Source organism: Callospermophilus lateralis, chromosome 1 (assembly GCF_048772815.1).
Source record: "Callospermophilus lateralis isolate mCalLat2 chromosome 1, mCalLat2.hap1, whole genome shotgun sequence".
Taxonomy (NCBI): Eukaryota; Metazoa; Chordata; class Mammalia; order Rodentia; family Sciuridae; genus Callospermophilus; species Callospermophilus lateralis.
Genome location: NC_135305.1, coordinates 109,074,537 through 109,135,484, shown reverse-complemented (window position 1 = coordinate 109,135,484; position 60,948 = coordinate 109,074,537). Strand labels below are relative to the sequence as shown.

Below are 60,948 nucleotides of genomic sequence, written 5' to 3'. Positions count from 1 at the left end.
GCATTATTATTTTTTTTAATCTCTCCAACCAAAAGCCTTAGTTTTCTCCTGTGTAAATTAGCATAAATGCCTGCCACACAGGATTGTTATTACTTAAAATAATACAGAGGAAGCACCTAGCACATAGTAGGCACTTGACTAAACTACTATGGGCAAGTGTGGTTTGGGAGTTTAAGGTTGCCTATATAACATTCTTTCATTTTTCTGGAGATTTTCTAAGCAGTTTCCTTTATGCAGATAGATCAATAGAACCCGGCTGTGAAGTCCAGCCCATTACATTTATCCTTCAATTAATCTTCATGGTCACATGAACAATGGAAACATAGAATTAGTCGTTATTTATTTTTTAAAAAAGAACCCTTCAGCCTCCCAATGGCACAACTTAGCAACAATGATTTTTCCCTGAGATTTCTAATTATGAACTTTGAGGACCACACTGTTCCTTGCCTTCAAAAGAACTGCTATTTGTTGTAGCAGCTGCAAGAGGAAAAAAAAGGGCAACGAACGTCCAAATGCAGGCTGGCATCCACAGTCCGTGTTCACGCCTTCTGCAGATGGACACACTAATAGGGACCTTGCCACGTTTGCGAGGAACTGGCACACATGGCTGGAGGGGGCTTGCACAGCCAGCATCTCAGCACAATGGCTCCGGATTGCTTTCCTTCAGAGATGGCTTTGAATTCTGCTTCCTTTTTGTGGGGGTTGAGGTGGGGACATCTGTTAATTAACACAGATCCCAGGATTTCAGAGCAGGTTTGGGGGGTCAATGTTCCCTGTGTCTCTGGAGGAGTACTTTTGAGATTTCCTTGGAGATGCCCCAGGGAAACCCTAAGGCATCCTGCCTTCCAGCAGTTTCCCTTGGATAACTGTGGGTTTTTGATATTTCGAAGAGTTTTTTTTTTTATTATTTTAAAATTTGTTCTAATTAGATATACATGACGGTAGAATTCATTGTGACACATCATACATTAATGGAGTATAATTTTTCATTCTTCTGGTTGTGCATGATGTAGAATTATAACAGTTCTGTAATCATACATGCACCTAGGATAATAATGTCCGATTCATTCTATCATCATTCCTATCCCCATACTCTCTCCCCTCCCTTCACTGCACTCTGTCTAATCTGAGAATTTACCTGATACTCTTGACAGATAAGCTGATCCTGTATTTTAAGCCTCTGTTTCTTGGGAAGTCAAGCATGGTGATTCAGTTATTTCAGATCTGATGATAGTTGATTGCTTGACCCTTGATTATAATTTTTTCTGGAGAAGATTTGTTTGTAACCGATTTGTTTTAATGCTCCCCTCCTCTTTTTTTTTTCTTCTTCCTGAGAAACATTTTTCTTTTAAATCTTTCACTTTTAAATGAGGAATGAGAATCAGGACCAGCCAGAAGAATTAAATTTTCTCTGGTTTTGGCAGGATACAGAGGAAAACACTGGATTTCCCCCCTTTACTTTGCTGAGATTTGCAGATGTTTCCCAAGGTTGTTCTTCAAACCATCAGTTTGGATTTTCTGTGATGTCTTTTACTCAGCACCTGCCACAGAAGAGAAAAGTCATGTAAATTTCCTGGAAAATTGACTGGAGATTCTCTTTCATCTGGCAGCAGGGAATAGCCCTCATACACACAACCACTGGCTCCTTAGCCAAACACTGAGATGGACCGCTCCTCCTTTTTAAAGTATCTTCGTGCTGTAGGTTTTCCACACATTGACCAAGGGGTGCACCTGGACAGCATGCTCTGGGGACAGACTTCCCTCCAGCAAAGGGACCTAGGGCATTGGTGCCCACTGGCCTCCCCTTAGCCCTGGCCCAGGTTCCTTCAACTGTAGCTGGGAGTCCCCTGCTCTGGCGCATGAACCTCACTAGTTTACTGAGAAAATGTCATCCTTGATTTCTCATGAAAGGAGACCTTAATATCCTTCCTGAACACCAAATATTACTGCTTTCCCAGGAAGTATAAAGGGGCAGAACTGGTATTTGTTGAAGGCCCTAGGAAGTCTTTGAAGAAGTACCATTTGGTAACCTGCATATCCAACTCCACAGTCTGTCTACATTAGTGTTTCTGTGACCTGGGATAGAGTCACTGAAGAGCACCCACGTCCTCAGAAGAGACAAACTTCCCTGAGCTGCAACTTTTGAGGAAGCCTTCAAATATTGCTTGGTTCTTATCCTCAGAGCTTCCCACACCGAGGGCCATCCGACAGGGAAGAGGGTAGTGTTTTTACTGGGGTGGGACCTTTGTCTGAACTTCAAGACCTAATGACTCCAAATCCTCAATCAACATTAAGATAAATTTTGTGATGCACACAGTTTTGACAAATCCTGGTCAGGGCTGTATCTTCCACTGAACCTAAGGCTGCCCCAGGGTACAAAGGACAAGAAGAAACTATATTCTGCAACATTTTCAGGATCACAAGGAATTCTAGCTGCTCCAATGACGTGGTGAGCTCTTTCCTTTATCCCTGGGCCTAGAATTCTGGCTTGGAAATGTTCGACCCTAAGGCAGAGATGTTAAGACCAATCCAGAAGCAGTTCCAGGTGACTCCGCCTTCCCCATTCATCTTATACACAGAAACATCAGGTCCCCCTCCCTAACCCCAGCAGCAATCTGGTTGATCTTCTGGTCACCACCTAAGCCAGCTGTGACGGTTCATTGGTTTGTAAACCAGTCACCAGCTGTGGGACATGGAGCTCTGGAGAACAGATCTTCTCCTTGTTGTTTGGGGTCAGGGAGAAAAGTGAGTTGAAGATGGTCTTCAGCTCATTTCAGTTCAACATGAAGGAGTGTAGTCTGCATAAGAAATGCCTCAGTCATGATTCTTGCATGCATGCACTGTGTAGAGGAACTTCTGTGTGCTGGATACTGCTCTCTGGCTTTATCCCCAAATTGTTACTACAGGGCTCAGCACCTATTCTATTGCATGAAATTACTGCCAGTAAACATATTATGGGATAAACACTACTCAGAAAATAGAGGAGGAACACAAAGAAGAATACATTTAAAATAAGATGGGCAGGGAGAGTCCCAGGGAGAAGATGGCATTTGAGACTAGGCAGAGAATCAAGAGTCAGGCACCTGTCTGGGAGGAGGAGTCTCCCAGGCTATGCAGGGGTAAACATTGCTTACCCAGGGAACTGCAGGGAGGAGAGTGTAACCTGAATGAGGTGCAGGGAGCAAGAGGGGCATGGAATAAAGTCAGAGTGGTGGAGCAGGGGGGTACTATAGGGCCTTGGTGGGCCATTATAATGTTTTCAGTTTTCATTAAAAATAGGTGAAAAAAACATTGGAAGATTGAACCCAAGTGACTGGGTGTCTCAGATCTTTAACAGGATCTCTTGCAGCTGTGCAAAGGATGAGAGGAAAGCAGTTAAGAGGTGAGTTCAAGGATCCAGGTAAGATTCAGGGATGGCTTGCAGCTGCGGAGGTGGTGAGACATGGTCAGATTCTGCATATGCTTTGCAGGTAAAGCTGACACAATTATTGATGAAACTGAATTAGGGGTATGAGAGTAAGACAAGCCAAAGATGACCCCAGGGTTCTTTTTTGTTTGTTTTTGTTCAGCATCTTGGCAATGATACTCATTTTCAAATAGAGGTATTGAATAAGTAGGTGGATATGTGAGGCTGAGCTTCGATGAAAAGGTCCAGGCAAGAGAGAAAAATTGGAATCATCAATACCCAGTTTTTATTTAAAGTCTTGAGATTGAGGGATATCTTAAAGGGGATTACAAGAGAATATAAATGGAAAGGGAGAGAGATTGAAGTATTGAGTCCTGTGGCTTTCTGATGTAAACAGATGGAGGGGAAGAGGGAGGGGGAGGGGGAGGGGAGGGGGAGGGAGAGGGGGAGGGAGAGGGAGAGGGAGAGGGAGAGGGAGAGGGAGAGGGAGAGGGAGAGGGAGAGGGAATGGGCGCAAGCCAGAGAGGCAGAAATTCTCTGTCCTGGAGGCAAGTGGAAGAGTGAGCTTCAAAGAGAAGGTATTAATTCTCAGCATCAAAAGTTGCAGATAAGTCAGAGGACTCTAGCATTGTAATCTCACTGGTTGCCCCTATCAGGAAAAAGCTTGGCTGGAGTTATGGGGTCAAGACTCTGACTGGATGGAGAGGGGTTTTAGTTGGAATTTTTAAAAATTTGTAGGAATATTTAAGAAGCATTGATAGCTCTAAGGTACTTTCTCTACCTCTTTATAATATCAAATCTCCACACTCAGGAAAAAAAAATGCCTTCCCTGTTATGGTTTCTTCTTTCCACATATTTCACATATAGACCCCCCAAGACAAAGTTTAGCTGCACCAGGGATCTGAAAGGTGTCTCTGGAAGGAGGATGAAGGGGCAATGCTTTCCCCTGGGGTAGCTGCAGAAGGGAACAAATGTAGTGACAGGCTGGGCAAAAATAGTGGGTGTCAAGCAAAATATCCAAAGGAGCCCAGAAGCAGGAAGGGCAACGGGAGGGAGGCCATCACTTGCTGAGGCTTGTCCTGGAATGAAGTGAGAGTTGAATGAATCTTGGAGGAAAGTCACTAGCTTTCCTTTGTGTCTACTTTCTTTCTCATTTATTTATTTGAAATTTTAAGTTTAATACTTAATAAATTAATTTGGTTCAAAACTAAATAGTTTTTCAAACATGTGCAGTGGCCAGTTTCCATTCCATTCCCAAGCTGAATCCTCTTCCTTGGAGGTGATCAGGTTGGTCAGCATCCCGGGTCCTCTCAGAGACAGTCTTCACGTGCACAGTGTTTTTTCTGCACTTAAAACCATCTATCCTGGTGCTCACTCCATATCAGTACCTCTTTCTTACCTGGCTTTGTGTGTGTGTGTTTACTTAGTTTCCTATTGAAGGACATTTAGAGTGTTCCCCAACAATGCCGAATGAACCCATGGAACTAATTTTACACATTTGTGAGAAGCATTTGGGTGTTTTGCTTATGATTTAGAAATAATTTAGAAATTTAGAAATAAAAATTTAGAAATAAATTTGTTATTTTTTTTTAGTGGGGAATGAACCCACTCTACCACTGAGCTAACCCCTAGCCCTTTTTTTTGGTTTGTTTGTTTAGTTTTGTTTTGAGATAGGATCTTGCTAATTCACTTAGAGCCTTGCTAAATTGCTGAGGCTGACCTTGAATTTGCAATCCTCTGACCTCAGCCTCCTGAGTTGCTGGGATTACAAGCTTGCACCACCACTCCTGGCTTAGAAATAAATCTTATTTCTATTCTAAGACCTGTACTTTTATTGCATTTACATGCAATAAATTCACACATTAAAATATTTTTATATTGTTGAAATTTGCGTTTATTTTTGGTCTAATGAAGTTGATCATTATTCATGTTCTTATTCGCTACTTGTGAGGTATCTGTTTAAAGTCTTTTTTTCCAATTAAAAAAATCAACTTAATTAAAGTATAATTTTTTTTTGTTTGTTTATTGGAGCTGGGGGTTGAGTTACACCCCAGCTCCAAGGTATAGTTGGCATGTGATAATACATTGATACTTAGAGTGGAAAAATTGGTGCAGTTTGACATTGTGAATGCCTGAGATCACCTCCACAGTCAAGGTCTGAGACTTTGTCATCACCCAAGAGGTTTCCATCCTCCTTTGAAGACCCCCACACTCCGCTCTTCCCTTTGCCCCACACAACTACTGATCTACTACATTTACTTGAACAGAGTAGAATAGTCTTCATTTTCTGAAATTTCAAAAGGAATTACCCACTATAAAGTATTTTGTGCCTGGATTTCTATTTCTTTGGTCAGCTTAATGACTGAGATTTGTTCAGGTTTTTGTGTTTATCAGTGGTTAGTTCCTTTTTTGTTGCAGCATAGTACTCCACTGGATGGTTCTACTTCCTTTGTTTATCCATTCACCAGTTTAGGCTGCTGGGTTGTTTCCTATTCTGGGTTATTATCAACATCAACAAGCACTTAACATGTACTAACAAGTTTTTGTGTGGACATATGTTTTTATTTCTTTTGGGTTAATGTTCAGGAGCAGAATTTCTAGCTCACGGGGCAAATGCATGTACTACTGCTTCCATCTTTCTGCTGCTGCTTTATTGTGTCTGTTCTAAATATGCTGTATCTTTGTAGGATGCTCAAAACATTTCTGTCATGATTGCCAATGAACAGTTAATGATTTTAAGGTAAATCAGGTGTTATTTAGATAGTTGATTGGAAAGCAAATATCATTTGAAGCATTCAAACACTGAAGCCATACTGATTCCTCTTTTCTACAATTTAGTGTTATGAGCCTAGAGCTAGGAATGGGAAAAAGTTGGAGATGTATTTCTCTAAACACTTTTTATCAAACTCTAAAACTTAAACCATTTTTATTGGTGTTTCGGGCCTTGAATAACTCCCCTTTGGGGAAGATTGAATTTAACTGTGGTTAATATCAGAGTAAGACAGCTCAGGGAAGCTGTGTGTCTTTTATTTTCTCCCAATGACTACCCCAGCATGAAAGGAAACAATAGGTTAGGTCCCTGGATGTATCACTTTGTAACCAAGTATATTGATTCATAAGAAAACAAGTCACCTAGAATTTATTAGGAGATGGCATGTCTTGCATGCATCCTCTTCAACATGGAAAATATGATGTTAATTAATAAATTAAAATCAGAGATCAATTTCTCGTCCAGGGTGGAGGCACTTTTTTAGAATTCCTGGGAAATCATAGGGAGACTCAATATTATGAAATCGCACAGCCTGTTTCTCGTAAAAGTACTCATAAAATTACTCGAAAATATTTAGCAAAGTATTTGAAATAAAAATCACAGAAATATCAAAATCAGAAAAAAGGCACATAAAACATAATACTAGTTAACATCCAAATAGGACCCTATTATTTTTAGTTAATTAGATATAAAAATTAATCTATTTATAAGGGCTTAAAGTAAATGTGGTATTAAGAACTATTTACCACTCATCTAAGATGAAAGTGTACAAGGAGGACGAGAGATGTAGCTCAGTGGTACAGCATTTTGACAATAATCAAAACTGAACTATATATGACAGTGAGGAATAAAAATAATCCCTCAGAATAAATGTACATAAATGTGAATTTATAACTCAAATAGACATGAAACAAAGAGAAATTATAATCTTTGTTTCTTAGGAATCAAAGAAGAGGCACTTAGATAACTATTTTTCAGTCATTATATAAAATGCTGGTGAGGTCTGAGTGAAACTGGATATTTGCCCCTTGCTTGTAACTTTCTTAACTTTCTGAGGACAATATGGAAAAAACTTGAGGATCTACAAAAATGTTCTACTCTCAAACCTACTGAGTCTACTCTTAAAGCGACGCATCATTTAGTAGCCGTTGTCAATGTGCTACATCCAAAGGTACAGAACAAATATAGAAAGAAATGACATCTGCCATTGTACCCTCTTAGGAAGGCACATTAACCCTGCCCCTCTAGGAAACTGACCTGTTTATTTTCAGTCCAATAAGACTTTGGAGAGGTGCTTTGGCAATAGATAAATGAGGGAAGCTGGTAATGCCCTCCTACGGCTGCCATCTCCCAGATTTTTCTCCTTCCTGAATGTTTAGAAACTGGTCCTCATGTTATGCAGAAACTACACATGAGATAAATTGTAGTATTTGCAAGATTCAGGGACTCTGACTGCTATGGTCTGAAGATCTGTGTCCCCCGAAATTCATATACTGAAATTCTAACCAAGATCAAGCTAGCACCTTGACCTTGTACTCTCCAGCCTCTAGAACTGTAAGCAATAAATTTCGGAATTTTCTGTTGTTTATTAGCCACCCAGTTTATGGTATTTTGCTATAGCTACTCCCATGGATTAGGACAATGACTTCAAATGTCAACTCACAAGGCCTGCTGTTCAGTTTCCTTTTCCTTTGCTCTCCAGGCTGGAGGTCTAATCATTCTCAACAATGGGCAGAAGAGGATGCATTTGCAAAAAAATCTTGAAAATCTCTTTGGCTACCAACAAACTAGAAGCTGTCTTCACTGATGTGCAACATGTTTTGAGCTGTATCAGATGTCTTTTAGTAAAAGTAATAAATCTATGTTTACCTGAAGGACTTCAAATTAATTTTTAGTAATATATTCTCATAAAGTGGAAGAAGAAATGTGTGATCTGGAAGTAAGAGAATAAGACAATAATTAATCCAAGATGAAAATGCTTCATATCCAGGAATGAGATGATAAAGGAAATTTTCAAAGGTGCTCAGGGACTATGCATGTATTTAGACTCTGAGGAGTACATATGTGTAAACACCCAGTGATCCATTCTCTATAACATCAAGGAATACAAACAACCTTCCCACTCAATGTATAGGGAATGATTTAATATGTAAAGGAACTATAACATTCTGCAATATAATATAATCTGCCAATGAAAAGGTCATTATGTAGAATATAGAAAACAAGGCAATGTAAAATTTCTGTGTCCAGTTAAAATAGAACCATAGTGCTTTGGATGTTATGATTACAAAAACATTTTAAGTGTAAAAGTCATCTTCCTAAAAGATAACATTTTGACATGAAAGTATTAATTTTGTTAAGGTAAAGGGGAAAAATAGAATGCAATTGTTAGATATTTGTTAAAAAGTAAGTAGTTTGTTAGTTTTCAGCATATGATTTAAATGTCCTTTAGCCTGAGTGATAATGTGAATTGTGCCACAAAAATAAATGTTTGTTTATTTTTTTTTCTTTTCTCAACAGTATTTTCAACCCTGTATTTCAAACTTGTAGAGTATATTGCCATAGACTTAGTGGTATCACTCTCAGTCCAAGGCTAAAGGCCTGAGGACCTAGGAGGACACTGGTATGAATTCCAGAATCCAGAGATCCTTTGCATTCTGCTGTTCAAGATCAAGAGAGGAATTCAGCTTATCTGTCTCTATTTTTTATCTCCAAGCCTCTAGCAGATTGGATGGTGCCTACCACACTGAATCCTTTTAGTCCACTGAAATTCCCATGCTCATTTCCTTTGGAAACACCCTCACAAACATGCCCCCAAATAATAGTTTACCATTTTTCTAGGTATTCATTAATATTCAGTCAAATTGACACCTAAAATTAGCTTTCACACCTGGGGACTTTTTACTCTGTACCTGGGAGCTGGGGTGAGTCAGTCCCGCCCCAACCAGATAGATTGAGTAGGGGAGGTATGCTAAGGTAGTACAATTAGGTGCTGTTACCAGAAAAGCTTTGGATAATGGACCAATCCAAGCAATCTGAAGTTACTGGAGATGGTGTTAAGGCCTTGCATAAATCTCTATTATTGGAAAAGGGAAAGCTGGAGGTAAGAATAAGAAGACAGTCTTGGAGTTGGTCAAGATATATCTGATCTGTGCAAAATTGTTCTCAATTTTACAAAATCAATCACACGCTTGGATACCCTTTTAACTCCTCTCTTTCCCAAATTAAAAAAAAAAATAAAGTTTGTTTCAAATTTCCATTCTGGAAATATGTCTTAGATCTAGATTGAAATTAATTAGGTAATAATACAGTTTACCAAAACAGCAACATTCACAACAATAAAAATTTGCTGCTGATAACTAAATTTTGTGAAGTCAAAGGAATTTAAGAATGAGATCAGACATGTATTGGCTTAAAAATAAATCACACACTCTCATGGATAACACTATATTGCTCTTATTTTAAGCCTGGGCACTGCCTATCTCTGCATGGTATATATGAGTTTTGTACACTCTCAAACCTCTTTGCTCCTTCAGGACTCCTTTCCTCCCTTCCTCCCTGCCTTCTTCCTTTCCTCCTTTCTTTGACAAATACTCATGAATCACCTATATCACTGTGCTGGACCCTGGAATTCAATGATGAGCAATCTTCATAGCCCTTGCCCTCCCAGAGCTTATAGTTAATTGAGAAAGAGAAACATTAACCAGAATATACAGCATTTAGGGATCTATGAATAAGCGTCTTATGGAAACTTGATTGAGTATATGTGTATTTGTTGGGGGTGGGGGGACAAAAAGTATTTTGAAGACTCCGCTGAGTTGAATTCACTGGAATTGTGATCTAAGAATTAACCAAGTAAAGAATAGAAATAGAGGATAGACCATGAAATCAGAAGATAAAATATGTTAAAAGTCTAAAGTGGAAGGGAGCTTTTCATGCTCCCAAAATGGAAAAAGGCCACTGGTGGCTAGAACCCAGAAGTGTGTGTGTGTGTGTGTGTGTGTGTGTGTGTGTGTGTGTAAGATAGATATAGATAGATAAATATGTATATATGTTAAAATGGTCCTAGAAATCAAGTAGACCATGTTAAAAACTTGGAGTTTTAGTCTATAGTTAGTGGGATAATATAATCAGGTATAAAGGATATCTCTAGTGACAACATGGAAAATGAATTGAAGGAGCCCAAGAGTGAAAAAATTGGTTAGGTCTGATTCTGGAGAAAGGTATATTTTCTCCAACCCAAATGATGTCTAGAGAGAAAGAGATATAGGCCAAGTCCAGAGATACTCCAGTTTAAATACATGCGGTAGAGGGAGAAATACAAGGGTAAATACTAAGTTTCTGGCTTGTTTAAGGGGATATATGGGCTCATCCTTCAAAATTGGGACAACTGAAAAAATCCAAGATGGAACTGATAATTTGTTTTCATGTAGCTGAATTTCAGTTTCCTTTGACATATTCAAATAGCAGTGCTAAGTAATACAATTGGAAAATCAAGATGACACTCAGAAGTATAGTGTAGGATGGGAAGTACATTCTTTTAAATGTCAATAACATTTAAAGCCATGGAATGGATAAGTTTATTAAGAAAGAGAAGGGGAGGAAGGAGGACAGGAGAAAAGAGAAGTGGGACAGAAAGAGATGGGGAGAAGGAGGGAGAAAAAGAGACACAAGATAAGAAAGTCTCACCTTAATCTTGGAAACCCTCATATTTATTACTGAAGTGGAGGACGATAAAGTGGTAAGTGAGACTGAGATGGAGCAGGCAGATAGGTAAGAGAAAGTATGATCAGGGAAGCCAAGGATAAACAATGATTCACAAGGGAGGAAATGGTTAGAAGGCCAAATGCTACCAGGGATCCGTGCAGGACAAAGGCTAAATATTCCCCATTGGATTTGGAGATGTCAAAGTCACTGGTGACCTTAGAGCTGTTTGGGGAAAATTTGGGGGTGGAAGAGAGCAGTGGGCTGATGAGTGACTCAGATCCTGTTTTCATAGGACTTCTGTCTTTTGAGTCTGTCTTTTTATGATTCTACGTCTACTCTTTGAACCCTCTCCTTGTTTAGAATCTCAAAGACTTGACTCAACCCCAGTCTACAAGGCCTTCCTCTCATCCTAATTAGTCTCTTTGGAATCCAGCTCTCATTTCTGGCTCATCTAGCATCTAAGACGACAGACACATGAGTTACGCCTCAAGTGAAGATAATTGAAGACCCATCAAATAATGAAATAAGGTCTTCAGACTTGAATCAGACTTTACCACTAATTGCATAAAATTGGAAAGTTGCCTAAGCTCAGTTTCTTCATCAGTGAAGTGAGGACTGTGTCGTTGTGAGGATTAATGTTCTGGGTACACCGTGGCTATTCAATAAATATTGGTTACCTTCCCCCACCTTTACTCTTCTTCCAGAAAACTGACGTCTTTTAACCATCTTTCTATGGAGCATTCTAAATTGAAAGAAATGTTTCTGAGGTTGTAATCAAGAAGTGCAAAGGTTTCCCTGGAGGTATGCATTTATTCATTCAACATCTATTTCTCAAACACCTTTCATGTAACCAGCACTGAACTAGGACTGGGGCAGTCACTGATGAACCAGAAGGGCATGGCTTTTTGATGCTGGGGGCTTACAATCTAGTACAGGTGGTAGATCATGTAAACAAGGAGTCATAAGTAACATGATTATAAATTGCAATAGGCATGGGTAAGGAGTAAGTTAGGGTTGCTCCAAGTGAAGTCAGTGAAAAAGGATTTTATGGGACTTTGATGGGTTCATTACCGTGTAAAAGGCAGACTGGAACCAAGGACAGTCATCCTTCCTGACATTCACTGATAGACTGGGAAACAATAAGACTGCCTGAGCAGTGATGTTGCTGCCTGAGGTGTGATGGTATATTAGTCCCTATACTGAGTCCACATCTAAGTAGACATGTACTTATGAACTGTTAGTGTTTTGCTTTCTCTTTCACCCTCTTCTAGGTAATCAATTCAATCACCAATCAGTCAAACACTTGCTGTTCCTAACAATATGGGCTGACAAATACTACAGTCTTATTGGTTAGAATTACATAGAGATGAAAATGAAATTGGCTGCCAACAAAGTCTCTTCCGTGAGTGACGTACCTAAACTTGTGAGTCTGAACTTTGCACCTATTAATTATATTTCTCAGGGACCAGTTTGGCTCCTGGGTTCTTCATCAAGTTCCGGGTAAGTTAGCTTCTCAGTAAGTGACAAGATGTTGCTGTGCAAATCTAAGCAATTATGACATGTTGCCTTTGCAAATTAGGTGGCCAGCTGAGTTTGCCCTCTTGTGCATGGGATTAACATTAAACTTGGGAGGGCCCTAGGCAAACAGACAGACTAGTTCCCTATCTGATTTTGTGGTTTTCTCTCTCCAATGACATTCACTTCCTCTTTCACATGGTGCAGTGTCCCCCTCATCAGAATCTCTATCTTTTCCTTCCTCTGTACAGACCCCTACTTAGGAGAGTTGTTTGAAATAAAAGGAAATAGGGTGGGAGGAATGCCTATCTGTCTCACCTCCTGTGCCAAGTTGATGGGTGTTTAGTAAGAGTTGTTATAGAAACGCAGAGCATTTTCCATTTATTTTAACTTGAGTTTGACTGTCACATAGGAAAGGGAATAGAAAAGTAGTTTTATAGTGACTTCTTTTTCAGGGTTCACAAAACATCAACTGAAATTAATCTTCCCCTCTTTGTTTTTTGTTTTTGCTTATTTTTATTTGTTTTAATTAGATACACATGATAGTACAATGATCTTGACATATCATACTCTTTGTTATATTATCTCCTTTGCAGGAAGATTCTTTATCTTTTTAAAAAATTATATATGACAGCAGAATGCATTACAATTATTACACTTATTACATATATAGAGCACAATTTTTCATATCTCTAGTTGTATACATAGTATATTCATACCAATTTGTGTCTTCATACCTGTACTTTAGATAGTAATGATCATTACATTCTACCATCATTATTACCCCATGCCCCTTCCTTTCCCCTCCCACTCCTCTGCCCCATCTAGAGTTCATTAATTACTCCCATGCTCCCCCTCCCTACCCCATTATGAATCAGCCTCCTTATATCAAAGAAAACACTCAGCATTTGGTTTCTGGGGATTGGCCAACTTCACTTAGCATTAACTTCTCTAACTCAATCCATTTACCTGCAAATGCCATGATTTTATTTTCTTTTATTGCTTAGTAATATTCCATTATGTATATATGACACGTTTTTTTTAATCCATTCATCTATTGAAGAGCATCTAGGTTGGTTCCACAGTTTAGCTATTGTGAATTGTGCTGCTATAAACATTGATGTGGCTGTGTCCCTGTAGTATGCTGTCTTTAAGTTCTTTGGGTAAAGACCTAGGAGAGGGACAGCTGGATCAAATAGTGGTACCATTCCCAATTTTCCAAGAAATCTCCATACTGCTTTCCATATTGGCTGCACCAATTTGCAGTCCCACCAGCAGTGTATGAGTGTACCTTTTTCCTGCATCCTCACCAACAATTATCACTGATTGTATGCATAATAGCTGCCATTCTGACTGGAGTGAGATGAAATCTTAGAGTGGTTTTGATTTGCATTTCTCTAATTGCTAGTGATGATGAACATTTTCCATGTATTTGTTGATTGATTGTACATCATCTTCTGAGAAGTGTCTCTTCAGGTCCTTGGCCCATTTATTGATTGGGTTATGTATTTTTTTGGTGTTTAGCTTTTTGAGTTCTCTATATACCCTAGTGATTAATCCTCTATCTGTGTGAGGGGCAAAGATTTGCTCCCAAGATGTAGGCTCTCTATTCACCTCACAGATTATTTCTTTTGCTGAGAAGAAGCTTTTTAGTTTGAGTTCATCCCCTTTATTGATTCTTGATTTTAATTTTTGTGCCACAGGAATCTTATTAAGGAAGTTGGGACTTAATCCCACATGATGGAGATTAGGGCCTACTTTTTCTTCTATTATACACAGGGTCTCTGGTTACATTCCTAAGTCCTTGGTCCATTTTGAGTTGAATTTTGTACATGGGGAGAGATAGGGGTTTAATTGCATTTTTTTTTTTTTTTGCATGGGGATTTCCAGTTTTCCCAGCACCATTTGTTGAAGGGGCTATCTTTTTTCCAATGCATGTTTATGGCACCTTTAGCTAATATAAGATAATTGTCATTTTGTGGATTAGTCTCCGTGACCTCTATTCTGTACCATTGGTCTACCAGTCTGTTTTGGTGCCAATACCATGCTGTTTTTCTTACTACTGCTCTGTAGTATAGTTTAAAGTCTGGTGTAGTGATGCCACCTGCTTCACTCATCCTGCTAAGGATTGCTTTAGCTATTCTGGGTCTCTTATTTTTCCAGATGAATTTCATGATTGTTTTTTTCTGTTTCTATGAGGAATGTCATTGGAATTTTGATTGGAATTGCATTAAATTTGTAAAGTGCTTTTGGAAATATGGTCATTTTGATAATATTAATTCTGCCCATCCAAGAGCAAGGTAGATCTTTCCATCTTCTAAGGTCTTCTTTGATTTCTTTGGGGTTCTGGAATTTTCATTATATATATATATATATATATATATATATATATATATATATATATATATATATATCTTTCACCTCTTTCATTAAGTTGATTCCCAGTTTCTTTTTCTTTTTCTTTTCTTTTTTTTTTTTTTTTTTTTTTTTTTGAGGCTATTGAGAATGGGGTAGTTTTCCTTGTTTCCCTTTCTGAGGATTTGTCACTGATACACAGAAATGCCTTTGATTTCTGGGTGTTGCTACTTTGCTGAATTCATTTACTAATTCTAGGAGTTTTCTGGTGGAACTTTTAGTATCTTCCAGGTATAGAATCATATCATCAGCAAATAGTGACAATTTGAGTTCTTCTTTTCCTATGTGTAACTCTTAATTTTCTTTCATCTGTCTAATTGTGTGGCCAGTATTACAAGAACTATGTTAAATAGAAGTGATGAGAGAGAGCATCCCTGTCTTGTTCCAGTTTTTAGAGAGAATGCCTTCAGTTTTTCTCCTTTTAGAATGATATTGGGCTGGAGCTTAGCATAGATATAGCCTTTATGATGTTGAGATATGTTCCTGTTATCTCTAGTTTTTCTAGTATTTTGAACATAAAGGATGCTGGAATTTGTCAAATGCTTTTTCTGCATCAATTGAGATGATCCTATGATTCTTATCTTTAAGTCTATTGATGTGATGAATTGCATTTATTGATTTCTGCATATTGAACCAAACTTGAATCCCTGGGATGAATCCCACTTGATCATGGTGCACGATCTTTTTGATATGTTTCTGTATTCAATTTGCCAGAATTTTATTGAGAATTTTTTGCATCTATTTTCATTAGAGATATTGGTCTGAAGTTTTCTTTTTTTGATGTGTCTTTTCCTGGTTTTGGAATCAGAGTAATGTTGGCCTCGTAGAATGAGTTTTATTTTCCTGAAATAAATTGGAGAGTATTGGTATTAGTTCTTCTTTAAAGGTCTTGTAGAACTCAGCTGTGTATCCGTCCAGTCCTGGGATTTTCTTGGTTGTTAGACTTTTGATGGCATCTGCTATTTCGTCACTTGAAATTGATCTGTTTAAATCGTGAATATCATCCTAATTCAATTTGGGCAAATTATATGACTCTAGAAATTTGTCAATTTCGTCAATATTTTCTATTTTATTGAAATACAAGTTTTCAAAATAATTTCTAATTATCTTCTGTATTTCTGTAGTGTCTGTTGTGATATTTCCTTTTTCATCACGTATGTTAATTATTTGAGTTTTCTCTCTCCTTCTCTTTGTAAGCATGGCTAAGGGTCTGTCAATTTTATTTATTTTTTCAAAGAACCAACTTTTTGTTCTGTCAGTTTTTTCAATTGTTTCTTTTGTTTCAACTGTTTCTTTTGTTTCATTGATTTCAGCTCTGATTTTAATTATTTCCTGTCTTGTGTTGCTTTTGGTGTTAGTTTGTTCTTTTTCTAGGGATTTGAGATGTAGTCTTAAGTCTTTTATTTGTTGACTTTTTCTTCTTTTAAGTAATGAGCTCCATGCAATGAACTTTCCTCTTAAAACTGCTTTCATAGTGTTCTAGAGATTTTGATATGTTGTATCTGTGTTCTCATTCACCTCTAAAAACCTTTTAATCTCCTCCTTGATGTCTTCTGTAACCCATTGTTCATTCAGTAGCATATTTCTTAGTCTCCAGGTGTTGGAGTGAATTTTATATCATTGATTTCTAATTTCATTCTCTTTCTTATCTTTATACATTGTGTCTTCATCTCCAATAATACTACCCTTGTTTCAGATCACTCTTGTCTACTGGAAAGACAGAAGAACAAAGGATTGATTCCACTTTGAGATGATGTTGTTCTTACTATCAAAATGCTCTTCTTAATCATGTAGTAGAATTATAGTGTGTCTCTTCCTCAGAACAAAGCACTAGCCCCCAAAGAGGGCTCTAGAGAGCAAAAGAACAAATTTCATCTATCTGGCAGAAACTATGTATGAATCCAAGACAGATAGAGTATGTACTTAATGCCTGCTAAATTATTTTCTATGAGGTGTTGGGGATCAAATCCAGGACTCCACCTTGGCTAGGCAAGTGCTTTACCACTGATCTATATCTGAAGCCATACAGCACTCCTTTTATAGCATTCCAAGAAGCTACCTAATGCAAGAGTTGTCTGAGGTCTGAGGGGTTGGTAGAAAGCCTCCCTCATGGGCATCTAAATTTAGAAACAAATGATGGACAGGCAGTCCATGGGTGTCCCTGGAAAACCATTAACAAGCTCAGAGCAGTGATTGAACCTGAGACTAATTCACTGTGTGACTTTGAGGAACTTATATAACCAGTTAGGGAACTGCCTCATTTGAAAAATGAGATTGTATGTTATTGCTAACAACTAATGTGGACTTTTTCAGTTTGAAAATGTTGCTTTAGTGGTGGTATAAGGTATTTCTAGGGCCATTCTAAATCTACAGTGAATCTATGGATGTGCTAAAAATATATTTAGATGTTTTTATACAAGTGTGTTGTAGCTGATCCGATGAGAAATAATTCCATTTCATGGATAGAATGAGGTGGATTAGAAGTAGGGCATACAAAATGACCAAGACATGAAAATGTCCTCCAAATGGTCCTCATTGTGGTCTCTATTTTTCATAATCAGAATGACAATATTTCATACATAATCATAGCATAAATTATATATAGAGTAGATAACTATGAAAATAAGGCCACTTTACATACAAGAAAAATATGAAAAATTGTGCTCTATGTGTGTAATATGAACTGTAATGCATTCTGCTGTCATTTATTTAAAAAATCAATAAAATAAAAAAAAAGAAATGCATTCTTAAAAACAGGGTAGCATTTGAATGGTAAAACTAAAAAGTGACTTTTTCCTACTTCTCTGTATTTTTGTTTTTATTTGATGAATATTTAAATATTCTATTTTATAATTAATAGCATAAAATATATTTATTTTTCAATACTTTGCACTTCAACCCCAGGTGAATTATTCTTTATATCCAACAATCATAGTAGAAAAATTATTATGGCATCATAGACATTTATTTAAATTCTCAGAAAAACTTTAATTTTATCCCTAAAACTTGCATTAGATATTTACATGCCTAAACTTACTTTTAATGGAAAAATGTGAGGCATGTCAGCCTTTTGAAAAAGAAATATATATATTTAACAGATATATATATATATATATATATATATATATATATATATATATATATATATCAAAAGTTAAAATGATCTGTTGGAATTTTGGCATCAGGCATTCCATATATTAGTTTCTTTCTTAGGATGAAAAATTGGACAGAAGAATTAGTTCTTTCTAGTAATGAAAGGATCATTAAGCCCTCATCTTGGTTTGAAATTTCTCATTTTTTGTTATTTACATTGGTTTCTTATTCAACTTCTCTCACTCAAATAAAGTCAGGTCTTGTTATTCTATTTTTAGCTCTTATCCCTTTTCCTGCCCCTACACTCTACCAAAATTGGAAGATCAGATTTCATTTCAAGTGTTCTTTTCTTGCTGGAAGCCCCACTGAGATCTTCTTGCTCCCTGGTTTTCTGGTGGGAAAGTGCTTTTCTCTCTCTTTGAGGAAAAATACATTGAAAACAATCTCTACCTTCCCACTGGGAAACCAGAGAGATGCCTTTTTGGAAGGAGAGGCCCATTGTTCTCTTGCAGTCATGGCAGCCCAGCTGGACTCCATTTGATGCTTCCAGGTGGCAGCTCCCTTGATGCAAGCTGGCAGCAGGAAGCCTGTCAGCAGCTTCCATCAGCAGGCCTCACAGCACACACTCCTTGCAGTTCCAGCTGTTCACAAACTAGTGTCATTTATACTTCTGCCATGAGTGGTTCCCATTGGCTCCTAGTAGCAGGAATCTCCAAAAGTGTCTCTTATCTCAAATGCTCTTATGAGAAAAATCTAGCAGCTTCTATTATTTGGAACTGGGTTCTCTGGGTTTTTCCAGGCACTCCAACCTCTCGTATTGCTTGTTACATCCTTGATGACAGAGAGCTTGTGCTAACCCAAAGGGCAACCCTCAGCTCAATTTTGGAAGATCCCTGTGGTGGGAAACTTGATACCATATTCTTTCAAAGACCATCATTTGTTCATTTGTTTGCCCATTTCTTCACTCATGCAACAATTGTTCATTGACTATCAGATCTATGTTGAACATACTGCCAGGTGGAGGAATTTCCAAAGGAATTAAACCTTGGCTGAACCTCTAAGGAACAGGCTAGTATAGAAGATTCAAATTAAACCAAGCAAAACAATAACATTGATTAGGTAATAGCAGAAATGTGCTTAGACAAACCTTAGAGAAAACAAAGGTTAATTCTGTCTCCAAGATCATCTCAGTCTTTAAGGAAAAAGTGCTGTGCTCAATCCTTCTTTTGAAATGGAGTTGGAGGGAGAGCAAGATTAACATGCCCATAGACAAAGAGGTGTGGAACAGACTGCAAGATTGTCAGTATTGTCAGAATACAAGTTTCTAGGAGCAGGAATTTGCAGGGAATTCAGGTAGAAGACAAGTGCCATGCTGTGCTGGGTGTTATAGATATTTTGTTAAAGATTTTGTACATATTCTCTAGGTAATGCCACTATGAGAAATAAAGAGAAGATATTTATCTAACTCTTAAAAATGACTCTAAAACATAGTTCCCTAGCAGTGTGGAAGGTGGGCAGGCAGAAGGAAATGCCTGAAGTGAGTCTATAATGGTTGGAAGTACTGAAGTTGTTTCACAGCCTTGATGTCCTGGGGGAAATGCCCTGAGTAGGACTATGTTCACTCGGAGGAGCAGGACTAAACACTGGCAAGACCTACAGCACCTAGGAAAGTTGAATGTGAGATAATACTCAGGAAGCATCAGTGGAGGTTGCCAGGGGCATCTAAAGGTTGACATTCAGGTGACTTGGGTTTGTTCCTGAGCTTATCTAAAATGCCCCCTTGGTGCTTTCCTGAATTGCTTTGGTAGGAATGAGATCCCATGTGAAATAATGAACCGTAAGCATTTGGTTTTAAACTCTATCTTCAGGTTGTTAAACACTTGGGGGATAGTTATATATATATATATATATATTTTTTTTTTGCTCTGAGGCTTAAGCATAATATAAATGAAGTGTTTGTCACAAATCTTAATTTCCTCACGAGATCTTATTTTCTACTGACAAAATAAAACTCAGAGGGATTCAGTCATTTTTTCAACATCACAGAGCAGCACATTTATTGCCTAAGTGGAGAATCGTAGTATCTTGGCTGAATTTCTAGTTCTCCACCCTTAAATGACAAGTTGTTATTGCGTCTCTATTAGGAGTCAGTAGTTAGTTGTGATGATGAAATTGAAATCTGGTTTCTTAATGAACAAACACAACAAATTTCTGTAATAATATTTATATAATAATATGGTTTTCAACAACCAATCATCATAAGGTGAGACAGTTTTCTGTTTTTTCTCGTCCTACTCTTTATTTTTCAAAGCCATAAAAAATAGAAGCATGTAAATACAAAAACCCAAACACATTTACATACACACATCAGGAAACATAACATGAGGTTTTCATAAACATTACTCAACCATGTGACATGTATTCTAAGTTAAGTACTCCACAAACATCATCACATCTGGTCTTCAAAAATGACATGTCTTTTATGTGGTATGTGGACAATTTTGCAATTATATGTTGTTGTGGATTATTAACTGGTGAAAGTACTTGGGAACATATTTTTATTGTTATAAAAGATGGCATTAAGCATCCACATGTGCAATGTGTTGTTCCAGACACTTGAGAACTGTGAAACTAACGTAGGCATCACCAGTGAGCAGCTTTAGCAAAATTAGAAAATTAGTGGTATCACAATAATAATCTAGTAGAAATATATTGAAATATTCTTCCTATTTTTCTCCTGTCAGAACTCATATGTCTCACTGGGTATTCACTATGCAACTACCAACTCTACAGAGGCTAGTGAATGATTTCAGTCTCCCTGTTTCATTGTAACTAAAACAGAGAGACCCGTGTGCAGTTTGATGTTGGTGGCTATGCTGTGGAAGAGGTGGAGGTTCTAGGAGAAGCAGAAAGTTCAAAGATTTTTTTCCCTCTTTATTATTGTTGTTGTTGGTAGAATTTTCTGGCTTCTAGTATTTAGTCAAGAAGAACCCTCACCCTTTATTTCTGCTTCTTGCACATGATTGAGAAGAACTGCAAATGATTTAGGCCATTTGCAATCTAAAAAGTCTTCTTGAACACAAATAGTGACTAGTATAAAACATACAAGGTTTGCTTATAAAGATATAAGATCAATTCCACAAACATTTCTGTTTAGATTATGAAGAATTAGCTTCCTGAAACTGAGGTGCTTAGATTGGAGCTGAGTGACTATTTATCAGGAGGGCTAAGATTGTGGACAAGATTGGAATGTCCAACTCCGTGATTTTATGATGGTCAATTACGTTATTACATAGTTAAGCCTTGTAAATAGACAGTGACATGCACAGTCAACTGTACAAATATTAGATGTAGATTCTGGGCAAGATTTAGATGATGTACTCTTGCTGGTGTAAGTTTCTGAAGTGGCACCAAGTCCAGAGTAAAATTGTATGAATTGTGTATTCAGAGATTAAGATAAAGGGACAAATTAATACCTGCTCCAACATTGTTTGGGAAAATTTCCAACTAATTAAGAAAATTAAACATGTGTAAGCTCTTTATTATATATGTAAATGAAAAAAGTATGTTACTAGCACCCTGCTGGGTTTAGCTTTTTGTGACACCTATTCAAAGACACAAAGAAAATTGCTATTAAACAGAGGAAAAGGAATATTTAACAAGTCTCTTATTTAAGTCAGGATCTACTTATTTAAACTATTTGTTAAAATAAATAGCCAACATCTTGGCCTCCAAATCAATGCTTTTCCACCTACAGTTTCTCACCTTTTACAAGTCATGTCAATAAGTTATCAAAACCAACCAAAGTAGATTTTACAGTGGAAAGTTTGACTTGAAACAGCTTTAACATAGTGTGTAGTGTGATTTTTCCAGCCAGAACTTGTAAAACTACCAATAAATGAATACTTTGAAAAACAGTCTTATAAATGCTTCATCACCCCTGAGCAGACTCTTTTACTCCTACCTCAGGCAGCACTGTCTTCTTCCTTCTCTGTGCTTTGTGAAGACTTTGACCCTCATTTTAAATCTTTTGTTTACCTGTTTGTCATCATACTGGCCAATGACCTCCTCAAGGTCAAATACTGCTCTTTTATTGCTAGTTTATTTGTTTGTTTTTGTCATTATTTGTTTAGGATTTAAAATAGCCCACATCCAACACCCAAAAAAAAAAATCTGACAATGTGGAAAACCTACAGAAAAGAAAGTTAAATGGAAATAGCCATTTTTGTCATTAGGTGCACATACTCCTCAATGTGTAGAATGGATAGAACTAATTTTAGAAAAATAAAATTCAATTACATATGTTATTTTCAAATAACTTACATGGAATTTAATTTTACTTGAACTTAAGAAAACAAAGTTAACATAACTGAATTTAATTTTTATCAAAATTCTAAATTTTTTTTTTTAAATTTAAACAAAGTTTATAAAAACATTCTGAAAAACCAAAATGACTCTTGGGTTAATGTTTTCTTCACCTATCACACCCAATTTTTATTTTCATTAATTTAAAATTTTTGTTTAAATTTTTGAATTTTGAGATATTTGTAGATTTATATCTACAAAGAAATGTGAGAAATAACAGAGAGATCCTGTCTACCCTTCTCCCAGTTTCCTGTTTCCTTAACAATAACATACGGCATATGTACATTACATGGTGTAAAATCAAAACAAGAAGATCAACGTAGATTCAACTCATAAACCTGATTCAGATTTCACCAGTCTTTTATGCATTTGTGTGTGTGTGTGAGTGAGTGTGTGTGTGTGTGTGTGTGTTTAGTTCTAGGCAGTTTTATCTCATGTGTAGATTGTGACTACCATGGTACAGAAAAATTCCATTGCAAAGATCCTTCAAACCCTGGCATCAAGAATCTGTTCTCCATTTTTACCATTTTGTTATTTCAAGAATATGACAGAGAGAGATTCATACATTTTGTAACCTTTTGATATTGCCTTTTTCTAATCAACACAAACTTCTGAGATTTACCTAAGTTGTCGTCATCAGTAATTTCTTTCTTTTTATTGATGTAGTATTCCATGGAATAATTGTTTCACTGTTTGTTCAACTAATCAGCTACTGATGGGTATTTGAATACTTTCCAGCTTTGCATTATCACAAAGTTTGTATGCATATTCAAGTACAGGCTTTTCAGTGAACATGATTTAATTTCCCTAGGATAAACCACTGAGAGGACAATTATTGGTTGAATGATAAGCATGTTAAGTTTTGCAAGAAACTCCTATATTCCAGAGTGGCTATAGTGTTTTCCATTCTCGCCCACAATGTATGAATGACCAAATTTTTTGAATCCTGGCAAATGCTTGGTATTATCATACATTATTTTTAAGTGCCTATGGAAATCTATTCTCTATTCCTTCTTATAATCACTTTTTAGTATTATTGCTTTCTATAGTTATATACTCAAGTGGCTTGAAGACTCAATACCATGAATATTGCATTTTTATTGGTGAAGGAATTTTCTTAAATATTTATGTGGTTCCTCTATTCTTCCATGTTTGAGAATATTTGTGACTTTTCTTGACTTGTGTAAAAAAGCTGGGTGAGAAGGTGGGAGTGTAGCTCAGGGGTAGAGCACTTACCTAGCATGCATAAGACACTGAGTTCAATCCCCAGCACCACCAAAAAATAAAATAATAAATACATAATCCTGTCAGCGGTAGCTCCATTTTCTTCTGGCAGAGTTGATTATTGTAGTAAACTTGACCTTACCCCCACAATTCAATGTTGCTTTTCTTACCTGAATATTGACATTCTATATTTTTTGAAAGACAGTAATTTCAAAAATTAATTAATCTCACTGTGGATTTTCCTAAATGTGTTTATTCTGGGTCCATGTGCATTGTCAGATGTTTCTTTATTTTGGAAGAACTTCTTGTTCCTTTGAATATTTTGTTTACTTTTTCCAGTTCTGTTCTTAAGAAACAAGCCATTTACCTCTGGCAGGCTTTCTCCTCCAGAAGGCAATAGAAACATCAAGTTCATATAGCCGTGTTTTCCCCAATATCCCATGGTGTTGAAATAGGGCTTCATGGGGACATACTGTGGTCCCCATGGCCTGGTCACATTTGCAACTCTATGCTCTGCTCAAATACACTTGAACCTTTGTTTTGATAAGGCATGGTTGGTAAGTGGGCTTCGCTGTTTGTTTCATGATGTTATGTTACAAACAATTTCTTTGTTTCATAAAAATGATGTTTTTCTCTCTGTCCTTCAGGTTTTGGGTTGTTTTTGAAGGGTTTGGGGAGGAGAATAAAGCCAAATGTCATACATGTTCATCTTTAAAAGGAATTGTGCAGTCCTCGCCATCACCTTGCCCTTTCTTGCTTGTGGCAGTGTTGACACAGAACTATTGAATCCATATGGAAATACTGAGCAAACAAGTAAGTGCACAAATAAGTCAAATTCTGTACTAAACAGAAGTCACAGAAAATAAAAGTGGCTGCAATCAGCTGAAAGAAATAACAGAGACTGGCTCTGACAAGTGTGATTGAGTAAGCCATTGAAGAACTCATTTGGCATTTTTGACCATTTTCTGAATTGCTCATATACAAATCAAGTAAATGATTCATTAACCATCCATTCTCATTGTGGAAATTACTGAAATAAAAAGATCATTATAGCCCAGTAATTTTGGTTGTAAGAATATAGCTTTCTTCATTAAGCTTCTAGGGTCTGCTAGACTTAAGTGTTATTGAAATTTTGTGGGGGAAGAATAAATAAATGAACTTCCAGGTGCCAAGAATCATCTGGCCATAATGGTATCCTTTTCTGTGAATTTGCTGACTGACCTTGTTCTGAGTGCTCAACACTGAACTAGGCACATGAAGTATATCAGGACTCTGATTTTCTGAAAATCCTGTATAGTCATAGTAAGAAATTATAGTTTGGAATTCTGAAATTCTTATTTTAGTTGCCAATATTCAGGTGAATCTTTATTAGCCTTAACAAATGCCAACTAAATAAAAGAAACCAAATGAAACAGGGACTTTTTGTGTACTGCTGTTAGCAAAGAGATATGACTAATAGAAATGGGAATTATCTGTTAAATTTTTTAGAAAATTCCTATGACTAGTAATTTAAATTCTACATATAGACCTGACAGAAATTCACACCCACATGCACCAAAAGACATATAAAAGATATTTATAGCACCATCATTTGTAATATCTTCAAATACGAAACAACTGAAATTTTTATCATGAGTAGATTAAATAAAGAAATCATGGTACCCATAGGAGAAAATGCTACTTATAAATCAAAATGAATGAATTAGAGCTTTCTGGATCAATCTCACAAACAATCTGAGGAAAAGAGGACAGCCTTAGAAGAGTAAATGTTGCCATATTCCTTAGATATAAATTCATAGCCTGAAAAACCCTATATCCAGTGTTAAGAAATTAGCATGATGGTTACTTTTGGGTTGAGGAAGAGTATAATAGGAGCTTCTGGAGTATTGGCAATATTTTTGGACTTGAGTGCAGGTTACAGGAGTGTGTTCACTTTGTGATCATTCACTGGATGGGTTATTTTGATTTGTATACCATGAAAATGTTACAGTTTAGTAGAAAGTGAAAAAATACAAAAACAAACCACTAGAACAGAGACTTTAAGATGGAAGATTGAACAAAGAAGAAATAGTTGTGGAAAAATGAACCTGGAATCGATGTGTGTGTGTGTGTGTGTGTGTGTGTGTGTGTGTGTGCGCCAAACTGAGAAGACTAAACATCCTAGCAATAGGAAATATAAGTGCAAATGAGTACTCTTTGAAAAATAGAGACAAGCTAAGGAAATTTTAATAAGTTTCTAACAGATTAGAAAGAATTTTGAGTTTCCTAGAGTGGGGCAGAGAGAGGGATGAGAGATTCAAAGGATGGGGAAATGAATCTATTTTAAAGGCATTTTCTTGTTATAAAATGAGAAATAGTCTCACCAGAATGATGAAACAGAGTTTCATGGAGGGAAAATAGCTGGTCAGTGGTTTTAAAACATAGCAGCATCATATGCATCTATCCCTGACAGCAGATAAAAGAAAAATTACAATTAACAAATGGCAAGTACAGTGGAAATTCAAGGTAATCATGTGGAATTACTTTAAAACATTAAAAAAGATAAAAACAAAAGAAAGAGAGTGCACTATAAAATAGGCAACAAGTAATATACACATTTACTGGGCAGTAGCAAGTACATTAGCACACTAAGTATGGTGGATGGCATTGTTCCCCTTCTCTTATGTAAGCCTCTCTCCTGAATGGGCTGCAATGGGATTCTAGGAGAACTCAGCAAACATGGCGGTGAGATTGGATTACACAAGTACAATGGTTTCTATCTTCAACTCTCTTCTCTTTCTCTCTTAGTCACTTGCTCTGTGAGAAACCAGCTGCCATATTGTGAGCAGCCTGTGCAGAGGGACATGTGTCAAGGAACTAATGTCTCACACAGTAGAAATAAATGGAGACAGACCAAATGAAGATTAAGCAAAAGCTATTTACTTATTTAGAGTTTGTTATATACAAGGGAGTCAGCCATGTCACTTGCATTTTGTCAAACTCAAAAAGCAGGCAGAGGAGTAAGAACATTTTAGAGTTGGAAAAAAAAAAGAAGGCGTCAGGTGTGCCCTGATTGAAGTCTTCTGGCATAGGAAAACAGTAGGTGGGTAAGTAGAAGTGAAGTACATGGTTAGGGTATTAATTTTCTTTTGTTGGTCCTCAGAAGTGGGGACAGAACTGAGAGAACTGTCAGTTATTAATTAAGTCCTGGTTATTCTGGGATGATGGTTACAGTGGCTATTGTTTGGCTGCTTGGATAGTTACTAGAGAAATCTCTTATACTTCCCACAAGTCTGAATTTCAGCAGGTTAGCTCCTGAGCTGGTTGTAAAGAATGTGTTGGTTTCCCAGATACATTGTGGAAGTTCATGGTTAAGAATTCTATTTTTATATAAGGTCTGCCCATTGTCATCTGTATATTCATTCTCTTAGTTCTCACTTTGGGGTATTATCTGGTTTGTGAGACATTGACCAATTAGGGAGAACTAGAGATACAGATTTTCACTGCTTGAAGATTATTCAGTCATCCATCATCAACTGCATTGCAAGATCTTCTTGACCTTTTGTTGTTGTACCTTCATGAGGATCATCTGATGAGAGAATGGCTGTAGAGAAACATTTATGTCTCTGGATAAAATTCAATGAATTTCATCATGATCACTATGACAAAAAATAAAGCCGTCACTAGTCTCTATAAGGTACTTCAAAACAGGAACTCTAATTGCCCAACCCAGGCCAAGAAAACAAATCTCAAGGGCATGAGATCAATCTCAGTGAGATAGGATCTATGGTCTTAATCAATGAAACTGGGATTGCCAAAGATTTTTTTTATCATGGGAATTTGGTGATAGATGGTATAATCCAGCACTCAGTAAAATTGAAGTGAAATCTCTAAATGCATGGCCTTCCTAATCATTAACTTAGGAAAGATAACCAAGGTATTCCTAATGGAAAATGGGAGGGTCTTTGGTCAAAGGATTTCTGAAAGTTTTGGCAATTTTAATTGAAGGATGATCTTGGTTCTTTCAACTTTTTCAGGAGATTGTGGGTGATAAGGACAGTGTAGTTTTTTTTTTTTAAGTAAGGGCTATCATATTACAGAATTTTAAAGTAATATTTTCCATAACATGTATGTCTCAATCCTCAGTCACTTGACATAAAAGTTGGGATGTCCCATGTTTAAACACAAAATCAAATAGCTGTTGGTGACTGGAAGGACTATAACTTTTCAGCAAGGAAATGTTTAAATCCACCCTGAAAATAAACATCCAACAACTAAAACATATCAAATCCCTTGGAGAGTAGAAGCTGGCTAAAATCCATCTGAAGGTTTTCAAAGGGCTTTGTGACTTTGGGTCTTGGCCACGCCCCATCTTTACAGGTTTTCCAGGATAATGTTGTTGACAGGGAACACATGACCTGAGAATGACCTCAGCTCTCTTTTTAAAGTTCACCCGCCAATGTTGACTTAAGACACTAACCAACTTGTCTATTCCATGATGAGTAGTTTCATGGAGAAACTTAGTTAATATCTGAAGTCATCTGGTGCTACCAAGCAGCTGTGTTGTGAGCACCAGAGGTTATCAAGTGAAGGAGCAATCCGATGTTTTTTTCATTTTCAAAACCAGGGGCTCAACATTGACATTTTATAATTGCCGCTGGAATTCTTCCAGGGATTTTTTCTTTTGAGGGTTTATTGAGAATCATAACCTTGATTGAAGAGGCTTGTTTGGCATAATGATCAGCCAGAGTACTTGCTTTAGTTCCATATTATCCTTTTCTATATGGGTCTTAACCTTGAAGATAGCCACATGTCTGTGAAGTAGAAATCTGCCTCCAAGTTCTTTAGTATGCTGTCTGTGTTTGATGGGGTTTCCAGCAGTGAGAAAGCACTTTGTTACCAATGCATCTCAAAGTCATGGATGACCCCAAAAGCATGCCTATACATTTACTCTCTGGTTTTGGCTAATGAAGAAGCTCTGTTTTAGTTTAATAAATTGTTCATCTTAGCTTAGAGGACTACATTCTGAAGGAAGGATAAATTCCTGATAACATATTCTACTTGAAAACCTCCAGTTTCAGTTTTGAGATAGGATCTATCAGCAGCAAATATCAGGTCAGGGTTCTCAACAGAGTCTGTAACACACACAAACAAGGAAAGGAGTGTTCCCTGACTGAGGTGCAAGTCCTAAGGCTCCTGCTGTTGGTCATGGAAGGAGAGGGGGAGGATTCAGGGTGAACAGTAGTGAGTGCTTATGTGAGAGGGACAGAGTGGTAGGACTGTGTGGTAGGTTAATTGGCTGGCTGAAAAGTGCTGTGTTGTATCTTAGTAACGTCTGCACCATATGAGGAACCATGAGGTCTAGTGGGAGCCTAGAGATAGTTCAGAGAGTCATTTTTACAAATTATCATATGTTTCAACAAATGTGTTAGATTTAATTGTGTTTAACTAGTTTTAATGGTTAATGTTATTTCTGTATATCAAGGTGCTCTCTTTCCTTCTTCTTTTTTTTTTTTTAACTTTTTCTCTAGGCCAATCTATGGACAAATGAGTAGTCTTAAATTTCAAAGGTGCTATACTTCTTGATTTCTTGATAATCTCAAAGATCATTCCTGTTGCGCTCTTACATCTTTACAGGTGTTAGATCTTGGTTCACAGAATTTTTACTTAAAACTCTATGCACATGATTCTCTGCTGCTTTTTTTCCTTTTAATTTACAAACTATGTCAGATTCTTATTATGTCTGAATAGGCTTTAACTCAGGTCCTTGGTTAGTGTATCAGTTTGCTGTTACTGCTGTTAGGGTTTGGATATGAGGTGTCCCCCAAAAGCTCACGTGTGAGACAATTGAAGAAGGTTTAGAGGAGAAACGAGTGGGCTATAGCCTAAATCTAATCAGTGAACTAATCCCTGAGGGGATTAACTGAGTGGTATCTGGAGGCAGGTGGGGTGTGACTAGAGACAGTAGTTCATTGGAGGCATGGCTATGAGGTATATATTTTGCATCTGGAGAGTGGAGTCTCTCTTTCTGCGCTTCCTGATCACCATGTAAGCTGCTTCCCTCTGCTACACTCTTCCTCCATGATGTTCTGCCTCACCTCAATCCCCAAGGAATAGAGCCTGCTGTCTGTGGATTGAGACCTCTGAAACCGTGAGCCTCCAAATAAACTTTCCCTCCTCTACAGTTGTTCTGGTTGGGTCCTTTTAGTCACAGCAGTGAAAAAGCTGACTAAAAAACTGCTATAAAAATACCATGAATTTAGTGGTTTTGTTGTAGGGACAGATGAGGCAAGGCACCCAAGATAGCAGGAAACAGTTTTATTTGGCTACAGCCAGGTTCAGAGGGCACAGCTTTTGCTGTAATCAGTTAATCCCCTGAACCCCGAGTTCAGGGAGTTTTAGAGTTTTATACCCAGCATGTAAGGGGAGAGGCTCAGAAGTTCACAGTCTGCAGAAGTTCACATAAAAGCAGCTTTTTCTTTCACTGTTCTGAACAAGTTAACCCCTCAAGGACAACATCTGAGAAGGAGAGAGATTCTTCTCCCCTTTCTTCCCCCCATCACCGGCTGTTACCATGGAGCCCAATTGGTCACTTATCTTAAAAATGTAGACATCTCTGTGAAGCCCCGCTCAAGGACAGAGGCCTTGTTTGCTCATTTCTACAAATTACTATACTGAATTTGTTTGTGAAAAACTAATAAGGGGGTGTCCAGCACCTGGAGTGCTGGTATCTTCCCAGCCAGTGGCCAAGTAAGACAGGGCGACACGAAAATAGGAAGTTTATCTACATTGAACTCTTTTACAGAGACTCTGTTGCTGACAGTCCTAAAATCAGCCATGGTGAAGATTTCTGGATAAGCCCAGTTAAGACCTTTCTGTGGAGACACGGGGTGCCACTACAGTTTTTAAACAATTTAAAATTCATTATCTTAGAAATATAGAAGGAGTTTTAAGGGGCTGAAGTCAAGGTGTGGTAGAGGTGTGTTACTTGCCAGAAGCTCGAGGGAGGCTCATTCTTTCCTTTTCTAGCTTCTGGAAGCTGCTGGCATTCTTTGGCTTATGCTTCTGTCCCTCCATTTCAACGCCAGTAGCTTTGGGCCGAGTTCTTTTCATGCTGTCATTTCTCTGGTCCTCCTTCTTCCACTAGTAAGTACATTTGTTGTTAAATTGAGCCCAGCTGGATAATCTGGGATAACCTCTCCTGATTAGCAATCTTCATTCCATCTGGAACCTTCATCCTCTATCATTCAAGGTAGCCTTCACAGATTGCAGGAGGAAGGATGCTGGCAGGTGGGGGATGAACATTATTCTGTCTTCCTTATTTAGCTTCTGAAGAAAAATTAACTTTTATAATTTGATTATTTTTTTCTCATTCATGTGCTTTGTTCTCTATTTCTATGTTGTGTGTGGTGGGTGGAGGGAAGAGGAAATACTGGGATAGAACGCAGGGCCTCTGCATGCTGGGAAAATATTCTACTACTGACCTACATTCCCAGTCATTCCTGGTGTTCTTATGTCATTTATAGAATGTATATCATAATTGGCTTCTCATGATCCCTTAAAATTTCCATATCATAACTTTTCACACTTTCCCCTCTAAGTTCCCTGAGGAATCCTATATGTTTCCCAACTCATTAATCCAGTTTTCTGCAGGACACAGTTTAATCTGCATTATTTTTCTTTCTCTTTTAAAATTTAGCATTTTTTTCATTGTTATTCAGTTTTCTATTGGTCTGATATTATTTCATCCTTGATTTAGTTTTGTACTCATAATCTTTAAAAATATAACATAAACAAAAATGATACATGCCAAATTAATGTAAGCAAAAGAAAACCCCCATAATTTTGAAATAGCAATGTATCTTTTCCTGTTGGCTTTAGGAAACAGACATTTGCAGTATCTTGCAAATACCTAAAACACCTTTATGTACTATTTTAGTTGTTGTTGTGATTTTCTTGCCTACACTTTCCCTCAGGTAAAAACTATTTTGTGTAATACACACACACACACACATACACACACACACACAAATGTATATATACACATATATTTATACAATGGTTATGTTTAGGGATTTTATGTATGCATATGATCTACATATGTGTGTATGTATATATTAGGACTATGTATTATGAATATATATGCTTATTAGGGATATGTATATCAGGGATGCACACATTATATGTATGTATAGTCATACATGCTTGATGATAGGGATATATTCTGAGAAGTGTGTTAGGTGATTTTTTCATCTGTGAACATCATAGAGTGTACATATACTAATGTAAAGTATAGATTGTTTAATTTGGTATCTTGTTGCAATCAAGATATGGCAAACACAACATGTATGAGGCTACTACCAGTATAACATGAAATGCTGTTTTACAGTAAGTAAAAAGAGTATATGATAGTAAAAACACAAGACATTAATAGTCTTTTATTATTATTAACAAATATGTACTGTATATAATGGTATGTACTACATGTTATGTAACAAGCAGTATAGTATATTTGTTTATGCCAGTGTCACCACAAACTTGTGAGCAACATGTTGTGCCATGGCATTATAATGGTATGATGTCACTAAGTAATAGGAGTTTTTCAGCTCCATTATAAACTTATGGAACCACTGTCATATATGCAGTCTGTTGTTTACTGAAAAGTTACATGGCACATGACTTTGTGTGTGTGTGTATGTATATATTTTATATATATATATATATGAATGATATACATTAGATATACTTTGGTATAAATTATATATATTAGAGATATGTTTTTTCCTGTTTTGAAGCTTTATATTAATATTTATTTATTTATTTATATAAATGTTTTACTATGTACAGTTTATAATCATTTAGAAATTGATTTTTTTTCTTCAACTTTTTTCTGTGATTCATCAATGTTATTTCTTATAACTCATTCAGTTTCATTGGTGTATACTATCACATTGTACAAATATACTGACATTTATTTAATCATTTTACTGTCTAAGGAAAATGAAGGAAAATGATTAAATAAATTTTCTCCCAACTCTATTAATTCTATAGCCCCTTTTTTTCTTAACGATCCCAAATCTTTTGTATATAATGTTGCCTTATATTTATGAGTCTGTTTCTGGGAACTCCATTCTGTTCTGCTGATAAAGTTTTCTGAACTTCCACCTATACCACAGTTTTATTTATCAGAGGCTCACAGCAAATTTTCAAATCTGATGGGCAAGTCAGCATTTCTCTAACTGCTCTTCTTCCCATTTCTCCTCCCTTAGGAGTGTGTTTATTAATTTTAGTTTGTATTTATCACTTGTAAAAAACTCAAACATCTTGTTAAGTTATGGTATCTTGATTGGAATTTATTTGAGTCTATGCCCTATTACTTTGGTGTTGCTTATCCTATTTTATCTTTGTTTTTATTTAATGTTTTTCTACTCATATTTTTAATCTCTTCTCCTTTTGAAATTCTTTGAACATATTATATTTTTCTATTGTAAGCATTCAGAAATAAACATTTTGGTATATTGTGCTTGGTAAAATTTTTAGTACTATAAATTTCAACCATTGTGCACTTACAAATTTATGCAGTCCTTTTGTAAGCAATGTAGAGATGGACTCATTTTAAGTTTTTTGAAGCCAGTTCAAGGATCTCTGTATTTTAATGGAATAGTTTAGATCATTCATATTTTTTGTTGTCACAGATATATTTGAATTTATTTCTCTTATTCTAGGTTCTCATACTTAATTTTTTCCAGTTTCTTTTTTCCTTCATTTTATATTCCATTTATCCCTTAATGTGTTTAAACATTTAAAATCCCATTTATAATTTTGGTGCTAATATTTAAAATGTAGCTATGTATATTTAGCTAAGTCTAAAGTTAGTATCTTAACCTCCCTAACAAATGGTGCAAGAAATTTGTAACATTTTAATTCTGATTGTTCCATTTTTCCTTATATTATTGTTGCCTAAGAATTTTATATTTTAACCAACAAATTAGTTATTACTTTTATTATGTCATAGAGATTTTGCTTGTTTAGATTTAGATTTGCACAAATTTGACAGCTTCTTTTTGTGCCTTTTTTTTAATATCTCAAAACATCTAAGTTTAGTTTTCTACTTTCTGGGGAACATTTTTTAGAAGTTCCTTTAGTGTAGGTTTATCAATGATATATATTCTAGTTTTTATTTATCTAAAAATTACTTTATTTTACTCTGCCTCTTAAAATAAGATTTTGCCAGGTTTACAGTTCATGATTAATTGTTCTTTTCCATCAGCTGTTTGAAGTATTATTCTATTGTCTTTTGAATCCTTATTGTTAAGAAGTCTGCTGTTATTCTTATTATCAGTTCTTTTTAGATGATTTCTCTTTTCTCTCTGGAAAAGTTCAAGATTTTATCTGGTATTTTGTAGTTATATCATGATACACCTGGGAATGACTTTTTGTATTAGCTCTTATTCCCCTCTCAAAGTCAGATCCTCTGACATAGATTTGAAAAGCAGATAATTTATTTTGGGGAATGAGATAGGAAAAAGAAAAATGAAACTGGTAAAAATGAAACAGGGATGTAGGGATACCCAATCCAAAGGTATATTATAGATTTCATCACTGTCGTGGAAAATTGGGGCTTAAACCCTCTGGAACCCTCTGAGTTGCTTTTAATAATTCACATCAGAATTGGTTATGTGGGATGTAGTTTTATGGGGGAGGGGAACATTTTCCCACAACTTCCTGTTTGCCAGTGGCCAGGGATTATTCCACGAAGTGTTAACTGTCCTGAATTTTTAGAATTGGTAGAAATGTAGGTATCCATTAGATCCCATGCATCAGAGATGTGCCAGGAAAGAAAGCAAGGGGTGTGAGTCACCATCAAAGCATGATGTTATCAGCTGTATGTGTAGAAAGACCATTGTTGCAATGATATAGTAAAAGTTACCTAGATGATTTATTTTTATTTTTTTTCAGTATAATGTATGTTAAACATCCTGAATGTCATTTTTTTCATAATTTCTAAAAATGGTCAATCATTATATTTTCAAATATTTCCTTTCTACCATTCTTTCTCACTCTCTTCCTTTCTCTTTTTTTTCCCTCTCCTGATTTTTGTGTGAAACTCCTATTAGACAGAACTTAGAATCTCTAATTTTCTTCTTTATGTAGCTTAATTTAAAAAAAAAAATCATGACCTTGTATTTCTGTGCTGTTTCCCCATGCTGTATACTGTGTAACTTCCAGGTTATCTCGTGTGTGTGTGTGTGTGTGTGTGTGTGTGTGTGTGTGTGTGTGTATTTTGTTGAGTCTCCCTAATATCTTTGTGCTCATTCTTGATAATTTATGTCAGTTCCTTGGGGTGAAAATCTGCCATTTATTGTTTCTTCTGCCTTTCCCATATGGTATTTTGCCTCCTCATGTATTTGTTGATCACTGATTGTAGACTTACTGCTGGGTCTTCATCTGTGTCTGTCCTGTAGACCTCTACTGAAAGTGTGTTCATCCAGAAAGGCCATGAATCTACTTTGGTCAGGCCCCATAGGAACACAGTAGATTTAGGGACTCTGGTGGGCAAAGTCCCTTTGTTATACAGTTTACTATCACAATAATAGATATCCAAGATAATCAACTTTCATAATGAAAATTTTTATTTTGGCTCATAGTTTTGAAGTTTCTAGTCCAGGATCAGTTGCCCTACTGCTTTGGGCCTTTGTTGAGACAACATGAGCACACGGCAGAGCAAACCTGCTCACCTTATGGATAAGGAGCCAAAAAAGAGAGGAAGAAGATAGGTCTGACATCCCACTACACTCTTTGAGAGCATGCTGTCAATGAGCTAAAGACCTCCCATGAGGTCCCATCTTCTAAAAGAGCTCTCCCAGTTGCACTATATTAGAGACCAAGTGTCTGGGATACTTTTGGAACCAAGCCATAGCATCTCCTCCTCCAATATTTTTCACATACCATTTCCTAGAACCTTCGTGATAAAAGGGACTTCATAGATATGATTAACTTATAGATGCTGAGATGGAGAGAATATTGTGTATTATTTGATGGGTCCAATACACTCACAGGATCTTAAAAGTGAATAAGGGGAATAGAAGAGTTGAAAAATGGAAGCAAGAGAAAGACTTGGTCTGATGTTGCTGATGTTGAAGATGGAGGAAGAGGGTCAGGAGCCAAAGAATAAAGATGGTCTCTAGGTGTGCTTCCATGAGGGCTGCAGGGCTGCTGGGCATTGTGCCAGGATGGCTCAGTGGCACTTTGCTCACTCCTTGTACCAGCCCTATCGTGGCATCTGGTGGGGCCAAGCTATAGCTGGAGACCAGATGAACAATGGCAGAATAGAGGAGGTTGCTTTCCAAGCTGCTCTGTCATGAGACCAACAAAGCAGATAAAAAGCTTCTTGGTGAGGTGGGGGAAAGAGGAATTTTACTGGGATTTAATACTGAACTGTTAGAACAGCTTGGAGACTCAGAAGTTTGGATACAATAAAAGAAAAGAAGAAAGCTCACTTCTGGCACCTGTGACTGCAGAAGGTGACACACCACAGGAAAAGCAGTGAGAAGGACCAAGAGAAGCTACATTTCAGATGGCACTGTGGTATGTTTTGGTACACAGAAATCAGAGATAGAGGACACTGCCAGACTGATGCAGAGGGTGTGCTACATTATGACCTCATGCAGGAAAGATGCCACATCTCTTCTGGTTGTCCATGGAGAAATGGAACAGGAACTATTTTGTTGCCACACTAAGGTACCTGGTGGGTATGGGAGCAATGAGTCCAGGAGCCCAAATCTGGGAAATCTGAGCTGGGTCTGAGAAACAGATTTGGCAGGTGCCTGCCACACAACTCATGTGTACCTAGGAAACCAGGAGAAAATTAAGCACTGAGAGTGTTTTACCCAGGTTAATATGGGTCATAGGGAGATCCCAGGTCTCTCCCCTGACTTTGGCTTGTAGGACCAGCTTGGGTGGGCTGGAAATTTGAACAGGGGGGTGGGAATAGCTATGTGCTTGGGAGGCTGAGAAGGGTAGGTTTTATGGGTGTTGGAGGGGGGCAAGGGATTGGATCCTCTACTGCATGAGTGGAACCCAGGGAAGACTCTTGGGGTAAAGTCTCCCGGTATGGATCATCAGCTGCCAGGCCCTAGAGGTGGGCTGACTTAAAATCATCAGACCAATTGCTATTTGACTAAGCTCCTGAGGCCTACCTAGAACTAAACCCTGCCTTCCGAAGCTATGCCTATGGGCACACCGGTCACAGAACTCTACAGCAGCCCCATCCTGAGAGTGGAGCAGACAAAAATTTCCAAATTGCTACACCTCATACTGCCAGGAAGGGAAGCTGAGAATTTTTGAACTCAAACTCACAACTTGATGAACAACACAAAAAGAGGAAGGATTTGACAGCTCACAACCACTACTGTTGTGTGCAGTACATACCTCAAGAAAAAGCAGAAGGAATGGCATTTCGAATCAGACAATGAATATATATTCTCGTTGACAGGTTTTGACCACCCCAATGGAAACAACTTCTTAATTTTTCATCAAGAGCCTTTTTTCTTTCTTCTTTCCTTCCTTCTTCTCTGTCTCTTGATTGTGTGCTGAGTGGTCCATAAACATTTATACATAAACATTTTTTTCTCATTTCTAGTATTTTTGGAAGATAGTAATTTTTATGGCTTTATCTTTTGAGGGCTAGGGTATTTGATTAGTTTAGTTTAGTATTGTTTTTCTTTTTTTTTTTTTGTTCACTTTGATTCTCTTTCTTTTCTTTTGTTAATAGCCAAATTCCATTGTTCTTTCACTCTGTTTTCTATTTTATACATCTATTTTCTCTCCTCCTCCCTCAGAATAATCACATCTTACATCTCTTCTGTATTCTCCCTGTTCTCCTTTTGAAATTGCAAACCCTTTTGTAAACTTACTATTTTTATTGTTGGCAATTGCTTTTCATAAAATTTGTTTATTGTGCCAATTAGTGCTGTAGATGTCATAGGAGGAACTAAGTATTTAGTTTAATGCTATATAGTGTTTGCATTGGTTGTTGTTATTATTTGTCTCTCCCTACACCATTAGGTACTAGAAAACTTTAGGAACCCTAAAGTTCAAAAGGTAGCAGCTATGCCACCTCAGATTCATACTAATAGGTGGGTAGACAATCTGAAAAGACAAGGGAACAAACTATCCCAAACAAACCAAAACACCTCAATAACAGAATCCATTTACACAAAAATGGAGAAAATGTCAGAGAAGGAATTTAGAACATTCATAGTTGAGCTAATCTGTGAGGTAAAAGCTGATATAAGAGGTAAATTCAGAGAGAAAATACAAGAAGTGAATGATCACATTAATAAATAGATATTCTGAAAAAGAATCAAATGGAAAAACTCTAAAAGAAGGAATCAATAAACCAAATTAAAAATTCAATGGAAAGAATCACCAATAGACTAGACCACTGGGGAGACAGATTTTTCAGACAGCAAAAACAAAGTACATAATCTTGAAAGTAAAGTTGACCATGGAGAAAGATGTTAAGAGACCATGTACATAATTTTCATGAAATATGGGATAATATGAAAAGGTCAAATTTAAGATTCATCAGGATAGATGAAAGCTCTGAAACAGAAACTAAAAAAATACAAAATATTTTCATCATAAGAATGAAATGGAAAATCAAATACAGGAGGCAAACAGGACTCTAAATATATAAAATTACAACAGACCTACATCAATCTACATTATTATGAAAATGCCTAACATACAGAATAAGGATAGAATTTTAAAAGTTGCTAGAAAAAAAATAACAGATCACATTTAGAGGGAAACCAAACCATATTTCAGTTGATTTTTTCAACCTAGACCTAAAAGGTAGATGGTGTTGGAATAACTTATACCAAACTCTGAAAGAAAATGGATGCAAACCCAAATTACTATACCCAGCAAAATTAAGCTTCAGAATTGAAGATGAAATAAAAATCTTCCACAATAAACAGAAGTTAAAAGAATTTACAACTAGAAAGGCTGAACTTTGAAACATATTTAATAAATATTACATGAAGAAGAAATGAAAAAGAAAATTGAAAACAAGAGAGAGCAACCACACTAGAAGAAAAGTCAAAGGAAAAACTAATACAAATTAAAAACTAGAAATAAAGAAAAAAAATACAGGGAATAAAAGTAATCTCTCAATAATAATATTGAATATAAATGGCCTAAACTCATCAATGAAAAGACATGGATTGGTATATTGGATTAAAAAAACAGGACCCAACAATATGCTATCTCCAAGAGACTCACCTCATAGGCAAAGACATTCACAGAAAGCATGGGGAAAAACGTCACTCACATGGATCTTGTAAACAAGCAGATTTTATTTTTTCTTATGAGATAAAATGGACTTCAAGCCAAGGTTAATCAGAAAAGACAAAAAAGGTCATTTCATACTGCTTGTAGGACCCATACAACAACAAGAAATAACAATAATAAATATGCATGCCCCAAACCATGGAGCATATGTGTACATCAAACAAAACCTTCTCAATATCAAGAATGAAATAGACAACAACAAAATAATCCTGGGTGAATTTCTCCTACCTTTCTCACCACTAGATAGATCTTTGAAACAAAAACTAAGTTAAAAATCTACAGATCTAAAAAATACAAATAATTTAGATTTAACAGATATATGTAGAATATTTCATTTATCAGTAACTGAATATGCTTTCTTCTCAGCAGCACATGAAACATTTTCTAAAACAGACCATATCACAGGCAACAAAGCAACTCTTAACAAATATAAAAAAAGAAAAGAAAATACCTTGCATTCTATCAGATCATAATAGAGTGAAATTAGAAATCAAGGATAAGATTTTAAAAAAGCTATTCTAGCACTTGGAGACTAAACATTATGCTATTGAATAATGAATGTATAGTAGAAGAAATCATGGTTAAAATAAAAGAAAATACTTTGAGGTAAATGAGAATAGTGATAAAACATACCAAAATCTCTGGGACATTATGAAGGCAGTTTTCAGAGAAAAGTGCATAATATCAAGCTCATTCATTAAAATAATAGAAAAACACCAAATAGATAACCTAACATTACATCTCAAAGCCTTAGAAAGAGAAGAACAAATCAACACCATGATCAGTAGAATATGGGAAATAATTAAAATTAAAACCAAAATCAATGAAATTGAAATAAAAATAATTCAAAAAAAAATCAATGAAACAAAAAAGTTGTTTCTTGTATAAAGTAAACAAAATTGATAAACCCTTGGCAAAGCTAACCAAAACAAAGAGGGGAAAAACTCAAGTGATTAAAATTCAGGATGAAAAAGGAAATATCACCACAGAAACTAGTGAAATACAGGGGATGATCAGAAACTATTTTTAAAATTTATACTCTAATAAATAAGAAAATCAAGAAGAAATTGACAAATCTCTAGAAACATATGACCCACCTAAATTGAACCAGGAGAATGTAGAAAATTTAAACAGATCAATCTCAAGTAATGAAATTAAAGATGACATCAAAAGCCTATCAGCAATGAAAAGCCCAGGACCAGATAGATTCTCAGCTGAACTCTCCAAAACCTTTAAAGAAGAACTAACACCAATTGTCCTAAAATCATTCCAGAAATATAAAAGGAGGGGACCCTTCCAAACTCATTCTTTGAAACTAGTACCACCTTGCAACCCAAAACAGACAGATACATCAAGGAAAGAAAATTTCAGACTAATATCCCTGATGAACAAAGATGCGAAAATTCTTTTAAAAATACTGGCAAATTGCATACAAAAACATATTAAAAAGATACTGCACCATGATCAATTGGATTTCATCCCAAGGATGCAATGTTGGTTAAACATTCAGAAATCAATAAGTGTAATTTACCACATAAACAGACTTAAAGACAAGAATCCCATGATTAGCTCAATAGATGCAGAAAAATCATTTGACAAAATACAGCATCCATTTATGTTGAAAATTCTAGAAAAACCAGGGATAGTAGGAACTTACCTCAACATTGCAAAAACTATATACCACAAACCTGAGACAACATCATTCTAAATGGGGAAAAACTGACAGCTTTCACTGTAAAAACTGGAACAAGACATGGATGTCCTCTTTCACCATTAATATTCAAATAGCCCCTTGAGCCCTAGCCAGAGCAATTAGGCAAAAGAAAAACAGTAAAGGATAGTAGTAGAAAAAGAAGAACTCAAACTATACATATTTGCCAATAACATGATTCTATATTTAGAAGACCCAAAAGTCTCCACCCAAAACTTCTAGAAATAAATTCAGCAAAGTAGCAGGATACAAAATATATCAATTGCATTTCTATGATGAGTCAACTGAAAAAGAAATTAAGAAAACTATCTCATTCACAATAGCCCCCAGAAAAAAAACACTCTGGAGAGCAGTATGGAGATTCCTCAAAAAATTAGGAATGGAACCACCATTTGACCTAGTTATACCACTCCTCAGTGTATATCCAAAGGAGTGAAAATTAGCATATTACAGTGATGCAGCCACATCCATGTTTATAGCTGCTTAATTCACAATAGCTAAGCTGTGAAACCAACCTAGGTTCCCATCAACAGATGAATGGGTAAAAAAATTGTCGTGTATATACACAATGGAATATTACTCAGCTGTAAAGAAAATGACTTTATGATGTGTGACTGTAAATAGATGGATCTGGAGACTTATCATGCTAAGTGAAATAAGCCAATCCCCCAAAGGAAAGGTTGAATGTTCTCTCTGATATGCAGATGCTATCCCAAAACAAGTGAGGGGAGAGGAAGAATAGAAGTTCATTGGATTAGACAAAGGAGAATGAAGGGAAGGGAGAGGGTTGTTTTAGTCAGCTTTTTCTCTGCTATGACTAAAGGATGTGACCTGAACAACTTTAGGGGAGGAAAAGTTCATTTTAGGGCTCATAGTTTCAGAGGTCTTATTCTATAGAAGGCCAGCTCCATTCCTTGGGGCTTGAGGTGAGGCTGAACATCATGGCGGAAGAGTGTGGCAGAGGGAAGCAGCTCAGATCATGATTAGGGGGGGGGGGGAGGGAGAGACACTCCACCCACCAGATACAAGTATATACCCAAAGCAACGCCCTAATCCCCACCTCCTCCAACTACCCCGTACCACTTCAGTTAGCACTCAGTTAAACCCTATCAGGGGATTAAATCACTGATTGGGTTAAGACTCTTACAACCCAGTCACTTCTTCCCTGAACCTTCTTGCCTTGTCTCATGTGAGCTTTTGAGGGACAACTCATAACCAAAACAAAACAGAAGGATAGGAGTAAGAAAGATAGTGAAATGAATCTGACATAATTGTACACATATGAATACACCACAGCGAATCCCAACATCATGTACATTCATAAGATTGGGATCCTAATTAGAGTAAGATATATTCTGTGTTTGTATAAATGTATCAAACCTGATTCTACTGTCATGTGTAACTAATAAAGAACAATAGCAACAACAAAAAATGGCCTCTAGAGGCTGGAAAAAGCAAGAAAGTGGATTTCTCCCACATAGCTCCAGAGTGAGTGCAGCCCTGCTCTTTGGTTTTATCTTAGTGAAAAAGATGAGGCTTTCTGTCCTCCAGAGTTGTTTTTGAGTCCCTAAGTTTGTGGTTATTTTTTGCAACATCATCAGGAAGTGAGTATAGGACCTCTGCAACCACTCTAGAGAGCCCTGCTTTATCTGGAAGTCAACTGTCATTAATCACCTGATATTAAATGTCCTGATTGCACCATGATTGTGACTTATCCTCAGGGAAACCCAACTCACCTCCTTTGCTCATTGATGGTCCCTGCAGCTTCTCCCCACCATTTTGTGATTTCTTTCTTGGTGGGGGGAGGGAGGGTGAAGTTTCTTTGGAGTGCTTCCCTCCCCCTAAAGAGCCTAAAGATAAACTAGATCCTTCTGTCCAAAGTCAGTTGTTCCACAGTAGGACAAGAACATCTGGTTCTTACTGGGTGCTGTGGCGCATGCCTAAAATCCCAGTGGTTTGGGAAGCTAAAGCAGGAAGATTGCAAGTTCAAAGCCAGCCTCAGCAATTTCACAAGGCCTTAAGCAACTCAGTGAGACTCTGTCTCTAAATAAAATATGAAAAGGGCTGGGGATGTGGCTCATTTGTGAGTGCCCTGGGTTCAATCCCTAGTACCAAAACAAAAAGATCCAGTTCTCAACAATAATGAAGCCATATGTTTTATATAGTTTTTTTCTTCAATGATGCTGACATGTTTCATAATAGATTTCTTAAAATTCTATGAAGAACAAACATCAGAAAATATTTCACATTTTTCCCCATAATTTATAATAAATTTATGTGAGGAAAAAGTCTACTCTTTTTAAAATAGTTCACTTCTCCTGCACCTCAGTGGTTTTTTTTTTTTTTTTAATTTATAAGATTTATTAATTTGCTGAATGTGGTGGCTCATGCCTGTCATCCCAGTGACTTGGAAGGCTGAAGTAAGAGGATGGCAAGTTGGAGGACAGATGGAATAACTTAGTGAGACCTTGTCTTGAAGTAAAAAAATAAATAAATAAAAAGGGCTTGGGGTGTAGCGCAGTGAACAGAGCACTTCTGGGTTCAACCGCAAGTCCCACAAAAAAAAAAAAAAAATACAAATCTTAATTTTTTCTCAGATATGCAGCTCTATTACAGGATATTGTCAAAGTTTGATTTTTTTTTGCATAAAAATCTTTATTTAATCTTTTCACATGCATTTTTCAACATCAATATCTTCTTAGTTACTGAAGCTACTTGGAAGTCTCATAATATGTTCCATGGTATGTTATCTTTACTGAGTGTCTGGATAGTTTGCATGAGGCCTACCTACCACATGCTGTCATGGTAAGGCAGGATTGAAAAGGGTTCTGTTAGAGATTGGCTTGTAGGGGAATTCACATTCATGCTGAATTTAAACAACCAGGTCAATAATACACCAGTTTGGAAGGAATCATTTGAAGACATAAAACAGTTATCATAAAGAGGACAAAAACAAGCTATTTTTTCAATGTGACTTCTTGCACAAGCTTGAATTTCAAACTCCCACTCGGCCATCTGAAGAGAGAGTACTAAAGCTGAGCAAATCCTCTTGGGTGGCAAATGTAAGGATGGGAAGGGTCAGATTTGACCATTCAAGGCTTGTTTCTGTGGCCTCCCTTTGCTGTGACCAGGAATCTGGCCTTTTGCTTGCCACATCACATTGTTCCTAATACAAACCTTTGTGGGTTCTGACAGTGCTTCCCTCTCCACAGCATTCCTTCAGCGACTGTTCTTTCTTAGGAGGAAAAGATCCATATTATATTGCCTCCATATTTTTTTTATATTGATCGTCCTCAAATGATCTGTAACGTTAGTCATTTGTCACTATAGTTTCTTTTTCCCCAAGAGTTTTAAAAAATTAATTATTAGTTGAAAAATAAAAATTGTATCTACCATGTACAACAGGATGTTTTGAAATACATACACAGGGGTGGAATGACTAAATGTGTTAGCTTTGCAAAAAAAATCCCTGAGATAATCATCTTGACAGAAACAAAGGGTTATTTTGGTTTACAGTTTTAGAGGTTTCAGTCCATAATCAGTTGACTCTGTTGCTTTTGGGATGGTGACAAGGCAGCACAACATCATGGCAGGAAGTGTGCGGTGGAGCGAAGCTGCTCACTGCTCTGGAGCTGGGAAGCAAAGAGAAGAGAGATGAGGAGGGACAAGGGTTCCAGTATTGCTTTCAAGGACACACACCTTCTGTCCTAAAATCCCCCACAAGGCCCACCTCCTAAGGGTTCCACCACCTGCCAAAAGCGCCACAGGGTAGGGACCAAGCCTTCAATACATGGACACTTACCCAAACCATAGTTCTAAATCAAGCTATTCCCATGCCTACTTTTTGTTGTAACAGCCCTTACCATGTAGTTCCTTATGATTTTCAAGACCACAGCACATGGCTACTAACTATAACTACACTGTATGATAGAGCTCTGGAACTTATTTCTCCTAAGTAAAATTTTATATCCTTTGACCAACATAGCCCCAGCCTTCGCACACCAGCCCTCATCTACTCTGTACATTTGGAAGTTCAAGTTTTTAGATTCCACATATGCTTGAGATCATGCTGTTGCTAGGTTTTATTTTTTTGTCCCACTAATGATATCTGCTTCCTTTAGGCTTTTTTAATTTGTTCTTTTTATTTATACATGACAGTCGAGTGTATCTGACATGGAGTATAACTTATTCTAATTAGGATTCCATTCTGGCAGTTGTACATGATGTGGAGTTTTAAGAACTATTCAAGTGTAGGAGTGTCGGTGCTTCAAGATGTGAGATCTGAACCGACTCACATATCAAAGGACTATTAAAAATAATCTGACAGAAAAAAATGATGATCACAAGTAAAAATAAATCATTTAAATATTTTCCTTTTATATGGGAAAGTGTACTTGTTATTCAAATGTAATGAAATCTCTCAGTTTAAATAAGGAAATTTACCTTATTGGAAAGATTTTCAATATATATAACATCAAATAATAGCAAATATTGTTATTTATGAACAAAATTATATGTAAAAGACCAATAAGATGACAGGTGAATTGATACCCTCATTTATAACAATCATAATGTAAATTAATGCAGTGTTTTTGCAGTTAGTTTGGTAGCACCTATCATGAGAAAAAACAACAGAGAGACATACATCCTGATAAGCAATATTGGCCTTGATCAGAACATCACTTCCGGATATTCAAATTAAGAATTCTATCTAAAGGTAAAAAGATGACTATTTTACTATTTATATACAATAGAAAAATATTGGCTTCAGTTTCCTTATTCTACAATAAAATAAAAATTGAAATAAATTATAGAATACAGGATTTAAAATAATAATTGTGTAGCATGTATAGCATAAGATGCTTGATATTATGAATACAAAAGCAAAATATAGAATTAAATATATATGCCTATTGCAATGTCAAGAGTATAACCCTGTATTCTTGATAATTGCCATTCTCACTAGAATAAGATGGAATCTGAGTATACTTATAATTTGCATTTCTTGAGTTGCTAGAGATGTTGAACATTTTTCATATATTTATTGACTGCTCCTATTTCTTCTTCTGTGAAGTGTCTATACAGTTTCTTTGCCCATTTATTGATTGGGTTATTTTTGTTATTTTTTGTTAAGTTTTTTGAATACTTTATAGCAGCTCAATTCATAATAGCTAAGGTATGGAACCAAACTAGGTATCATTCAACAGATAAATGAATATAGAAAATATAGTGTGTATATATACCCAATGGAGTATTACTCAGCCATAAAGAAAAATGACTTTATGACATTTTTTGGCAAATGGATGAATCTGATAAAGACTCTCATGCTAAGTGAAATAAGCCAGTCTCAAAAAGCCAAAGGTCGAACGTTTTCTCTGATATGTGGAAGCTAACCCACAATAAGGTTGGGGAGAGGGGTAAGGGAAAGAGCAGAAGTTCAGTAGATTAGGCAATGGGGAATGGAGGAATGGGAGGAGAGATAGGGAAAAAAAGAGTGGAATATATTTGACATAATTTTCCCATGCACATATATAAAAACAACAATCTACCATCACACCATCATTTTAATCCACAAAATGGGATCCTAATTAGAAAAAGATATATTCTGTGCTTGTTTAATTATATCAAAATGGATTCTGCTATAATGTCTAAAAAGAACCAATAAAAAAGATTATAACCCCAGAGATGTTATATTCTTTTTTTATTGCAATGTAAAATTGAAAATAATTTGGCATTTTTGGTTTTCAGCATTGACTTAAATTAACAATTAAGCAAACATTAATTTTTAAATTTTGTTAATATGATTAAATGTTGCAAAATTAACATGAAATATTTTAATTTCTAATTATGGATTTTGATGATATTGAAACCCCCAATAGCAACCTACAGTCTCAGCCTTTCTGAGCCTGCGATACACACACCTGGACTTCATCGATATCTTCCAGTGTAAAATGTAGACTACACAAAGTATTTGGCCACATACCTGGGAACAGGGTTGGGCTATGTTTGTAGGAGCACTGAGCTGGTTTTCTTTCTCCCTATCACCAGATGTGACCTTGTTATATGACTAGTCAGGTACTAGGTCTTAGCTTGCACTCTATTTCTCATTGTAGCTATACCTGACCCCCTCTACCCGCCCCCCCCCCGCCCCCCCCCAACACACAGCTCTTTTCCTGAGTAAGGTTATGCTAGATTCTTTTTGTGTGTAGAATCATGTTTTAAGCTTCAGAGAGTTCAGATGAAACCTTCCATTTTAGGGCTGTAAATACCTACTAGATATCCAATATTGCAACTGTTCCCTTCTCTTTCATTTCCAGTGAAATTCTTTGGTTACTGAGACCACAGTGTCACATCTATTGAATGTATTTAGACTTTTGGAAATCATTAACCTATTCATGAGTAGACTCAATTATTGCTCTATCTACCATCTTGAAAAAAACTTATTTATTTATTTTAGTTTTCAGTTCCAACAATCCTTATTTACAGACATTGACCCTGTGACCTGGGATGGAGGATGAACCTCCTACAGACTAATGTTCCCCAAAATGTTTAAGCAATGGGATCATGGGATGTTTTGCATCTTGTTTGCTAAGATACGTATGCTGAGCTATGGAGACATAGCTGGAATAGTTGGCACCTATTGGCACATTCCAAGGACAGGTTCAGGTGTGCAATTGACTGGGTTGTTGCAATACTTTGAAATGGGATGTTCTACTGAAATTAAAGTAATCTCAAGCAATACAAAGTACAAACTTCTTATGAACTTGAATTTTCCTCTGTGCTCCCCACATTAGCTATTCAAAGTCAAACCCTTCACTCCATAAAGAAGAAGTTGACTAAATTAAGGTTACAGATGAATAATCATGAAAGTACTTTATACAAGGTTGGTGTTAGAATGTCCCTGGGAGTATAGGTGCTGGTCTGAAACTTGGCATCTTAGAATTGGCAGGGAAAGACTGCCAACACAATGTTTAATTTACTCCATTCCGAAACTTGACATCCAAGTGCTATTTAAAGTAACAGTTCTGAAAGAAACAGTTTTGATAATCTGTAAACTTGACATTTTGAACAGCTTTATTAATTAATTAAAATCCTTATATCCTTTCAGCCATATGTTTACAACTCAAAAGCATCATGCAAACACCTGAATTATTTATGGATCTGTTTCATTTGTAATTTTAACATAATAACTGCTCTAATCATGGACCAGATAGTGAGATGAACAATTTATAATTTTTACCTAATTTAAACTTCATGAAAGCCCTATGACATAGTTATTATTTTTATCTGCATTACACAGAAGAAGGACTTAGAGAAGCTTGTTTACTAAGGTTTTTAGTTGATAAGGCAAGTTAATTCTAAGACTTAATAGGTTTTATGGCTTTAATTTGAATCTAGGTGGCTTAATTTCAGAGTCTCCTCACATACAGTATGTTGTACCTCAAGATCATGAATACAATATATACTTTGTTTATTTACGTGTTTTTAAATTTTAGGACAAACAGTAATGTTATATAGTTTTTCATTTTTCTTAGTATTTGTATTTTCACTACTTTTATAAATGATTTTTTGTTAGTTTTTATGTTTGATGTTAGATAGAAATAGAGTTTCCTTTAACATTTTAGTATGAAACTGTTTAAACACAAGGAAAATTGTAAGTAATTTACATTGAACATTTATGTACCACCAACTAGATTCTAATGTTGATGTTATAAGTAAATATACCTTCCTTTCTTTTAACTTAACAGAGTCTGTCCTCCTTCTCTCCTTTCCTCTCACCTCCCACCTCCCCTGGGGCCCTTTCATGAACTGTCACGGATTTGCACAGAGTCAAGGCAGACCATGGCATTTGTGATGGCGTTGGTAGTGGGTGGGGGTCATCTGTGCAATAGCACCTTGGCATCGCCATCGGGTCTGAGAATTGCTGAAATTCCATTTAGTCCTTAGTCATTGGGTCTTAAGGATGGGTTGCAGTTGAATTGCAAATTGTTTACATGCATTTAGGGCCAAGGTAGATTATTTATTTATTTTTTACTTCAGGGACATTCTCAGGCCCTTGGAATCACTAGTTTCTTGCAACCTGGTGTGGTAGGAACTCTGAATAACATTTCACATGTGTTAAAGTGAGACAATTATCCTCTTGCAAGTGGACGTTGCTATGGTTTAGACAAATATCCCATAGAGGCTATGTGTTAAAGGCTTACCAGCCAGTGATGGTACTGGGAAGTGGGGGATCTTTAACAGGTGGGGCCTTCTGGGAAAAAGTTAAGGCATTGAGACTGATCTCTTCGTATCTGGATTCAAGCCCCTTCTTTTCTCTCTGCATCCTGACTATCCATGAGGTTACAAAGCTTCCTCTGCCATGTGCTCCCAACATAATGTCCTGTCTTGACACAGGTCCAAAGTAAATAAGCCAAGCAACCATGGACTGCAACCTCTGGAACGAGGAGCCAAAATAAACCTTTCTTTCTTGTAAGTTGATTATCTCAGGTATTGTGTTACAGTGATGCAAAGTTGACTAACATAGACAGCTTTACATGATCTGAAGTTTTTTACATCCTTCCCCATTAATTCAACCTAAATCCTCATTTTCTCAGGAATTCATGCAAAAATGCCTGAGTTTTCTTCATTTTCATTCCAACTTTTCTCCCTCCAAGTATTCCTTTTCTCTTTTATTCATATCTCTTTTATTCATGATGATGCCTTTGACCCATAGTGACTAGATTAGAAAAAAATATCAAGGAAATATCCTTCTTTTTCTCCTAATTGTATCTTACCTATTTCTCCAAGAAAACAATCCTAGACTATCCTAACTGATATTCAAAGGCAAAGAACTGGGTATGGTAACAGGGTGCAACATATCCCCAAAGGCTATGTGTTAAAAAGAGACAACCCTGTCAACACCTTGATCTTGAACTTCCAGACCCCATCATAGTGAGACATCTTTGGTTTAACCCAGCCTGTGGGATTTTGTGATGGTAGCCTGAGATTAAGACAGCATATATATTATTTTTTTATACTTACTTTTATTTGATATATCTTAAATTTTCATGGAATTTTTTTCTATACAAAAATATCCAAGGATTTTTTTTTGCTATAAATCTCATATTTTATAAAGGAAAATAATTTTTATTTGCTTACTTCTAGTTTAAACAGATTTTTGTGTTTTAAGCCATATACTTTTAGGCTGATATTACTTTTTGTTAATTTATTAATATCAAATATAGTTAATACTGTTTCCAGTGGAATTTTCTATTTCAGTTGGAATGTTAATAATTCTACATTAAGTATAAAGGTGTCTTGCATTTTTAAACTAGATCTTTATTACTTATTTTTGATATTTATTACATATTATATTTATATAATAAGAGACTATTCTATTATTTCTCATTTTAAAAGTGTTTTTTTTTTTTTAATTAAGAATCAGGGTTAGCTGGGCATGGTGGCTCATGCCTATAATCCCAGTAACTCAGAAGGCTGAGGCAGGAAAATAGTAAGGTCAAGGTCAGTCTCAGCAACTTAGTGCGACCCTGTTTCATAATAAGAATTAAAAGGGGTTGGGGATGTAGCTCAGTGGTAAAGTACCTCTGGATTCAATCCCCAGTACTCAAAACAAACAAACAAAAAATAAACAACAACAATAAAAGAATAAGGGCTAAATTGTGTTAGATATTGTTTAACATATACCATATTAATCATATGTATTATATTTTGCCTTTTAATGTTTTGCATTATATGGATTTTCTAATATTGAAATATACCCATATATTTAAACAATCCCAAATAATGTACATTAACTTTTAAATTTTCATTTGTATTTTTTGAGGTTTTTGTGTATATAATCATAATTGAGATTTGTCTTTAGTAGGAATGACCAACCTCTAGAATTCATGACCACACATCCTCACAGTACCCATTTCGAGGAGGAAGTGTGTTCTGAACTGTGATTTTATCCACTTGATATTTTAGTTATTATCCATGACTCTACTTCCTCCCTCAGGATTCTCTACTAATGATTTTTATGCCTTACATGTGGTCATAGTTGAGGTTGGCTACACCTATTCCTGTTCATGGAGTCCTCAGGGAAGAGCTGGCATTGATTTTATAGTTGACATTTATACTTGGAAGGGTCAGTCTTCTCAGGTCACATGCTCCACCTTATCTGATCAGAGAAATCAACCTCTTCTTTGGAGGCGGGGTGTCATATCAGGTGCTAAACGAATGGGGATCTATCTTTCCTGGAAATTTGATAATGGGAACTGCAGTCAAGGATCGGAATTTCATATGGTTGTTTGCAAATGCTTTTTTCATTTCCTTTATCCTCGTTGATATTTTTGTGGCATCTGGTGCTGTGAGTCCTCTCCATCTCTTATGAGGTTCTTCTGTTGGTTTCTTCGATGGCATTCTCCTCCCTTGCAGAACTGGCCTCTAAATTGTGATCCTCCTATCAGACTCCTTTTTAGGCTCCTTTTCTCAATTCTCCTGAAATGTTAATATCTCCCAGGGGCCACTTCTGCTCCTTCTTCCTGGGAGCATAATTTTTCATTCAAATCTGACCCAGGTATTTCCAGATTCCTTTTTATCTCTTCCAGCTAACAAGAAGTAAGGGAAGGTTGATAGAGTTGAATGTCAATACCTTTTCACTTATAATGAAATAATAGATCAGTAGATTTGATGATCTACTGATCATCAAAGCTGATAATATAATAATTAAAAAGGAAGGAAAGCAGTGCCTAGTGATGGAAATATGTTATCTATGTATTTTCTTGCTAAAAATGTGAACTTGAATCTGATAAAACATTTAGATGTAATGATCAGTTTACAGTCACTACCGAGGACAGTCCATCTCTGGCATGCAGTCAGCAAAATGTAGAAAATATATAATTCTACTGTGCAAACCATTCGCTTTCTTCAACAAATAAACTAGCAAAGAGGAAGAGAAGATGAGAGGGAAAACTGGTGGCGAGTGGAGAGACTAGAGGCTTACAAATCTTAAGAGAAAGACTTATCTCCTTGTTAGGATTCTCATTCAATTTAAAAACCAAGCATTGGTCAAAGGTGAAATTTGTACATAAAAGGATATTTAATAAGAAGTTATTGTTGATCTCTTGATGTGATAATAGTTTTGATGTTTTTGTTTCTGTTTTTTGTTTTGTAGCACTGGGGATCTAAGCAGGGTCTTGCTCATACTTAGACAAGTGCTCTACCACCAAGGTACACCCCCAGCTCTTTTTTTTGTATTTTATTTTGAGACAGAGCCTCACTAAAATGCCTAGTCTGGCTTCTAACTTGTGATCCTCCTGACTTGCTCACCTCCCAAGAAGCTGGGATTGTAGGCTTGTGTCAACACATCCAACTTGAGGTTGTTTTTTTTAAACAAATATTTGTATTATTGAAAAATGTATGGGTGAAAAGATGTGATGTCTTAAAAATAATCCAGATTTGGACACAGAGGTGGGGGCAGATATGAATAAAACTAGACTGGTAATGAAATGATAATTTTTGAAGTTGGGAGATGGATATACATGGGGAACTACTGACTACTTTATCTATTTATATGTTTAAAATTGTGTAATGAATCAACAAGCGATAAACATTACAGGTGGTGCACACCTGTAATCCCCACAGTTTGGAAGGCTGAGGCAGGAGGCTTTCGAGTTCAAAGTCAGCCTCAGCAATTTAGGGAGGCCCTAAGTAACTCAGTGAGACCTTGTCTCTAAATAAAATACAAGAAAAGGGCTGGGGATATGACTCAGTGATTAAGTGCCCTTGGGTTCAATACCCCATATCCAAAAAAGTAGCTGTATTTGAGTTCTGGTTCCTACCAACCATATTCTAGGTAGACACACATCACATGAATTTCCTACTGGTACCTCCAAATTAGCTTTTCAAAAGGCCATTTCCTCCATTTTTATTCCTGTCCTCTATTTCTTCTGGTAATGTTACTATCATTCATCAATTATAACAGAGACTCACCTGTCATATTCCACTAGGTTCTTCTTCCCTATCCTCTACGACATCCAGCGACATCCTGTCAGTCTTCACCTCTATGGATTCCACCCCCTTAATATCTCCCTATCAATCTTCCCCTCCTCACTCCCATTGCCACTGTGGGAATTCAGCCACCATTATTTGTCACTTGAGTTCTCTCAGAAACCTTTGAACATTTCTGTTCCATATTTATTCTTCCACATTCACGTTTTATGTTTATCTCGTCAGGATCCCCTGCTGACCTCACCTTCAAGGGAACTTTTACCCTGTGTTCACATGGCATCCTGCATATCTGTTTTGTTGGCCATATCACCAGACATGCCCTGTCCTCTTATGATTCATATCAAGGAACAATGAGAACTGGAAGGGACAGAGAACCATCCTTCCTCTGACTGGTCTTTCTTCTCTGCCCCCTTTCTTCAAAAAACTTGCATGCTCCCTCCTTTTAGAAATTTTCTTCATCCTATGAAACCAGATTAGGCAATTGCATTCTGTCCCCCAGTGCATGTTATTTTCATCCCCATAATTAGATATAGGGATACAGGATTGTTTTTGCTGGCTGATTTATAAATTCTGAAGGCTAGAGAGTGAAAACGTGGAGAAGAGATAGTTTGTCTATGAAAATATTTGACATTGAACAATCATTTATTTTGTCAGTCATCCAACAAATACTGTTTGAACATGTCCTATGCTCCAGGTACTGTTTTGAAACTGAGGATAAAGCTGTAAATACAACAGCTTCTATGGAGTGCTATGGTTTGGGCCAGTGTCTCCCAAAGGCTCTTGTATTGAAGGCTTGGTCCCCAGCCTGTGATGCTATAGAGAGGTGATGGAACTTTGAGGAATCTTCCCAGAGTACCATGCAGTGGGCAGTTCCATCTGCCATGCACTTCTGCCATGACACACTGTTCTGCCTCAGGCCCCCAAACAACTGGGCAATAAACCATGGATTAAAACCTTGAAAAATGTGAACCAGGCACTTTTGTTATCGTGTCAGAAAGCTGTCTAACCCATGATGCTTACATTTTACTCTTTGGAGGCAAATGAGGAACCTGTATAAGAGAGTACATGATAGGTATAAACCTGACATACTAAAATGTCACAAGGCAGAGCAGAGATGAAGAAGAAGTGCTATGATTTTTTAACTGTCACCAAAGGCCTCCTTGAGAAGTAATATTTAATCACAGGCTTGAGCAAGTTGATGTGGGTGCATATGTGAAAGAGTTCTAGGTGGAGAGGCCCTGGGCAAGTGACAAGGCATTGAATTGGGAGACACTTTGTGAAGAAGGCTTTTTTTTAAATTATATTTTTAATCATTTAAATTTATTTCTTTGGGGGACTGAGGAGTGAACCCAGGGGTGCTTTAGTACTGAGCTACATTTTCATCCCTTTTTATTTTTTGAGACAGAGTCTTGCTAAATTGCTGAGGCTGGCCTCAAACTTACTATCCTCCTGCTTCAGCTTCCCAAATCACCGGGATTATAGGTGGGCACCATGCCTGGTTGAAGAAGAATTATTCAAATGACAGTGAAGAAGGCAGGATGCCTAGAGGTGAGTGGGCGAGGTAAGAACAATTGAAAAAGAGCTCAAGAGAGGTTAACAGTGACCTTGATCCTCTGTGGCCTGGTGGGCCATTTAAGAGATCTGATTTTTCCTTCTTATCTGTTTGGGAGCCCTTGAAGTATTCTGGGCAAGGGCATCTCATTATTGACTTACATCGTAACAGAATGCTTCTAGGTTGCTAAGTGGAGAATGGATAATAGTATAAAGTAGAAGTGGTGTGATCAGTTAGGATTCTGCTAATAATTCATGCTGGAGATGTCATAGCTGGAGGCAGGACTGTGGCAGCCATGATAAAAAAAATGGCTGGATTGTGAAAATACAGTGAAGGCAGAGCTGATATGGTTTTCAATGGATAGAATGTGGGTGTGAAAGACAAATGGAAGTCAAGGACAGGGTGATCTGTTATAAAACTGACACATAGGAAGTAGGTGCACAATATGCATTTATTGAAGGAGCAAGTGAATATCACATTCTAATATGTTCTTCTTCACTAAGTGGAAGTAATCTTGAAGTCTGGGATTGTGTCTTATTTAACTTTATACCAGCAACACCTTGCATAGTCCTCAGACAAATTAGGTACCTCCCAAATATATCTTCTGTAATCAAATACATCATCCAGAATGGAGGAAGGGGACATTTTCGAGGAAGTTGTAGGCTATCACATTATTTGAGTTACTATTTCTGGTCCTGCTCAGTCTCTTCATTTCTGCCCTAAGCTGTGTCTCTAGTTCCCAAACTCACTTAGCTGATGAGGGACACACATACAGCTATGAAGCTCATAGTACTCATTCAAGAACTACGAATATATTTCAAATGTATTTGGAGAGTTGATGTATGCAATGAGAACAAAGTGAATTCAGTGGGAAGTTAAGACCACAGCAGATGCCTTGCTTTTTGTAGGTTGCCAAGAGTTCAACTGAGAGGAAAAGGAGCTCAGCCATTGTCTGTTGAGGAACAAAGACGAATCTTGCCCAAATTGAAGAATAGGCAGAGCTCTGATTCTTAAGGTCTCATTCAAATGGCCCCTTGTGTGTGGTGGGTACAGATGAAGGGCTAAGTGGGAATGGCCAGGATTCTAACCTGACCTACTAAGGCTTGTCTGGGATGCCAGCTGCTGGGGTTGACTGGAGTCCAAAGAGTTGGACCCAGAGAAAAGGAAATCCCAGGGACTAGGACTGGCCTTTTAATTTTTTTATTTCTGCATCTCAGAATGGCAGAACCCACGATTGGCAAGATTTGCAATTTCCCTGCTTATTTCTTTGCTCTGTGGCAAATACAGCTTCCCTCAAACTTTCTGTTAATTGACTTTACAAACTTGCCCCAGAATTAGCTCTGACAAGGTGAGACCCGTGTGGCTGCTTTTAAATCTTTGGAAATAAACATTTTCTCCTACACACATCAAGTGTATCAGCACACTGTATAAATATTATTTGTAAAAAGGCTAAATTTGGAATCATGATTGAAAAGGAGGGAGGCAAGTATATCATACATATGACGGCTACAGATACCAAAACCATAACCAAAATAATACTAATGGAATCTCTCTCCCTCACTCTCTGGCATCCTTATGTATGTGACATGAGATTGCACACACAATCTTTTCTTGAAATTTTACACAGACTTTGAAACTTTTAAAAAAATATTTAGTTCAGCTAGATAAATAAACAAGTTGGATGATGAATAACTAGTAATACGAGAAAAATCAAACTGCTTTAATAGTTCCAGGGTGATTTCATAATTTGGCTCAGATATACTTACATACTCAGGAATTTCATTCCTCTTTGCTAAAGTTAATTTAATGAAATAAATGAAAACAATCTTGGTACATGTGAACCTCTGTTTCAAAGTACAACTAATAAATCCTAGGACCTTCAAATAAATTTAGAGTCAATTTTTTATGTTGTTTTTTTATTCAAAGGTCTTCATTGTTCATTTTGGTTGGTTGGTTGTTCTTCATTTTGACACACCAAAATTATAAAAGCCTGGTGATTTGTTGACCAATATGCAACCATGTACCCTCTAAAATGTGGACTGTCAGTAAACTCAGTTAAAGTATCAAAATAAAAGCCTTCCTGGAATAAAACAAGTCACAAAACATTTTCATTATCTTGCTTTCTTCATACAACCTCATGATATTTGTGGCCCTACCTCTAAGGAGATGGGGCTCTGTCAGAAGAGAGTATTCAGCCAGACACCACTGTCTCAGGATCTGGAATCTCAGGGCTGTGTATGTTTATTAATTCAGACCTGTTTTTTTTTTTTTTTTTTTTTTTTTAAGAGAGAAACTGTACAGACAATCTCTGACTTATGCTGGTTTAACTTACAATTTTTCTGTGTCACAATGATGCCAAAGCATATAATACAATCGGTCTGCTTTTCACTTTCAGTGAAATGTTACATGAAAGATTCAACGCTGTGCCATAAAGTGGGCTTTGTGTTAGATGAATTGTTCAGCCAAAGGCTGTTAAGTGTTCTGAGAACATTTAAGTAAGCTCTAGGTTAGTTATAATGTTTCATAAATTAGGTGTATTAAGTGCATTATTCAATACAGAATAGATTTATCAGGATATAACACCATAGTAATTAGAGGAGTATCTGTATTAAGATAAATTTCTTGATTTTTCTTCTGCTGCTTTAGGGGACTATTCATGGGTGGCTTGTTCACTGCTAAGGCTGGGATTGGAAATCTGGGAATCTAAGTTTTTATGTGAATCTTTAATAGAGCCCTTCCTTTGGCCCCATTCTGAATTCAGCACTTATAGGTAGCTCTGCTGCCAGCCCCAGAAGCTTTTCAGGTCTTGTGGCACACACTACCTTGTTCTTTCTGTGTTACCCTTCCCCCGACTGCAGGGTGGTCTTAGCTTTTTTTTTTTTTTTTTTTTTTTGCTGAACCAGCTTCCCCTGTCCACATGCCTCTGTCTTCACAGAAATGCCGCAGTCATCTGTCATCTATTTTCTCTTTCTCATTACCTTTTAGAAATATTTACATAGAGATATAAGGTTTTAGATTTTTTTTTTTTTTTACAAATTTCTTGGGGTTTCAGTAAGTACTGCAGATAAATATACAGTTTCAATCTGCCATATGTAACCAGGGCATGTGCACTGAAATTTTGTCTTCATGGTAAATTCTTGTTTTCCTTCAGCAAGTCCAGTTTAAGTTCAATACCTGATCCACTTTACTGTGCAGAGATCCTGGGTAACCTCTCTCCTCAACCAAGGTAGCAAATGCTTCTGCTTTAGGTAATCCCAAGAAGTTCCACTAAGGAGATGCAGGAAAGTGAAGGGCACCTGCTACATTGGATAAATCACTGCTGGCTTCATTTATTTTAGCATTTCTCTAAAGAATGATGCTGTTCAACTAGTCCTTACAATATTATAAAACTAAGCAAATTGAGTTTTATAACAATGACACAAAGAAATGACATAGCCTTGTGGAAAACATTTTGTTTATTTTTTAATATTATTATTTTTAAGTACTTTATTTTAGCCAGTACAGAAATCTTAAACTGTGATTACCTTATGTTTGGTTTTATGTTCAGCTAATACTCTATTGATATTTATAGTGATAATAACTGTTTATTTATTTGGAGATTTTATTCTGTGATTTTTATCAAGTGACTATTTTTCTAATTACCAAAATATACTCGTCAATAATTGGCATTTTGAGAAAAAAAGGACAATATGAAGATATAAGAAAAAAATCCATAATCTCATTTTCTAAGATGAATTATTATATGCAGTTTGGTTTATTTCCTTTGATATATTAAAAATATCTACATGTACATATATGTTCCCTTTTGATTTATCTTTATTGTATAAACCTCCATGATTAACATATAAAGGGTTTTTTATTAAAATGAAATATTTTCTACTTTTTGCCTTAACATGCTCTTTTATTTTGTGAAGTACAGAGATCATCTTGTCTTACCCAAGTGTTTTATTATTAAAAATTATTTCCTAGTTTGATAATAAAGTTATGGAATTAGTTTTCACTTACATTTGTTTATTATTTATGGTGACATTATCAAATATTATTAATCATTTAATTTTAATTTTATTATTATTTTGGGGGGTACTGGGAATTGAACTCAGGGGCATTCAACCACTGAGCCACAGCTCCAGACATTTTTTGAATTTTATTTGGAGACAGGGTCTCACTAAGTGGCTTAGTGACTTTCCATTGCTAAGGCTGGATTTCAATTTCTAATCCTCCTGCCTCAGCTTCCTGAGCCTCTGGGGATTATTTTTTTTTTTAATTGTCTTGTGTCTATTGTCCTTTGCCCACTTTTCTAATAGGGTAGATTTTATTTTATTGATTTTTAAGACATTCATACATCTTAAGGTGAATAACAATATGTTCATCACATGTGGTTGAAGTTTATTTTTGTCTTATTTTTTAAGTAAGACAAAATGCAAATGCATTTCAAATTATTCAACAGGTAAATTTCTTAATTTTTCCTTTATGTTTTTCACTTTCATGTCACTCTTCATCTGCATTGCTCCATCTATGCTTACTGCCAGAGCAATGTCATTAATTCATTTCAGCTTCGTGTAACCTCTATAAGGTCACATCTCCCTAACTTATAACTTCAGGTAGGTCTGTCTCCCACACTCCAGGCTTTCCACTCCATTTTGGATGCCAAATAGGAGTTTTATACTTAGCCTGTAAAAACTAAACTCTGAAGCCAGCTCCATGGACACTTCCCCTTTCTGTTGATGGGAGTTCCATCTTTTCAGTTATTCAGCCCAAACATCCTTTCTTCAACTTTATCTCTTTAACTACTGCCATACAATCTTTCAGGAAGGTCTGGTGGAACTCTCTTCAGGTTAACCTGGAATTGTTCCCCTCTTTACAGTCTATTACTTAACTTTCTATGCCAAGCCATTCATTGTCTCTCACCTGGAACTCTCCACCGACTTCTTAATTGAGCCTCTGCTTCCAACCCTACCCACTTGCTCCATAAGTTTGATTCATGGCCAGAGTAAATCCCTTTTTAATCTTAAAATCAAATCTCATTTCCTCAGAGTAAAATTCAGGTTCCTTACAGTGGTCTACAGAGCCCCATGATCTTCTTCCCTTACCTCTCTGACCTAGTTCCTGCTGTTCCCCATTTTCTCACATCTTTGCAGCCACCCTGGCCTCCATTTTGCTCCTCAAACGCTACCCAGAGATAGTCTTGCTTCAGAGAATTTGCCCTTGTGGTTTCTTCTGCCCATAGCTGACTTCCTTCAACTCTGATTAAATATTGCCTATTCCCCTTCTCAATTTTTGGTTCTAACTTCTCACCTCCAAACATACTATAATCTATTTATTTCATCTATTTTAAAATTATTTCTTTTACTCTATGACATTGTTTACAGATGTATGTATGTAAATAATTAGATGAGTCCCTGGCATATCGATGGCATTCAATAAGTAGGTGTTGACTCAGTCTTTAGGAAGTTTTCTAAGTTGAGGTTATAATTTTACTTACTTATTCTGATTTCATATGGTATGATTTGCTTAAGGAGTAAAGAGAAGCCTGTAACTTTTTTCTTTTAGTTTGTTATACCTTTGCACCATCACTATTACTATAACAATATAGCAATTTCCCATTTGTAGAAATATTTGTTTTATGATATGCTTAATTATTCGGTTCAGATTATTTATTTTTATAATATTATATATTTCATTAATGAATGAAATCTAGTCATCCCACTCATGGCTTTAATTCCAGGTATTTATTGAATATTTGCCCAACACAGCACTGGAAGTGGGTCTTTATTCAACTCCATTGGTCTTTTTTTCTGTCCTTGTCCCAACAACTATGTCAATATCTCGTAGAACAAATCCCTCTTTTTCCTTCTATATTTTAAGTTGAATGTGTTATTCAAAACTATAGTTTCTGGATTGATCTCTGTGTCTGGCTTCTTCCATCTTTAAAAAAAATAGGAATACAGAGATTTCTTTAGGGTAATGTTTCAAATACAAAAACAAATGTTCTTTTTTCTTTGTCTATAAGGACATCTGTTAACCCAGTGTGGTCAGGTCTTGCACTTAGATCTGTTTTTCAGTAGTACCATTATGTGCCTGTCACTCCCTCTTCATGATTTTTGACAGAGATGACTGAGGTAATGGGTGATAAGAAGTGAGATCTCCTATTGGGGACCACATGTTGGCTTCAGTAGTGGTATTTTTTTTTTCCTAATAAGCCCGCCAGCCTCAGAGGGCTTTATTCCTAAGAGGATGTTTAACACAACTCACTGGTTTCCTAGGTGGAATTACTGCCCACAGAGTAAGGTCTTTCCCCAGGATCTCACAGCTTCCTTTTCACAGACCAAGAATCAGACCTTCTCACTGATTTTTAATTAGACAACTTTAGCAGTCTACTATACCTCCTGGCTTCCTTCAGTGAGCAGGGCAGATGGAGGTTCCATAGTAAATTTTTGGAGAGAGTAATATAGATAAGTGTGCTGCTCACTTTCCGTCTAATATTTGGATGGAAAGAATGCCATGTGGACTGGAGGAAAGGGGAAATCTCTCAGGTGTCAGACCGAACACATATATAAAAATTTATTCAACCTACGTGTATACTTTAGTTCTAATGTATCTAGAGATAGATAGAGATATCAAATTTATTTAGTTAAGGAAACCTAAAAATTGGATAAGAGTAATTTGAGTTAGTAGAATCATGGATCCCCTCTTTTATTTACCTCTTCAAAGGAAAGAAAATGCATAATATAAAGAGGATGCACACTCTAAGCTACAAATTCAAATACACCAGTATTAATTTCAATCATGGGGTAGATTAAAATATTTTATCTCTTTATCCAAGTTTTATTTGGATGTCCTTAGCTATCTAGCTCTTAAGT

At 36.5% G+C, this 60,948-nt stretch overlaps 1 long non-coding RNA gene across 1 annotated transcript; it reads left to right on the top strand.

Annotated features, from left to right (window-relative positions):
• The first annotated feature begins 1,438 nt into the window (after nt 1-1,438).
• Nucleotides 1,439-7,949, top strand: LOC143382792 (uncharacterized). The gene is made up of 3 exons (XR_013089039.2): nt 1,439-2,545; nt 3,280-3,382; nt 7,879-7,949. It is a non-coding gene; the product is annotated as an uncharacterized LOC143382792 (long non-coding RNA).
• Nucleotides 7,950-60,948: the final 52,999 nt, after the last annotated feature.